This window comes from Chenopodium album, chromosome 7, assembly GCF_948465745.1.
Source record: "Chenopodium album chromosome 7, dcCheAlbu1.1, whole genome shotgun sequence".
Lineage (NCBI taxonomy): Eukaryota > Viridiplantae > Streptophyta > Magnoliopsida > Caryophyllales > Amaranthaceae > Chenopodium > Chenopodium album.
In genome coordinates, this window is record NC_137840.1 from 5311184 (window position 1) to 5383272 (window position 72089).

A 72089-nucleotide genomic window follows, 5' to 3' on the forward strand; every position below is an offset into this window, starting at 1 on the left:
GCCAAGTGTAGAAGCTAAGACTTAGAAAGAGAAAAACAATAAGATAAGGAAAACATCATAATATTCTTATACGTTAAATTAATCAACATACAAAACCCTTTAAATAGTAATCCAAGATAACAAACCATTACTATGGTACCTAAAAGATAGGAATGTGATTCATACAAAAAATCAAGTTGCTAATGTTAAAATGCAACATAAATGTTTTCCTTTAAATTGGCAATATGAAGGAAAAGAGAAGGCAATGCAAGCTCAAGGAGATGAAGCTACATGGCTATGGCACAAACGCTTTGGTCACAGTAACTTTCATAATCTAAAACTTCTTTCACAAAAAAGTATGGTGAAGGGGATACCAACTATGTCAAACATAACCGGTGTTTGCAGTGGTTGTCAATTGGGAAAAATGGCTAGACAACCATTTCCCAAGGAACTTGCAAGAAGAGCAACAAAGAAATTACACCTCGTACATACAGATGTATGTGGTCCAATGAAAACTCCTCCTCTTGATGATATGATAGCAAATATTTCATCTTATTTATTGATGATTATTCTAGAATGACATGGGTTTACTTCATGAAAGATCGTTCTGAGGTCTTTAAAACATTCTACAAATTCAAGAATCTTGTTGAAAAATATGAATCTCAGTACATTTCGTCATAGTTTAACAAATTTTGTGATAATGAAAGCATACATCATCAACTCACTGTCCATACACACCACAACAAAAATGGTGTGACTAAAAGAAAGAACAGAACCGTCATGGAGATGGCAAGATCAATGCTCAAGGATAAGGCAATGCCTAACAAGTTTTGGGCAGAAGCAGTTTATACATCCGTGTATCTTCAAAACCGACTTTTAACAAAAGCAATAGAAGGTCGAACACCATTTGAAGCATGGTCTGGATATAATAAACCATCTGTAAGTCATTTAAGGGTATTTGGATGCATATGTTATTTTCATATACCTTATCAAAAACGTCACAAACTTGATGATAAAGCTGTAAAAGGAATTTTCCTTGGCTATAACTCTCAATCTAAAGGATATAGAGTATATAACCCATATACCCATAAAGTACAAGTTAGCAGGGATGTAATCTTTAACGAAGGTGCATCATGGAATTGGGAGGAAAATTACATTGGTAAAAGATATGTGACACTACCATTACAACAACAACAACAACAACAATAACAACCACCTACACCTCAAATATCAATTCCAGATAATCAGACGGGTCAACACTCGCAGGAGGAGCTCGACAATAATGAGCCAAATTCTCATGGTTTTGAGTATGGTAGCTCTACAGAATCACCTCCAAGTTCCAGATCTTGATCTTGAACAATGTGAGTTTTGTTGTCTTACAACTCATGAACCAGTAAATTATGAGCAAGCTTCTCAGTACGAAGAATGGAGTACTGCTATGAAAGAAGAAATTTGCATGATCGAGAAAAATCAAACATGGGAATTGCAAGATAAGCCACCTAACAAAGATGTCATTGGTGTAAAGTGGATATTCAAAACGAAACTCAATCCAAATAGCTCAATTCAAAAGCATAAAGGCAGGTTGGTAGTAAAAGGATATTCACAACAATTCGACATCGATTATAATGAGACATTTGCTCCGGTTTCAAGACAAGATACAGTTAGAGTAATTCTTGCTCTAGCCGCACAACGAAAATGGAAAATTTATCAACTTGATGTCAAGTCAGCTTTTTTAAATGGATTTCTCGAGGAAAAAATTTATATTGAACAACCTCCAGGTTTTGTAGTGAAAGGTAAAGAAGATAAAGTACCGAGTCTAAAGAAAGCTCTATATGGGCTCAAGCAAGCTCCACGAGCATGGTATAGTTGAATTGATGGTTACTTTATTCAACAAGGATTCAAGGAGTCCAAATGAAGCAACATTATACATAAAAATGGATGGAACTAATATCATAATCTTATCACTTTATGTGGATGATCTAATCATTACAGGAAACAATCCAACAATGATTGAAGCATTTAAGCAAGACTTGAAGAAGCAATTTGAAATGACTGATCTTGGTCTAATGAATTACTTTCTTTGCATGGAGATTGAGCAAACAGAAGAAGGGATTTTCATAAGTCAAAAGAAATATGCTGAAAACATTTTAAGAAAGTTTAAGATGGAAAATTGCAAACCGGTGTCCACCCCTTTAGCTCAGAATGAAAAGTTGAGCAAGGAAGATGATTCCGAAGATGCTAATGTCAAACAATATAGAAGCATAATTGGAAGTCTATAATATCTAACAGCTACAAGACCAGATATGATGTATGCAGTAAGCATGCTAGCAAGGTTTATGCAGAAACCAAGCCAGACACACTTACAAGCAATCAAGAGAGTTCTTCGTTATCTAAATGGAACCTCAAATTATGGAATATGGTATAAGCCCATCAAAAATTCTGAACTAGTTGGATATTCAGATAGCGATTGGGCTGGATCCATAGATGATATGAAAAGCACCTCAGGATATGTATATTCACTTGGAAATGGAGTATTTTCTTAGTTAAGTCAAAAGCAAGATACTATGGCTCAATCAACTGCAGAAGCTGAGTATATTGCAGTATGTGCAGCAGCAAATCAAGCAATTTGGCTAAGAAGAATCTTAGCAGAAATGGGTGAAGTTCAAAAACAGGCTACAAAAATATTTTGCGATAGTAAATTTGCTATTGCTATTGCTAAGAATCCAATGCTTCATCGAAAGACTAAACATATAAAAATAAAATATCACTTTGTTCGTGAAGTTGAAAGTGCGGGAAAGATTTGCTTAATTCACTGTGTGCCTCAGAAGAACAAATGAACAAATTGCTGATATATTCACAAAAGCTCTTTCGAAAACAACTTTCGAGCACTTGAGAGAAAAGCTTGGGATTCAAAGGAAGTTCTTCTAAGGAGGAGTGTTAAAATGTGAAGGCCTTCCTTATTTTATTCACTCTCACCAAAATATATATAGTTAAGTTTGTTGTCATATGAATTGGCAATGTAAATTAATAGTTATGCATGTAAAATCAAGTTGGCATATATCAAATATAACTATGCCAATGTAATTAATCTTTCTATATAAATCATTGTAAACTCAAAAAAAAAAAAAAAAAAAATATATATATATATATATATATATATATATATATATATATATATATATATATATATATATATATATATATATATATATATATAGAAAAATTGCCCGCAATAATCCCGCCTTTGGCCCATCCGCTGAAAATAATCCCACCTTTCGATTATTTTTTAATAATCCGACCTTTATCCCAACAACGGTCTTCTTTATGTCCGGTCTTCTTTATGTCAAAAAATTTTTGTTTATCCCAACAACGGTCTTCTTTATGTCCATACCTCTTGCAAAAGTAGCATTGAACACTACTCAAAGATGAACGACCACGACCACCACTTTCTTCACGACCTCGACCATAACCACGACCACTTCCATCACGACCTCGACTACCCATACTACGACCGCGACCACGACCTTCATCATCATAATGCCAACCATCAGACAATTTTCCTCTAACTTGAAAGGCTATCTCTTCCAATTCTTCATCACTCTTATCAAGTCTTTCTTCATGAGCCATTAAAGAACTCATCAAATGTATAAGTTGATATTTCCTTAGACTCTAAAATTCCAGTCACAATATGCTTATAATCACTATTCAAACTCCTTAATACCTTGCCCACGATTGTCTCATTTGAGATATTATCACCATATATTTTCATTTGACTAATAATTGAGGACACTTTGGACAAATAATCTTGAATAGATTCTTTCTTTGTCATTGTTAAACTCTCAAATTGAGTATGAAGAGTTTGTATTTTTATGGCAATTACCTTTTTATCAACAAAAAAAACTCTTGTTTGATGATCTCCCATGCTTGCTTGGACGTTGACGCAACGGAAATTCGTGGAAAAATCTCATCACCCAATGCCGATTGGATGAACAATAGAGCCTTTTGCATCTTTCTTACGATTTTCTCGCAACTTTTGATCCGGTGTAGTAGGAACTTCTTTCGGCTCTTCATACCCTTGCTCCACAATGTCCCATAACTCTTGGGACTTGAATAGAGTCCTCATCTTAAGACTCCATAGATGGTAATTCTCACCCTTAAATACTGGTATTAAGGGTTGTGACGACACGTTTATACCACCATTTGACACGCTTACTCACACACAATTCAAACACTACTAAATAATGAAATATGACTAATATTTTTTATAAAACTCACGACACTTTTACTCACAACAAACACGACTAATATTTTTGTTTCACTCACGACTATTCACGACCGAAGTTTATTTGATAGGCTTAGGATCGAACCATCTGCTCGAATACCATGTTGAAGCTAAGACTTAGAAAGAGAAAAACAATAAGATAAGGAAAACATCATAATATTCTTATACGTTAAATAAATCAACATACAAAACCCTTTAAATAGTAATCCAAAATAACAAACCACAACTACGGTACTACCTAAAAGATAGGAGTGTGATTCCACTAACTCCTAATTATACTCAACTAAATAAAACATGCATTTGACTAGTAAACCAACTGACCCACTACTTACCACTAACAACTTTGACTCTCTAACTTAATGGAGCAAGCAACCTAATACTTAGCCACTAAGTGTGCCATACATTGACTAACAAATTAATGTTTGAATCAATATCCCAACATTAAGAGGGACGTTGCATTCTTGGTAAATGAAGAAGCAACAACCGCTAGCGTGTGGACAAAGTTAGAGGCTAATTTCATGACGAAATCTTTAACAAATAGGATCTATTTAAAATCCAACTTGTATACATGCGAGATGGAAGAAGGCACCTCAATCCGGGAGTATATTATTAAGTTTGATAGGATTAATCAAACTTGAAGGATATTGATGTGAAGGTGGATGAGAAGACCAAACACTCATGTTATGGCTTTCATTACTGACATCCAATGAAAATCTGGTTCAAACATTGATGCTTGTGGGTGATACTCTAACCATGGATGAGACGATGAGGTTGCTACAAACGGAATGATGTCTAGTAATGGAAGAGAACACAACAGACAAGCTCAAGGATTGTTTGCAAGCAAAGGAAGGACTAATGAAAAAGGGCGAGGCAAGGGAGGAAAGTTTAGATCAAAATCTAAATCTCTTGTGGAAAGGCCATTTTTCAAATGTGGCGAGCTTGAGCATTTTAAAGCTAATTGCCCAAAGAGGGTAATATTCAAGAAGAAAAACAACGATAACTCCAGCGGAAAACAACATGACAAACAAGAAGCTAGTTTTGTCTCAAATGACGTGGATGATTATTGTTAAACAATGCAATGAGATATCCGGTAAATGGATGCTTGATTCTGGTGCATCACACAATATGTGCCCAAACAGGAAGTGGTTTACAACTTACTAGAGTTTGGATGATGGTACTGTTTTGATGGGAAATGATCATGCTTGCAAGACTGTCGGGTTAGGTACTATCTGAGTGAAGATGCATGATGGAACAATAATAACCTTAAAGAATGTGAGACACATCCCATGTTTGCGAAAGAACCTTATAGCTCTTGGGTTATTAGAGAAAAATGGTTGCAGAACAGTCTTGGAGAATGGAGTTTTAAAAGTTGTTCATGGTTCCTTGGTAGTGACGAAGGGAATTTGTCACGGTAATCTTTATCCTCTTTTGGGGACAACTATTACAGGTGATTTACCCGTTGGAATTAGTAGAAGTAAAGACCAAACAGAATGCACAAGAATATGACACATGCGCCTTGGGCATATGTTGGAAAAGGGTTTATCATTGCTTAGTGGACAAGGTTTGTTGAAGAACATCAAGAAGCCACAAATAGAATTTTGTGAGCATTGTGTGTATGGAAGAACAAGGTGAAGTTCTCTAAAAGCAAGCACAAGAGAGAGGATTGTTAGACTATGTGTATACGGATGTTTAGGGTCAGGCTAAAGTTGCTTTCAAAGGTGGTTCCAGATATTTTATTACATTTGTTGACAATCATTCTAGATATGCTTGGATTTATTTTTTAAGCGTAAAAATGAGGTATTCGACATTTTCAAGCGGTGGAGAGCAATGTTGAGAACTGAACAGGTCGAAAGCTAAAAATTGTACAGATAATGGTACCGAATACAAAGAAGGAGCTTTCAAAGAGTTTTGTGACCAGGAAGGCATTGTCATAGACACTACAACACAACGGAGCTTCGAAAAGATTGAATCGTACACTACTTGAGAAGACAAGGTGTATGCGCTCTAATTTTGGATTAGGCAAAGAACGGTGGGCGGAGTCGGTTGGTACAACTTGTTATGTAGTAAATCGATCCCCATATTCTTATTTAGATGGTGACATGCCTTAAAGGGTGTGGTCCGGGGAACATGCACATTACACGAGACTTGAAGTCTTTGGGTGCACAACTTATTATCATGTTAAGGATAATAAACTTGATAAAAGAGCCAAGAAAGCAATCTTTTTGGGGTATCCAAAAGAGGTTCAAGGCTATCGTCTATGAAGTGTAAAAGATTCTAAATTTGTAATTAGCAGGGATGTGACCTTGATGAAAGATCTATGGTAGCTTTATCGAAAGCTATGGTGCTAATGATGGTGATGTTAGAATGACCACAAATACTCAAGTGGTGGAGATAGAATCTAGAAACTAACAAGATTCTAGTCATGTTCAAGTAGAGCATCCTGGTGTTTTTCAAGATGAGGAGGATGATCTGGATCATGAGGAGATTCAGCACGAAAATGCACATGTACTACAATAGCGACAGGAGGATTCTTTGGCATTAACTAAGCCAAAGAGAAATTATAAATTACTTCAGATGTTTGGGTCAGACAAACCTCTTAGGCTTTACGGGCACGTAAATTTGGTAGAATATGCACTCTCAGTGGAGGATGATGAGCCGGTCACCTTCAAACAAGTTGTCAAAGACAAGGATAGTGAGAGTTGGTTGGTTGCTATGGAAGAAGGGATGCAATCTCTTCATAAAAACAAGACATGGGAGGTAGTCCCATTGCCCATGGTAAAGACTGTTATAGTTTGTAAGTGGGTGTATAAATGAAAAGAGGATCCTTCCAAATTAGATTAAATAAGATATAAGGCTAGGTTAGTGGCCAAGGGATTTGCACAGAAAGAAAGTGTTGATTACAATGAGATATTTTCTCCGATGATAAAACACACTCCTATTCGGGTGCTATTGAGTCTTGTAGCTCATAGAGATCTTGAGGTGGAACAACTTGATGTGAAGACAACCTTCTTACAGTGTGACTTGGATGAGGAAATTTATATGTATCAACCCGAGGGATTTAAGGTTGAGGGTAAAGAGAATCAGGTATGTCGGTGAGGAAATCTCTTTATGGATTAAAACAATCTACTCGACAGTGGTACAAGCGATTTGATTCTTGTATGTTAAAAAAAGGATTTTCCAGAAGTAGTTATGATTGTTGTGTATACATTTGCAAACTTCGTGGAGGTGATTATATTCATCTTCTATAGTATGTAGACGACATGCTTATTGCTTCAAAAAGCAAGGTGGAGATAGATAGGTTAAAAACTCAACTCAGTGAAGAGTTCGAGACTAAAGACTTGGGCGCTGCAAATAAAATATTGGGTATGGAGATCAAAAGAGAGAGATTAAGCCGGAAATTGTTCTTAAGCCAAAAAAACTATATTGAGCGGGTTATTGAAAGGTTTGGAGTGAAAGGTGCTAAGTCAGTGGTGACTCCATTGGCTCCACATTTTAGATTCTCTGCTAAACAATCTCCCACTACGGCGGAAGATAAGGCATACATGGATAATGTACCTTGTGCTAGTGTAGTTGGCAGTTTAATGTAAGCTATGGTATGTACACGTCCAGACATTTCACAAGCAGTTAGTGTTGTAAGTAGGTTCATGGAAAACCAGGTAAAGCACATTGGGAAGCGGTGAAATGGATTTTACGGTACTTAAAAGGTACCATTGACACGGGTTTATGCTTAAGTGGAGATACATGTCAAATAAGTGGCTTTGTTAACTCGCATTATGCCGGAGATTTAGATAGAAGACGATCTACTACTTGTTATGTGTTTAAAATACATGGTGCTCCAGTTAATTGGCGATCAATGTTACAAGCTACAGTGGCTCTATTAGTCTATCAACGACGAAAGCCGAGTATATGGCTATGGCAGAAGGTGTTAAGGAAGCATTGTGGTTACGGGGACTTCTAGATGATTTGGGGTTGAAGCAGGATAGTGTGAATCTAAACTGTGATAGCCAAAGTGCTATTCACTTGGCTAAGAACCAAGTACATCATGCTCGTACCAAACATATAGATGCCAGGCATCATTTTGTATGGGATATCATAGAGGAAGGTAGTATTTCTCTTATGAAGCTGCATACAAATGAGAACCCTGCAGACATGTTAACCAATGTTGTCTTGGGTTCCAACACTGTTTGGAATTGCTTAACATTGTCCCATGATAGGATTGGTTTGATCCCCGTCAAGGGTATGTAGGCAGTGAAAATGGTGCAATCGGATACATATTACGCAATTAGTTCGTCCAAAAATTTGAATGTTTTTCAAATTATGAACGAGGTGGAGAATTGTGGGAATATATGTGGACATAATTAGTTCCTAAATTATTTATGTCTAATTTATGAAGGATTTATTAAAGAGGAGAGAAAATGATGGCATGCAGAATGGTAGGATGAAAGCAAATGTTTCATTGTTTTCTTTAATAATAGAATCTATTTAGAGCATGCAAGACTTTATAAATTGTTTAGGCTGTAATGTAGAGTTTAACAATTCAATCATTTTTTTTTTCACGTCAAAAGTTTATTAGCATTAAGAAAGTTTATTTTCTTATCTTTATTATTTCCTTCATAGTGGTTATTTGTTTATCCCAAAAAATATTATTTATCTATCTTCGTGAGGTATCGGTTTCATAAAATCTAGTAGAAGCCACATTTCCGCTGCTCTTACGAAATTAAACAAATTAACACTTCGAGGCCTGAACAAAATCAGTTTCGCAAAGTAATATTTCGACCCTGAATTTACACACCGGGTATCACGAAATTACTAGGAGATACAACGAAGACAATCACAACAGTGTGTAGTATGTTTGTGATCTAATGTAATCAAACTTATAATAATTATGATAATGATAATTGAATTTGCAAAATGAAATCAAGAAAAATTAATGGAACTAATTATTTTCTTCAAGTTCCTAAGAAGAAAATAATGAACTGCCCCACTTTTCTCCTTAAAAAATCCTTTTTCTTCATATGTCTTTGACATATATATATACTTCCTCCATTCTTTTATTATTGCACCACTTGCCTTTTTAGGAAGTTTCACAAATATTGTACCATTTCCTCTTTAGGAAAAAAATTATTTGTGTTCACACTACAAATACCCAACATACCCTTGTTTTTTCACACTTAGTTTTTAATTTATCAATATGTCACATGGGCAATTTTGTAATTTTACCTTTCTCTCTCTTACTTTTTCCCACAACCAAAATATTTGTATCCAACCCCTATGGTGCAATAATAAAAAAACAGAGGAAGTATATAGAAGCACTTTTTATCAGCCAAAAGTCACGAAAACAACTGACAAATAACAAAAGCATAATGGAAGAAAACCGTAAGCCACAAACTGAATTGACTCGCGCCCGATCGGGCCGCGGCATGCCCGATCGGGCCAACCTGAATATTGAATTCGCGAAATTCATCATCTCCCTCGCGCCCGGTAGGGCGACGGCTGCCCGATCGGGCAGCGGATATTAATCATAGGTCCACCCTCACGCCCGGTAGGGCGACCACCACCCTAACCGGGCTGCTGACTGGCAGTGAGAGGGGCTGTTTCAGCTTCTCTAAACTGAGAGTTGTAATACCTTCACCATTATTCTTTTGTTCTTCCCGTTAAACCAAGTTCATGCTTCTAATATTTGTTTAAAAACAAATTACAACACCTTAACCTAAGTAATTTAATTTAAACAACAAGAATTATGTCTACCATTCTCTAAATTATTCGACAATCCTCCCCCATTTAGAGAATAAATCTAGACTCATTGCAAAACATCATCATCATAAAGACGATCTCGTGCATAATTAAAAGTGTACAAAGACTTGAACTTCCCTTTAGTGCAATACACATTCCAAGAACCCGTATCCATTCGGTGTCGTAAAACAATTGAACCAAAAGCAATATATATTGGATTCATGAAGATATTACACACACAAGATACATTACTTGATTACATTAATACTTGACACATAAAGCCATGTGTCCCTATCTTTTCGTAAGTACTTCAAAGCTATGCCCCAATAGCTTCTTGAAGCGGCTAAACTTCGTACTTATATAGGTAGACTTCCCAACATGCTCGTGTGACTGGGTCAGGAATTCTATTAAGTTAAACAACATCTTTTCATCACAATAAAACCGGAACTTAACCTTGGATGATTAAACAAGTTTCTAATCATCAACTAAGAGAATTAATCTCATTGAACTTAAGACCCAACGTCATATTGGGCGTTAAGTTGAGATTCTCCTAATTGTGATTACAATAGAGCTCCAATCTAAAATGATTGTCATCCTTTTATTAATATCTCTAACCCATGCCTATTAAGCAATTTGCGAGATTTAACTTCGTACGAAAATAAACAATAGCTTTTACACTATCCTTGTTAAGTCCTTGGATGTAATAATACCTTACACCAATTTTTCTTAACTCGCCATTATAGACTTGGCTATATACCTTAGCCAAAAATTACATTGCTATCACAATTCATCACTATTAGTGATATTGGCTTTTTCAACAAACGAATCTCATCCTGCATTAAAACCCTTAACCATTCTGCTTCTTTACCAATGGAATGTAATGCAAAGAACTCCAATGTCTTATAGAATCTGCAATGCAAGTTAATTTGCTTCTTAGATGCTCATGAAATGGCACCTCCTATATGGGAACACCCATCCACTTGTAAATGAATGATCTCTATTTGAGATCCAACTTGTATCCGAATATCCTTCAACAATCGAAGGATACTCACTATATCATAATCCATGGTTTTATTCAAGTACTTCAACAAACAATGAACTGTTTGCCAATGTAGCATTTTTAGAATTTCTAGTGAACCTACTCATTTGACCAATCGCATAAGCGATATCCGGCCTAGTACTTGTCATGGCATACAACAAAATATCCTATAACTCTAGCAAATTCCAGTTGTGAAAACTGCATTAACATTACCAGGTAATAACTTTATGCTAGGATCCATAGGTGTTGAATAAAGAAAGGTCGAACTTTTATTAACATTGTATTTCTTGAGCACTTTCTCAATATAATGAGATTGTGACAAGATCAACTTTCCTTTTTCCTTCTTTATTCTTATGCCCAAGATGACATCCTCTTTTCCATGTCTTTCATGGAAAACAATGAACTAAGGAAAAACTTTGTCATTTCAACTTGTGACAAATCCGTTCTATCCAAAGATCTACATGTCATCTACATATAGACAAATTTTTACACTTTAACCGTTGTCATCAAATTTGCTATACACACATTTGTCTAAAATTGTTAAACATAAAACCATTTGACAACACTACCCCATCAAACTTTGATGTCATTGCTTAGGTGCCTATACAGTGATTTAAATAACTTGCAAACTTTTGCCTATTGGCCTTCCACAACAAACTCTACCGATTGTCGCACATAAACCTCTTCTTACAAATCTCCATTCAAGAATACAGTCTTGACATCCATTTGATTGATCACTAGAATTTTAATTGCTGCAAATGCATTTAATTATCTAATTGTTGAGATTCTAGTTACAGGTGCATATTCCTTATGCCACTAAGTGGGCCTTGAACCTTTTAACATTTCTATCAATCTTCAATTTCTTTTGAAAATCCATTTGCACCCTATTGGTTTAAACTAGGTGGTAAATTAACTAATACCCAAGTGTTGTTTCCCATGATAGATTTCATCTTATCATTAATTACTTCCTACATTCCAAAATGGAACATCCCGAGACTTCATAGCCTCTTTATATGTTAAAGAATCATTTTCCACATTAAAATGTATGGATGTTGTAATGAAACTTCATCCCTTGATCCTTCAACCAAGTACACATGAAAATCCGGGCCAAAAGTTTTTCCCTTTCCTTGCCCTGATGTAGATGCCTTCTCTAAATGAGTTTGGACATCCACCTCTTGATCAATGAAACCTTGATCAAAACTTTCAGTTTTGGTATTCAGAGTTACATCCTTAAATTTAGAAATTCAAGAAAATCTATTTTAATTTCATCAAACCATGCATCCCCTGACTCAATGGTGGTGTGAACCGACCAAAGTCATTTGCTCTATTACATAGAACCTATAGGATTTGCTATGTACCGCATATCCTATAAAATTGCATTCAAGCAACTCCTCTTTCAACTAACTTTTACATTTAGGTTTTGGCATTTTTACAATTGCCCTACAACCCCAAACTTTGATATGACTCAAGTTTGGTTTCCTTTTATACCATAACTCATATGGGGTAACATCTTTCCCTTTCATGGGAGCACGATTTAACACGTAACATGCCATTAAAACGGCTTCACCCCAAAACCCATCACTTAAACTGAATATGACAACATAGAATTAATCATTTCTTCTAGTGTCCTATTCTACCTTTCCGCTACACCATTTTGTTGTGGTGTATATACCGCGGTAATTTCATGTACTAAACCTATAGACTGGAAATAACTTGGCTAATAACATTCACCTCCTACATTGTTCTTAAACTTTTAAACTTTCCGTTAGTTTGCAACTCTACTATTCACTTAGTAGATTTTAAATATGTCCCGGCTTCATCCTTAGAATACACTAAAATAAACATAGCAACATTTTAAAAAAACATCAATGACAATTTCTAAACACTTCATATTGCCTAAGGAAAGTGTGCTATGAAAAACACATATGCACTTAATCAAGCAATAAATTATTCTTTTCACATTGGAATTAAATGAGAAAATTAAAAGTTAAAAAAACATTAATGTCATGATAACACCAATGAAATAAAATAAATAAACAAATATGTAATAACTTAGTTGGCTTAACCCCAACATAACATGACATATTCAAACCAACAAAATAAACCAATATTTTGTCAAAACATTTATCCTTTCATCATGATGATTAAGAATCAAATTCTTCCTACAAAACATGGACATCACGAAAGATAAATTCATCTAGCTCATTCATCATAAACCAAAATCAGTTTCATGCATAAGAATTAATACAATATATATACAAATTTGACAAACTCCTCATTGCCATCAAATTTGTTTGATATACATACACTTATACAAATTAATTTACATAAAATAATTACACTAGACAACAGTATAGAACATAAAATAAATCAGTCTTGTAAAATAAAACAATAAATTCAAAACTTGAATAAATTAAAACACCAATAGTATATGCCAAACTATCCACATTAATAAGTTCATGAACTATCGAAATGAGCATCACTTGAATTAAATCAAGACATTTGAATTACCTCAAAAATTATTCTAATTACCGTGACCATTAGTCATTACCGCATGATTCAATGAGAGCTACAATTGAATTTTATCATGCATAGACTAATAAAATACTTTATCAAAGCACAACTTTGCCACATTGATTATCATCGATAGTCATTAATCCATGAATAACAATTAACATATATATTACCAATATACATAATCAATATAACAATTAACATAATAAGTACATGTTTATACTTTCTATAAAAAGTCATCATCAAATAAAATAATAAATTATCCATGCTAAATAATCATAAAATAAAATCAAAAATGAATTAAACTATTCATCATTTCAAGCATGGAAAACAATAAAAAAAATATAGAAAATTAGAAATACTAACCAATTCGCCATGGATAAAACAACAATGAATTACCGCGAATTGCATCAATTTAATGGTACCGAACAAACCGTTCTTCCGCTTGATCCTCTTCCTTGTGGCCTCCAAAGACTCTTCTTTTTCCTCCATTAACTTTGAGAATAAACACCACTCCAAGAGATGACACCAAAAATTGCAATTACAAACTTTTACCATCTTCGTAAAACCACTCCTCTTAATTTGTCCAAAATATGGAAATTGTAAGACAATTCTTACACCATGTCATCTTTGTAGAATAATATTACTTTGGATTGTTGGGGAAATTGGTTTACCGGGTCACAAAAATGACACGAAATTGGACAAATTAACACTTCGAGGCCTTAACAAAATCAGTTTCCCAAAATAATATTTCGACCCTGAATTTACACACCGGGTATCACGAAATTACTAGGAGATACAACGAAGACAATCACAACAGTGTGTAGTATGTTTGTGATCTAATGTAATCAAACTTATAATAATTATGATGATGATAATTGAATTTGCAAAATGAAATCAAGAAAAAAATAATGGAACTAATTATTTTCTTCAAGTTCCTAAGAAGAAAATAATGAACCGCCCCACTTTTCTCCTTAAAAAATCCTTTTTCTTCATATGTCTTTGACATATATATATATATATATTATAGAAGCACTTTTTATCAGCCAAAAGTCACGAAAACAACTGACAAATAACAAAAGCATAATGGAAGAAAACCGTCAGCCACAAACTGAATTGACTCGCGCCCGATCGGGCCGCGGCATGCCCGATCGGGCCAACCTGAATGTTGAATTCGCAAAATTCATCATCTCCCTCGCGCCCGGTAGGGCAACGGCTGCCCGATCGGGCAGCAGAGATTAATCACAGGTCCACCACCACCACCCTAACCGGGCTGCTGACCGGGCAGTGAGAGGGGCTGTTTCAGCTTCTCTAAACTGAGAGTTGTAATACCTTCACCATTATTCTTTTGTTCTTCCCTTTAAACCAAGTTCATGCTTCTAATATTTGTTTAAAAACAAATTACAACACCTTAACCTAAGTAATTTAATTTAAACAACAAGAATTCTGTCTACCATTCTCTAAATTATTCAACAGAAGTTCTATTATTTATACATCTAAGAAGTCCCGGTAAGCCATAAGGATTTCAGCTCATAAACACTAACAATTAATCACCCTAGAGAATATAATAATAGATTTGACGGATTGACCACTCTTAAGTTCAAATTGTATGGTACCAATAGATCACTAAAGGTTCAATAATCACCTTCCAAAATAATCAACGTATATAGAAGTCATCGCAGAGATCCTGACTAAAAGTATGATTTACCATGCAACAAAAGCAGCAACAATGGAGAACAAAAATATGTACACCAAACCAAAGAGATATATTGATAAAACTATAAAGAAGAAACATTTATACCAGAGGAGGAGAGCTCTCAGGTTCAAAGACTGAATACAGCAATCCCAGATACGAGTAAGGTGACACTTCTGCAACAAACAAAGAGAAAAAACAGTGATTCTTGTAATAACTTACAATATGAATAGTGGAAACTAGATCATTATCAATAACAAACAAGTTCTCTGCAATTTTAATGATCTAAATGTGATTCCTTGCGCAGTTGCACTTGCACCATTATTCTTGTGGTAACAAACTAACAACAAAAGCAAAACTTGATACATGAAATATTCAGCAAGTTAGTAACTACAGTAGCCTCTAACTAAATTAAAACCCCCCTAATTTTCGTAAATTATAGCAAAAGGCTAACAAAAATCTATTCCCCCCGCTTATATTGTTCTTCCTACTTTGACCAATTTTGTCTCACACATTTTAAGCAAGAAGAACAATATAAAACGAAAGGAGTAACAGACATCTAATACAAAACCAAAACTGCATAGAAGTATGTATAGACAGATCTCGCCCGTCATACTTGTATACAACCAAATGCCTGTGTATATTTACAAACTACAAAGGCATACTACAGTACCTTTCTTGAATCAAGAAGTCACTTTCTTGATAATATTTATTGATGAGTACACATTAGAGTTGTGCAAAATTTGTGATGTTTAATTGAGGAAAGGTGGCATTTAATATCTCATTAATGTTAAATAGTCCCAATTATGACAGTGTCTTTCACCAATGATCCCCACAAGAATACTCCCCGTCTTTGAAATGATGAAATCAATTAGTGTCCCTGACAAAAATTTCTCGCTTTTCATTATTTACAAGGTCTAGATGCATCGATGCAGACTATGCTCCTTTAGAACATCCATCAATACTCCGCTTGAATCAGACACAGTTGAACTTCTTAAAATGCTTTGCAAGAAGACGAAAGAATCGAACTATCCAGAAACCTGACTGAGGCAAAGGTTACCAGCCATAATGTACAGTTTTGGGAAGATCAATTTTCTGATGGCCGCAGTAACTCAAACAAAGGCAGACAAAATACAGTGGTCAACACGGAGGCAACATGTGTATACAACAAAACAAAGATCACCTGTCAGAATTACAGTAAACTGGAACACTCTGCTAGAGTGTTACAACGGCTTTAATCATGCCTACACTTCTGAAAAGGCCTCTAAAACTCAGCCAACACTAAACAAAGTTTCAGATCCAAGTTCAAAACTTCAAATGTGGATTTAGGTGCATCAAATCATCTCACTGCTGTCAGCTGATGTTACAAATTTATCCATACATTCCAAATATAATGGAGATGATAATGTAACAGTAGTGGGTAATAGATTAGGCCTTCCAATTATTTATATTGGTAACTCATTTATGAGAATTCTTGTATATTGAATAGTGTCCTGCAAGTGTCAAATATAGCAAAATATTTGTTGAGTGTGTCTAATGTCTATGTTTACCAAAGACAACATCTGCATGAAATTTCATAGATGTTTCAGATTATGCAACCGAAGGTTATGTGATGAAGCACAAAGAGTAATAATGCTAAAGATAAGAGAATTTTTTTTATTCCCCGTGAAGTCCCTGAAAGCCATAAGGGGTTTAGCGCAAAAAACATTCACTCAAAGGTGGTCAATAATCAACCTAACAGAACATGACAATAGATATATGTACTGCTCTTATGCTCAATATATATGGTACCAATAGATTAATCAAGTGGTCAAAAATATCCACCTAGGACAATCTTTTTAATAGAAGACACTGCAGAGCTCCTGACTAAAAGTATTACTAACAAAGACAACTTCCCTTAAAAAATCGTATTTTAGGAGCATAAACAGTGCATACAAGAAAAAAGGTTTGAAATTGGACACCAATCCAAACACAAAAGCATAAAAGACAATAAGACATGAACTATAAACCAAAGAGCAATAGTGATAACAGTGTTAATTCAGAGAGGAAGAAAGAAAAGAGAAATAGTGACAAAAATGTAAATTCAGAGAGGAAGAAGGAAGAAAGAAACAGCAATACCACAGGAGTAACTCCCAGATGCAAAGGACTGAAAACAGCAATTCCAGGTTCTAGACCCTGCTGATTATTCAGTAAAGAGACAGATGGTACTTCTGCATCAAACAAATAGAAGAAAAGATGATCCAATTAATAACTTACAGCTGAATCATTAAACAATAATGAACAATGTCTAAAATTTTCATAATCTATATTTGATTTCCTTATGCCATCAATCTTGTGGTAACAACAATATCAAAACTTGGTACTTAAAATATTCAACAAATTAAAAACTAGACAAACCCCTAACTCAAATTGACAACTCCTAAAATTTTCAAATTAAAAGCAAAGCTAACAAAAATCTAATAAGCATCTGTAGTGGAACCAGAACTGTATAGAAGTACAAACAACAAAGGCATACTATAAAGATCTATCTTGCCTGTCATACTTGTACTCTTATACGACCAAACCCCCGTATATATGTACAAACTACAAAGGCATACTATGGTGTCTCTTTTGATCAAGAAGTCACCTTCTTGACAATATATGTTGTGAGGTAAGTAGAGCACAGTAGTGATGCTAAAGTCAGGAAAGGTGCCTCTTACTATCCTCATGTAAGTGTTATATTGTCCCAATTTTGACTTTGTCAATCACCAATGATCCCCACAAGAACATTCCCCATCTTTGAAATGATGAAATCGATTAGTGTCTCTAACAAAAATTTCTCGCCTTTCAATGCTGGAAATAAACTTTATAACTGCATGGCAATCGCCACATATTCTAAGGTTCTTGATTACACGAAGAGGAAACCCTGCAGGCGTATTTAGGAGTCCAAAAGCTACAGCCAACTTCTCACTATGACCACACAACATCTGCTCCTTGTCCTGCTCTTCTACATCTTGTAGCACATAATCAATTTTAGGATCCAAACCTGCCTTCCTCATCTCTTTGCCTAGTGCTTCCATCTTATGAATAATTTGGGACATCTGGGGATGTGTTCTATCCCCTGCTAGAAGCATGTGGACTTTGTTCTTTATCTCAATCCAACTGCATCCAGGGTTTTTCTTTAAACCCATATCCTTCATCAAATCCCTTACCCTGTCAACATCACCCCACATGCCTTTTGAAGCATAAATGTTTGACAGAAGGACATAGTTACCAGGATTCCTAGGTTCCAACTTAAAAAGCCTCTCGGCGGCTATTTCACCTAGCTTTAAGTTTTTGTAGGTTCTACAAGAACTCAGCAGAGCTCCCCAAACACAAGCATCAGGTTCAAAAGGCATTTCTTTGATCACTGAATAAGCTTCTTCAAGCTTTCCTACACGACTTAGGAGGCTCACCATGCAAGCATAATGCTCCATTTTAGCTTCAACACCATGCTCTTTTTGCATGCAATTGAAATAACGCCAGCCTTCATCGACAAGGCCTTTCTGGTTACAAGCAGATAGCAAACAAGTAAATGTTATAAAGTTAGGTTTTTGTCCACTCTTGAGCATCAAATCAAACATCTCCAAGGCTTCCTTGTCTTTTCCATGCATAGCGTATCCACCAATTACTGCATTCCAACTTACAGTGTTTCTGGTGGGCATTGCATCAAAACATAGCTGAGAATCCCTAATTTTGCCACACTTTGCATACATGTCTATGAGGGCACTGCCAACAAAAACATCATTCGTTATCTGCCTCCGGATAGAGAAGCAATGTGCTGCTTTCCCGTGCATTAATGCTGCAATGTTACCACAGGCAGGTAACAAGCAAGGAATTGTGACGGCATTGGGCTTCACACCAGCAAGCTGCATAGCAGTGAAAAGCTCCAAAGCCTCAACATCTTTACCATTTTGGGAACAACAACTAATCATTGACGTCCAAGAAACAACATTTAGGTCCATCTTGCGTTCTCTCATTTGGCTAAACATTGCTAATGCATCATTGACAAGACCATTCCTAGCAAGCGCAGAAACTAAGGCATTGCACGAGCCTATTTCCATACAACCCATCTCATCAAACACTTGTTTCATCTCCGAAACACAAGCATACTTACCATACATATCAACAAGGGAACTAACAACCCATTTATCACAAGCAAACCCCCTCTTGATCACATAACCATGAACTTGAATTCCCACATTCAAAACCTCCAAGTCCGCTATTGCAGCTAAAACACTAGAAAAACTACTTCCATCCGGCTGACAACCTCGTAAATGCATATCAAGAAACACATGTATGGCCTCCAAATGCCTTCCACTTTGATTAAACCCTGCTATCAAACCATTCCAAGACACCAAATTAGGCTCCAACCCCAATTTTCCCATATCACCAAAAAGTCTTTTTGCCATACCCACATCACCATTTCGAGCATAACCAGCAATCATAGCACTAAATGTGACAACATCTGGTTCAGGAATTTCGTCGAGCACCTTACGTGCAATACTCAAGCGACCACATTTCACATACATATGAACTAAAGAAGACTGCACAACAACATCCAATGAACACCCAGATACTTGCGCAAGTCCATGAACCTGCCTGCCAAGCTCGAAAGCCGAAAGCCCGGCACACGCCTTCGACACAGCAGGCAGAAGATAACTATCAAGACATACACCCTTAGACAACATTTTCCTAAACAAATCAACAACATTATTAAAAAAATTGAATTTTGACAATGCATTGATGATAATGGAGAAAGATGAAGAACTGGGTTCGTCAATTGAGTCAAGAAAGATGGAAGCTTCGGCGAAACATCGGTGATTTGAGTACAAAGATAGTAACTTTGAGAAGAGAGAATTGTCGTTGAGAAGGCCTGATTTGATAATGTGGGCATGAAGTTGACGAGTTCGAGCAGGTGAAAAGGTTGCTAAGTTGAGAATGGTGGGAATTGTCAAGGTTGATCTGCTTAATCGGAAAACTGGGTTTGACATGGCAATTTACTTAAAATTTTTTGGTGATCATTTGAAGAATATGTTTAGAATTCCATGTTTAGTTGGGAGTCATTCGAAAATTTGAGTTAAAAAATAAATAAATAAAGTCAGTACCTAGTACTTTGACGTTTGAGACTTTGAGCTATGGAAGGGTGAACTCGGTGAAGTGGTAGAGGTGATCAATGGGCGGGTCGGGTTGGGTTCGGGCCGGTTCAAGGTTAAAAATAAGTCTGTTTGTCGGGTCGGGCCAGGTCAAACTTTGGGCTGGAAAATGTGTGCCCAAACCTACCCAAGCGGGCTTTTCGGGCCAATTTCACGCTTCATTTTCTTCTCCATTTTCATTTTTTTTTTTATTTGTTATTTTTTGTTTCCTTCTTCACATGAGCTCTCTTTCCCTTCTTAATCTGATTGTCTTTTTTTTCTTTCTCGATTATAATTCTTTTGTTTTTCAAATTCTTATTTCCTCTCTCCTCTGTTCTTTGGTTTTTTTTTCCCATTATATTTTCCATTGATTTGCTGCATTAAACATGACGGAGACTGTCAAAATTTCGGAAGTGATCAATCCAAGTTAGTTATTATGAATTCATTGTGACCAATATTGATTTATTTTTTGTTTTTGAGATGAATTTGTGGATTTAATACTTGTTTTAATATTAATTGAATTTCTTGAAGCTAATCTAATCGATCTCAATCCATTATGATAGATTTCAATCAATTATGATCGATTAATTGATATTTTTTTTTATTGTTTTCATTAATTTGATCGATTAATTTTATCGATCTTATTAATTTGTATGAAATTTATTAATTGATTGTTTCAAAATTAGTTATATGTACCACGCCTATACTTTTGAATATTTACTAAAAAATTATGAACGATTGCAATTTTTGAACATTCAGTAAAAAAAATCCGAACAAAACATCGAAAATTTTGAACATTTAGTAAAAATATTTGAACAATCGCATTGTACCATGCCCATACTTTTGTACATTTAGTAAAAAAATCTGAACGATTGCAAATTTTGAACATTTAGTAAAAAAATTTGAACTAAACATCAAATTTTTTGAACATTTAGTAAAAAATTTGAACAATCGCAATGTATCACGCCTATAGTTTTGAACATTTTGTAAAAAAAATTGAACAATTGCATATTTTGAACATTTAGTAAAAAAAACCGAACATCGTAAAATTTGAATATTTAATAAAAATATTTGAACAATCGCAATATACCACGCCTTTACTTTTGAACATTTAGTAAAAAAATCTGAAAAATTTCAAAATTTGAACTTTTTATTAAAAAAATGTGAACATCGCAAATTTTGAACATTTGGTAAAAATATCCGAACAATTGCACTGCATGCCTTGAAATCGATTGGATTAGCTTCAACAATTCATCTTAATCACTACTTGTAGAATAATTTGTCAAGTTTCTAAAAAAATGTGAAAAATGTTATGAAATTATTCACAAATTACAAAAATTTAAATAATTTTAACAAATTACAACAATTTCGAAAGAAATCAATTAACGAATTTAAAGAAATCTAAAGAAGTTTTAAGTTGTTCAGATATTTAATTACCTTTCTGGACCTTTTTCTTGTTTATCTTCCATGGATATTCATAGAGGAGAGAGGTAACTAGTTGAGCAATTGAAAAATGAAATGAAAGTAATAAATGAAAGCTGTTGCAGAGGAGAGATATATGTTGTTGCAGCGAAATAACATAAAGAAAGAAACTGAATAAATTTTGAGAGTGTTTGGGCCGCAAGATATGAGGTTTATTGGCCCGGTGGTCCATCTAGTTCTAGATGGACCAGGGTCTACAATAGGCTTATTGCAATTTCAGGTTGGGAAAAAAAAAACTAAAATTGCATAAAATTGATTTCCCAAGGCTGCCCAAAATATCGGGTCGGGTCATACCTAACTTGAATTCGGGTGAAGGGGAACATGGCCGTTAAAGAACGACTTGTGTAGTGTCACATTATAACTGATGCGAGCTGTCAATTTTGTGGGGTAAGTGAGACGGTGATTCACTCCTTGCTTGATTGTGTTATTGCTAGGGAAATATGGAACCTTAGTGAGTATAAAGACTTACTTAATGATGCTCCTCGCTCGAACTTTGGTGAATTGTGGACTTGGCTAGGCCAGAAGGTGGATGCGAGTGTGGTGTGTGCCATGGCTGCACTAATGTGGGCAGTGTGGAAAAGGAGAAACATGATGGTGTACCAAGGGGAGAGGCCGAATGGTGTGATGTTAGCTACAGGCTTTTCAAGACTCGTACAAGACTATAATAAATATGCTGAGAAGGTGCTGCATCCCCTCTCAACCTACGGACCTGCCACTACTACTGTTGTGAGTTGGACGAGACCTGCTGTGGGTCGCATCGAGTCGTTTCCAAAAAGATATGTCAGCCTTCTTGGATGCCTCGTAAGCAGCAAGTTCAGAGGGCTCCGTAGGAGGGATGATGTGTGATGTAAGGTCATGAACCCGACATAACACCTTGAATAGAGCGGCCCAAGAGTGGTACATGCCATGATTGGCGTCCAAAGTTATCGGAATTAAGGACTTGACGTTAGTGATAGTCAAGGCGGGGTGATATTTGGTAGCCTCAGCCATGAAAGGTAGCAGCGGAAGAAGAAGAAGAAAAGGAAAAGGGATAAGAAGATGGGCCGTAGGAGAGGAGATTAGGATCGAAACAAATCTGATACCATGAAAGATTATGATCGTCGCCCTTTCATTGATTAGCATGGAGTATAAATATACAAAGTATCGAGATAAACTCGGCAACCGTTAGCTGTATTCTAGGCTAGGATTATGCTAAGAGATATACACTTGCTAAACAGATTATATACAATAATATAAAGTCAAAGAATATATTTGGAATATATTCTAACAAAAGTGAACACTGATGCTCATGTGTTGGTGGGTTCGCTGGTGGGGTTAGGCGTCATGCTTAGGGATGCTGATGATGTTATTGTCGCTGCAGCAGTGAAGAAAGTGTTTGGTACGACCCCCGAGATTGCTGGGGCAATGACGATACGCTACGGTGTTATGTTGGCTGGGAGTTAGGCTGCAATTCAATTGAAGTTGAGACCGATTATGTGAATGTGGTGGCTGCCTTGAAGAGCTCAAGAAGTGGTGTATCCCCGATCCACCTTATCTATGATGATATTAGAAACAATAGCTTGTCTTTTTTATTTTTGTTCTTTTAAGCATATTAAGTGTTCTTGTAACACCGTTGCCCATTTAGTTGCAAGGTGGGATACTGGATGTAATTCTGAACTTGTTCGCTTAGGTACCTTTCCCCAAAGCATAACAACTTTGGCAGAAATGAACCTCCTTTAATAATAATTGGTTATCGCTTCTTAAAAAAAAAAAAAAAAAAAAAAAAAAAAAAAAAAAAGAGATTGCAAAAGAATAAGCCTTGAATTTGGACACTAATTAGAAGAAGATTAATATATTGACAATTTTTTTTTTTTTTTTGGAAGATATAGATTGACATATATCATTTTATTCATTTATACTTGTCAATACAAATGATATAAATTCAAGATAATTAATGACTTGCTCAACTAGACATTACGTGTAGACGTATAGTACTACATAGTATGACTAGATACTGTGGAATAATGGTAAAATTCAAGAAATTAGTTCAGATTATTTTCTTCTTTGATTTTTCTCTTGATCTTTAGTCATCGATCTTTACTGTATGCAGATAAACTTTCAAAAAAAATGAAAGTTTCAAAGATAAAGTTGAACAATATGAACATTACTTTTCCACTAATAATTATTTCCTTTTTGATTTAACAAAAAAAAAAATTTCCTTTTTCTTGAACACAACTACACGATACCCCGTAATATCTTTACTTTTGAAATTTCTCGGCTATAAATAGCATCAATCCTTTTTCTCTTTATATCATATCATTTGCCAAAAGGTGTGCAAATAGAGCAGAGTAAAAATGCTAGCAAAACACTCCCCAATTTTATTATTCACATTTATTTCATTTATTCTTGTTCACTCTCAATTAAAATGGGTGGTTGAAGCGCAAGTAATTCCTCCAAATTTCGACGGATTTGTGCATGGAAATTCAAGGCAATTCAACCCAAACAAAATTCTAATTGAAGCTTTCTTTGATCCACTTTGCCCTGATACTCGAGACTCTTGGCCTCCTCTCAAACATGCCCTTCACCATTATGGCTCCAAACTCTCTCTTGTTGTTCATCCTTTTCCTCTTCCGTATGTCTCTAAAATACTTACTTTTATAAGTCTTTGCTTTCGTTTTTTCGTGTTTATTATTTATTATACTCCCTTTGTTTCAAAATACCATTAACCTTTTCATGAAGGTTTTATAAATTTGATTGTAAGCATTACTCCTATGTAAAAGCTTATGAGTTCTACTATTTATTGTTACCTTTTTTTACAAGGTGATGAACTGATGATATTTTAATGTTGCATATCCTTAGTTTGAATTTATTAATAAATGCCTGCTGGACTAAAAATTTTGTTTCAATTGTTGTAATTAATGTTACGTACTAGTCAAAAATATGTTTTGGAGACCGTGCAAGATCTATTAATCGTGGATGGTTTGTTTATAAGTTTGTACTTGTTGATATACTCGTGTTAAATAGATTGAAAATTTTCTTGTAAATGTATTTAAGGTACCATGACAATGCGTATGTTTCATCCCGGGCAATTCATGTAGTTAACGAATTGAACAAATCTGCGACATTTCCCTTATGGGAAAGTTTCTTCAAGGGTCAGGTATGTACATTCATGCTGGCTCTATGTGTATTTTTTGCCACAATGGCAGAGTATTATTGTAAACGGGATTTATTCTCCTTGAATATCATCAGCTTTTAAGACTTTAACGAACTAAGCTAATTGATCATCGGATGGTTGTGGTTATTTGAATTGGTTACATTAGGTTAATAGGTGATGCTTTGATATTCTGCATCTCTACACATTTATCAAGTTTTTATTTCATGAATACTTTTGCCGATTTGTGCATTGTACATGTATAAATTTTGTATATATGGCCTTATATATCATCTATCATTCTATGTTATTATGATGTATATACCAATATACTACTATCTTAGTCCAAGCTACTCTCAAATTCTGTCATAGCTTGTAGCTGTGAATTATGCTTGTATATTATGCAATGTTACAACTTGTTTATATCATGGCTATAATCTAGGCTATAAAAGATACCGTACAAATGTATACCAGCCAAATACTTCCTCCGTTCTTTTATTATTGCACCACTTGCCTTTTTAGGAAGTTTCACAAATATTGCACCATTTCCTCTTTAGAAAAAAATTATTTGTGTTCACACTACAAATACCCAACATATCCTTGCTTTTTCACACTTATTTTTTAGTTTATCAATATGTCACATGGGCAATTTTGTATTTTTACCTTTCTCTCTCTTACTTTTTTCCACTACCAAAATATTTGTACTCAATTCATATGGTGCAATAATAAAAAAACGGAGGAAGTATATATATTTGGAGTATTTGACTAATTGATTTAATGAATTAAGCCTTTTTCTGAGTTATGTACTTAACTACTTGTCTACTTATAGTATTTGATTAATTGATTAAATGAATTAAGCCTTTTTCTGAGTTATGTACTTAACTACTTGTCTATTTATGTGGTAGAAGATATATACTAGCTCTACCAAATATATGAGTAATTGGATTAACAAAATGTACCAAATCTTTCGCATCTTTTTTCTTCCTATTATTTTTTATTTGGTGTGATTTTTCTTCCTATTATCAACCAGTGATCATGTAATCTTTGGTTTTAAGCCTCGGCAACAATTGACACTATATACGTAAATGGACATCTTTATTATTTCTGATACATACCGGAAATGTATTTGTATATTTGAGATAATATACATAATTAAATTGCTGTTTCCTGCTAACTTTAGCCTTCCTATATGCTATATGTAATGCAGGAACAATTTTACAACGAGAAGACTAGTAATTGGACAAGAAACGAGGCCGTTGATCACATAGTAGACTTTGTAACAAAAACCATAGGTGAAAAATACAAGTCTGATTTAATATATGGGCTCAATGATCCGAATACTGATAAAAAAACAAGAGTTTCGTTCAAGGTACATAAACCAGTAAATTTCCCATTAGATTTTTTCTAGTTGATCATGATTAGTGTCTTAAGAGTTCGTTTTCTATATAACGCTCATTGTAACTCTCTATGCTTTGCCGGCAGTATGCTAGTTCACGGGGCGTGATTGGAACACCGTCTTTCTTTGTCAATGGCTTTGCATTACCTGATGAAGGCTCTGCTATAGACTACAAAGCATGGAGGAAGGTTATTGATCCACTTGTTTGTTCAAAGAAGTAAGATGAATGAGTGAACTGGGAATTTTAGTATTTCAAGTCTATGTTTGTGTACAATCATCTTCTTTCTATTAGCTAAAACAATGTGGCGGAGGAACTATGTAAATAAAGACCACTATTTTTTTTGCATCAGAACATTTGAAATTAAGAAACTTTTTTTTAAGAAGTTTGTTTCTTTATCCTTTATCTTCGCTATATTGTGGGACAAGTCTTGTGGAAAACGTGAAGAGTTTAATGTTTACCTACATTGTATAAGCAGGCAATCAGCTCACTCCGCTCACCAAGGCATATTTTTTGAAGTGTGTGATTTAAAATGACTTTTTATGGCTCATAATAGTTAGAGAAGTGAGATTGAGAGATAGTTCATTTAGTTAGCGCTTTTCTCCCGATTTGGGGGTCAACGCCGAATTGACTAATGACATAGGTCAATAAAACCAACATAGCTTATACTACATATTCTAATAAGAATTATATTCATCAGACTAATATTTTTGACCAAGTATATAGATGAAACGTATCATGACTCATAAGTCATAACACAAGGCTTTTTTTTATTTTCTGTAGGATGGTTACAATTTCTTATAAATAATAGTGCTTCCTGTCGCAATTTAGACTCATACAATATACACATGCATTTATATACTTGATACCTTCCATGTTTCATGACAACATACTCTCTTAATTTAATTTTATTTTATTTTTGGTAAAGAATTAAGCAATGGATCATAAGGGATGTTGGAGGAGAATCTTTATTGATGATTACACGGAATAATCAAATTTGGCTCATGTAGCCGACCCTACTTATGGAATAAAAGCATTGATTGATTGAGCAATAATTCTTTTTTTTTGGGGGGGGGGGGTAAATTAGCAATAATTCAAGTGCTTATGTTGGCTTCATACCAAATTCTAAAAACGTTTAGATCCTAAGGCCAGTCGAAGTGCTCAGCTTCTTGTGCCACTTTAGGCACTAAGGCTTGTAGCAGTCTCTTGCTAGGACGCACCTTATTCATATCATATCAAACTGGTCTGATCATGCCCAACTATACTTCCAGTTTTCCAGAGTTCCACACCATCTTATCTTCTCAGTCCGTATCAAATTAACTACATAGGTCAATAAAACCAGCATAGCCTAAGTTAGATACAATATTTTAATACAAATTATGTAGATCGGACTAATATTTTTGACCAAGTATTTAGATGAAATGTATCATGACTCATAAGTCATAACACAAAGGTTTTCTTTCATTTTTGTAGGAAGGTTACAATTTCTTACAAACGATATGTACTTCTTGTCGCATTTTAGATTCATACGCATGCATTTGTATACTTGGTATCTTCCATTTTTCGTAACAGTGGACCTTCTTGATTTCTTTTTTGGTAAATTAGCAAATAATTCAAGTGCACAAACTCGCAAAGATTGTCTTGTTGTGCTTTTGTTGGCTTTATACTAAACTAGATGCAGCCCGTGCGATACACAATTTGTTTGAATTTTTTAAAATAATTTTTTATACGTATATTTATGTGCTAAAATTTGGTATATATTTAGATATAATTAATAATCTCGTATTTAATTGGCTACCACTAAAATTTATTATCCTACATGGCGCGCTGAAAAAATTAAATCCTACATGACTTTCTAAAAACTTAGGAAAGAGCTCTCCTTCATATATATATATATATATATATATATATATATATATATATATATATTTGAAACAAATCAATTCATTAATAAAAAGTCATCCGACATCTACAAATGAAATCTAAATTAACAAATATATAAAATTGAATCAAATTAGGTTTTCCTTCATCATAGCTACGATCGTTGAAAAGATCTTGCACTGTGGTACATCTCTCGCACACATCGCTGGAATATACAGCCTTTTCGGAGAGACGGTCTAACGATTTGTTGTAGCCGTAAGGATGATTCTCATCTGATTCGCCTGAACGCATTTGAAAATTTGACAATCGTTGCGATCCCGAACAAATCTTTACCAAAGAATTGACAATAGGGCAAAAGATGATTACTTTTTTTATGAACCCTAATACACAAACAAACCTTAAAAAAAAAAACAAACAACTAAACTAACTAAAACTAACGACTCCACCATAGGGAGACGGACGAATATCTACACTACTTGTGTAGATTTATTGAAATTCAAATTGCAAAACTAAATAAAATTAAAGGAAAAAGGTCGAAAATAGTATATATATATATATATATATATATATATATATATATATATATATATATATATATATATATATATATATATATATATATATATATATATATATATATATATATATATATATATATATATATATATATACACACTAGTATATTAGATTTTAAAGATGTTCACATCCCAAGGCCTATTGAAGTGCTTAGCTTCTTGTGACATGTTAGGCACACACGCTTGTAGTAGAAGTCTCTTGCTAGGACGTACCATTTCATGTCATGTCAACTAGTCCAACCATGTCCAAATGTACTTCCACGCCATTTTATTCTCAGTATGACCCTAGATAAACCTAACATTTAAATCGTCTGTTCAATATCAAGCAAAACTAACATGCTTTAACCCGTCTACAACCTAAACTACTTTAACTAAAACACAACATCTAACTTGAATATGACTGGACATGAGCCTAAACTGTATCCTAGCAAGCATATAACTAACTTAACTTGGCTTGATATTGACGGTAGGGGTGAGCAAGGGACGGGTACCCGTACCGTTAGTACTAACGGTTCGGGTACCCGATAACCAATATTACTAAAAGTGATATTCATAACCCGAACCGATAAGTTCGAGTACCCGGACTTCGGGTACCCGTATTTTCGGAACGGTTATCGGGTACCCAATAAAGTATCCAATAGTGATAATTAAACTTATAAAATTAGTTATTATGATATTTTTTAACACTAATTAACAACAATACCACATGATCTTAACCGAATTATTAATAACATTACTAATTATTGATATTTATAGTGATTATGAAGTAATGTAAGAGTTTAAATATTGAAAAGATAGATTTAAGTAGGAAAAAAAACAAAATAATTGCTTATCGGAACGGAACGGGTACCCGTTAATTTTAAAATGATACCCAAAAACCATACCCGATAACAAATTATCGGAACGGGTACCCGAACCGTTATGGTTATCGGATCGGGTACCCTAATTTTCGGAAACGGTAACGGAACGGGTTTTCGGTTTTTCGGGTAGTTTTGCTCAGCCCTAATTAACGGTGGTGTTTCAATAAGAAGTAAATAGTAGTATTTATATTTGCACCAATCTTAAACTTGGCAGTTTTTTTTTTTTTTTTTTTTTTTTTTTTTTTTTTTTTTTTTTTTTTTTTTTTTTAATGAAGTGTGATTTTATTTATGCTATGAATTGATTTAATCAATTAAAATTGAGTTTATTATCAAAACGCCAATTATGATCAATGATAAAAGAGAAAGATAAAAACTGAAATTAAATAAGTTGATATCCTATATTACATGGTCTTGGTCTGGTGGTTAAGATTAAAGATGTATATACAATTGAGCCAATTGGCTACATGGTCAAATCTTCCACCTCTATTTGTAATTTATACACTATAATGAATAATGTACATGTAGATCATTCAGGAACTAATATAAAAAGAGAGAGAAGTGTTTTTAAGGCAAATTTTTAGAGAGAAGTGTTTTTGAAGTTTAAACCAACTTCAATTCAAATACAAATTAGATTGAATTGGGTCAACTTTTGACAAATACATACTAACATACATAGGCTCTGGTTCCATCATATTATTTTCAGTTAAGTTCAGCTCAGCTCCTAATTTTCTTTTTCTCATAAAATATTCATTTCAGCTCAGTTCAGTTCTATTTAGCTCTAATAAGTTCAATTCTGTTCAGCTCAATTCAGTCAATAAAAACAGACTCGTAGTATCATGAGTTCATTACTCAACTCACAACTTCACAAGACATTTTACTAGTGGGGGTGTGTGATTGCTACAAATGACGCGTGCTTCTTTGTGTTGTGCACTTGTGCGCATCTACTGATCATTCATACGCATGCAATTGTGTACTCGTTACCTTCCACGCCTTTTGTTTTCCAATTTTCTCGACCATAAATAGCATCCAACTCGAACTTAGACATAATATTGTCCGACAGATTAGAGAAACAAAATGCGGGCCCAATTCACAATTCTTTCCTTTCTTCTTCTTAATCTAATTATTACAATTATTCATCCCCAATCAAAATGGATAGTTCAAGCTCAATTAATTCCTGCAAAATTTGATGGTTTTGTGTATGGAAATCCCAAGAAATTCAACCCAGAAAGTATTTTAATTGAAGCTTTCTTTGACCCTGTTTGCCCAGATTCTCGTGATGCTTGGCCTCCTCTCAAACAAGTTCTTCATTTATATGGTTCTAAAGTCTCCCTTGTTGTTCATCCTTTCCCTCTTCCGTAAGTCAACCCTTTCAATTTTTTTTAGTGTTGCTTACATTTTAGTGTTTATCAATGGCATTATTTTCTTTGATTTTCAATTTGATTGGATTTGGCTCGTGTTTTGTATGATGCATCACACACTCAATTGATGTCGGGTTCTTATTGCTTTTATTGGGAATTGATTGTTAGATTAGGTTAAAGGGTTTAGTTTGAAATTTACTGACCAATAATCTCAATTACAGTACTGATTTTAAAATTGGATTAAAGCAGTACATTAAGAGAACAATCTTCATTTAAAATTGACTCCTTAATTAGTCTAGGGGATAGAAACGGGGTATCCATCCTACACTCGAGTGTAAAATTACGGATTTAAGATAGACATAGTATACTATATAGTACGTAGTATAAGAGATTTGATTTCCAGATGACCTACAGGAACATTATTTTAGAGAACACGAAGTGCTGATATGACATCTTTGATAAGGAAAAACAATAATTCATGTTTTCTTAATCTTGGTAGTTAGTACCATGATTATGAGCATATGTATCTTAAATTAAGAATTTTATTTTGATCAATTCGTAGACATATTAGCTTTTTTAGCTCAACATACCATTTTATTGTCAGAGCAATATCTATTGGAATTTGGAAATCGTCCCCCTTCAGAATGTCTTAATTGTGATATTGATGCTATTGCTATTGTATTTCAGGTACCATGATAATGCGTTTGCAACATCTCGAGCATTGCATATTGTTAATGAATTGAACAGTTCTGCAACATACCCCTTATGGGAAAGTTTCTTCAAGGATCAGGTAAAATGCTCTTGATGTTTTTTTTTTTTTTTTTTTTCCTTTATATGTTTCAGGAATGCAGTCTTTCATGATTAGTCCAGCTCTCTGCCTGAATTGTAACCGTTTCTGCATTGTTGTTTTGGAATTGTTTTATTATGTGTTCTTCAATTTGAGACTTTATGAACGACGTGACCTCTCTGGAAACTTGGAATTGTTTGTTGTGGTCTAACATCAATGGACTCCTGACATATACGAAGGAGTGCGGTTCGTTTGAGAAATTCCTACCTTTTAGCAGTTTTTAGCTATTTCAGGTGCAAAACTGTAACCATTTGAGGTTGTAACACTGATGGATCTGTCATTAATTATCAGTGTTTGGCTCATTGGCTGTGCAACGTCTGGCTCAATACTTAATGTCTTCATTGAAAGTTCATGTCTTTTCCTACCATGGCTGGAATTTATCGCCTGCTTGATTCTGTTGTGAAGTTGAAGCCTAGAGGATTTAAGTAGTAATGTAGTATGTACAACCAAATCTGCTTGAAACAACTAACGTGATTTTAAATTGTTATCTGTAAGATGTAGTATTGTGCTGCTACATGTGATCCTGCACCCTCCCTCCCCTCCTCCAAATTAATGACCCAACTGTAGGAGTTCGAGAGCATCAATGTGTACTATGATTTGTTGTTTCTTGCTAATTAAGCCTTGCTATATGTGTGATACAGAATAAGTTCTACAACTCAGAGACTAGCAGCATGACGAGAAATGAGATTTTAGACCACATTGTCGACTTTGTAACAAAATCTGTAGGTCATGCTTATCACTCTGATGTAAAATCTGGCTTCAGTGACAGGAAGACTGATCTCAAAACAAGGGTTTCATTCAAGGTATATAAGCCATCAAAGTTCCTTAAACTCTGACTCTCTAGTTTAAAATCACACTAATCCCTGTCAAAAGTTTGCTTTCTATATTGTGCTCATTGCATCTCTACCGTACATGCAGTATGGTTGTTCAAGAGGTGTCTATGGAACTCCGGCTTTTTTTGTGAATGGCTTTCCTTTGCCTGATGTTGGCTCTCCAGTAGATTACAATGGATGGAGGAAGGTCATTGATCCACTTGTTAGTTTAAAGAGGGAATATGAATATATGTAGTACGAATCTTAGTACCTCAGCATTGTATGTTTGTCTTTAGCCATCTCCGAAAGTTATATCCTAACAATGTGGATGGGGAACTTCTCAAAGTATGTAGATCAATTCCCTACAGCAGATTGTCATGGTTGAAGTTGGTTTCCAACTTAAATGTTTGTTGTACCTGTTATATTCTAGCAAATACATAGTATATAATTAATAGAGTACATAAAGATCAAAGTGCCAACTCTCAAGTTTATCAAGTGACTAGATTGAATAAATTGATTCTCCATTTAAGGGCCAAATCTGGGTCAACTGCTTGGAAATTTTAACAAATGAATTGTGAATACTATGTAGGAGTGTAGGACATCTATCACATAGCTGAGTTAGACAACTGGGAACTCGAGTTTACTCAAAGGGAGGATTCGATTAAAAGTCCTTTTTTATGTTTATGTTGTACTAAGGCACTCTAGTGAAAAGGGTTTTTAAACAACTCTTTGAAACTTCCACTAAAATTTTGCTACAAGAACATACTATGTTTTATTCGTAGATCGTAATTGGAATTCATGTAAAGGATCAACTAACTTGATCAAGTAACTTATTTGCTTAAAGTCTTCAGGTAGTTGGTTAAAGTCTCGAGGTTTCGTACTCAAGACTTAAGATTAAATCTTTTCTCCATTTTTTGCTTATCGGCTCTTTTTACACCCAAAAAAAAAAAAAAAAATAAAAAAATAAAAAAAAAATAGCATCAATTATTCATCTAATGTAGCAAACATAATGAAATCTACAAAGTATAATATATATTAAAAGGTGATCCTAAAGAAATATAGGTGCCACGTGGCACTCTACTCAAGGCGTTCCTAAAAAAGTTTAGGTGCCACGTGGTGCTCTCCTCATTTACATTCCATGTCTAAAAATAAATAATGAAATCTATACTATGTATTGGTTCTTACAAGTTTGAACCCACAACCTCAAGTTTAACTTTCAACATTTTCCTGTTCACATTTACTGAACTGAACTAATTGGAGATGAATTGAACTGATTGGAGCTGAACTGAACTGAACAGAGCTGAAATGAATATTTTATGAGAGAAGGAAATTAGGAGCTGAACTGAATTGATTAGAGCTGAACTGAATTGAACTAAATTGAAATTAAGTAAATGTGAACAGACCCTTAGTCATTAAGCTATTACCATATTACATGTCATTTAATAAAAATTAAATATTAATAAAGATTTCTTAGCATGGAAATAATGCAGTAACTCGGGATATCGCCGTGGCCTAACACTAATTATATTAATTACAAGTTTGGCAAAAAAAAAAAAAAAATTACAAGTAATAAGAAACGTGTTTAATTAAGATGAAATACGATACTTGATTAATGTATGAGGCATCAAAAAGTTGTGATGAAATAAGGATTTTTGTTTCAATAATTGAGACTGATGGCATATATTGGTAGGGTTGTTCATCGGTCTAAGACCGAATCAGACCAAATTGAAAATCAAAAATTTAAATTTCAAGAACCGAAGACTTGGACCGATTAAGCTGGATCGAACCCGGACCGAACCGAAAAATCAGTCCAAAACCTGGACTGGACCGCTTTGGACCGACTTTAGAATTTTATTTAAAAAATGCTAAATTTTTAATAATATTATAGAAAACTCCAAAAAGTACAAGAAAAACTCTACTTAGCATCTTTTTTTTTTTTAATGCTAAGTACTTCCTCCGTTTTTTTTTAAATGTATCACTTTGACAATTACACTGTTTACATACCATGTTTCACTTTATTTTTTCACCTCTATAAATCAAATAATTGTTTTTATATTATATATCTTTAGATTAGCTTAGGGCTTGTTCCGATTGACTGAACTCAGCTGAACTGAACTGAACTGAACTGAACTGAGCTGAACTGAACTTATTAATTAGTGATTTTTAATTACGGATTAGTGATCTTTGATTATTTATTGATTATTTATTACTATACATATGTGTATATACAAATGTACATATTATTAATAATAATAATAATAATATTATTAATATTATTATTATTATTAATATTATTATTATTATTAATTATTGATTATTATTATTATTATTTATTGATTATTATTATTATTATTATTATTATTATTATTATTTTTTTTTTTTTGTTATTATTATTATTATTATTATTTATTGATGATTATTATTATTATTATTATTATTTATTACTTATTGATTATTATTATTATTATTATTATTATTATTATTATTATTGTTGTTGTTGTTGTTGTTGTTGTTGTTGGACTTAATGATTTTGATGATGACACAACCTCACTTGCTTACAAACTAATAAGTGCTTGATTGTTTAAGTGTGTACTCAGTTACAAAGACTAGGAGAATAAAGGGTCTTGTAAAAAAATTACCATGAGGAACAAGAAGGCCAGAAGCAGAGCTATTGATAAGTCCATATTTTATATACTTTATTATATCATTTTTATGCTATTTTAGAGTATTATTTAAGTGTTTATATAGATTTTAATGTCTTATCACGAGATCTACTTTATTAAGTTTAATGAATTATTTTTAATTAATTATACTTACATTATGCTACTATTTTACTAAATTGGCAAAAGAAGTTAAGAAACCCCATCTTCATTATGTGAACAGGTTTGTTGCAAGTTGAATCACAAACATAAAAAAGAACAAAGGAAGCCCACAAGGATTCCCACAAATCGCCACAATCCCACGAGCACACTTCCTCAATTAAGAGAATGTGGGTTGAAAAACCCACTAACTAAAACCCACAAAAAAGGGAGAAGCGGCAGAGGAAATGAAAGGAGGAAAAAAAACCCTCAAAATACTCTACTGTATTTAAGAAACAGCAGAAGGAGGGGCAGGGGGAGGAACGCACACACGCAGGAGACGAAGAGCAGCGTTCAACCACTTCAATTGGAGTTTACTCTTCATCCTTTTAGTTTATGCAATTGGTTGATTTTGGTTTGATTTAATATGTTTATTAGTATCAATTCTTCATCAATTAGTTGTGTTTTCTTAATCTCCATGTCTAGCTAAATCTCTTTGTTCTAGGTTAGGGATGTAGTCCATTATAATTTATCAATGAATTGAATTATATTGTTTGGGTTTGATTTATATGAATGCAATTTGATAATCTTGTTTTAATTCGTACTTTTAATCTGGCCAATTGATTGTATGTTTAAGGTATTGGATTATTAGCGGAAGTGAAATTTCAATACTAGTTCGTGGGATTACCAAACATCAAGTAGTATAATTTTAGGAATAGTTATACACTTGGGGTGGTCCTTTTGAATTCTTATTCTTAATGAGTTTATTTCAATTGTTGTGATCACGGAAGTAGACATAATGTTGATTTAAATATGCGTTTTCTACCTTGGAAGAGGAGATTACATACTATTGGTAATTCGATCATTGTTATATTATATATGTTCAACCCTGCAATTAGTTTAATTTCATTATAGAGAGTAATTGGCGAAACCCGAAACCTAGAACTACTTCTTATTATTGTCTATCGTTTTATTAGTTTGCAAGCCTTAATCGTTTATAGTTTAGTACTACTTTTCTCATATTTTCGTCGTCTAAATAATATTCTAGTTTCTTAATTTGGTACTTGAGTAGACCTCCTTGTGGATACGATACCTTGCTCACCCTATATTTACTGTAATTGACCCGTACACTTGCGGTAGATTTAGACCCGACCAAGTTTTTGGCGCCGTTGCCGGGGAGGCAATAATTCAATATCATACCATAGAAACTTTCGTATTAGTTTAGACTCTATTTTAGTTTCTGCCAGTTTTATTTTGTTTCTATTAGTTATTTATTTTCTGTTTTGTGTCGTTTAGAGTCTGAAAAAATAAAATAAATTTTGCTGCAGGTATTTTCTGTTTTCTGTATTTGGTAGTCTGGAAAAATTCTGTCACTGTTAGATTGCTACTGCACACACAGCAGCAGTTTACAAAAAAAAAAAAAAAAAAAAAAATTCTGCCTATTCTATAATTTTGCTATCTCTGAGTTTCAGTTTCTGTTTTAGTTACAGCATTTTAGTCTACTTTTTATTGTTATTTTAGTGTATGCCACGTACTAATCGTCCTCTAATCCCTTTTGATCCAGAAATCGAAAGAACGTTGCACGCGTTAAGGAGACTCCAAATCTCTGAACAAGAACTTGTAATTCCTAACTTGGAGTCGCTTTTCTCAGAAACAGAAAACATGGGAGATTCACCGCCCAAGATGCTACGGGAGTATGCAATGCCCGATGCTAGTTCAACCTCTGCAAGTATAGTAAGACCTTCTGTCCAAGCTAATAATTTTGAACTTAAGCCTGCGTTAATTCATATTGTTCAGCAAGATCAGTTTGGTGGGTCACCTGTGGAATGTCCATTAGAACATTTAGCTAATTTTCTTGAAAAATGTGATACCATTAAGATGAATGGTGTAAGTGAAGATGCTATTAGACTTAGGTTGTTTTCATTTTCACTTAGAGATAAGGCAAGAAAATGGTTGTCCTCTAAATCGTCTGATCCTTTTACCACTTGGACTTCTTTATCTCAAGCTTTTCTAAATAAATTTTTCCCACCTGCTAAAACGGCTAAATTGCGTAATGATATTACTAATTTCACTCAAAATGAATTAGAGTCATTATATGAGTCTTGGGAAAGGTTTAAAGATTTGCAACACCAATGTCCTCACCATGGAATACCTGATTGGCTACTTGTTCAAACTTTTTATAATGGCTTAAATCACTCTATTAGAAGTACTATAGATGCTGCAGCAGGTGGTGCTTTAATGAGTAAGACTACTGAAGAGGCTAATAAGTTATTAGAAGAACTTGCTTTTAATAATTATGGTTGTTCTAGTGAAAGGTCAGTTGCTAAAAAGAGTACAGGGATGTATGATGTGGATGGTATTAACATGTTAAATGCTAAGGTTGATAACTTGACTAAAATTTTCAGTAAAATGAGTAATGTTAGTCTTATTTCTAGTCCTGATTTATCTTGTGATAATTGTGGGGGTGCACATGCTAGTAATGATTGTCTTAATTTTGAACAAGCTCAATATGTTTCAAATTATAATCGATCACAAAATGACCCCTACTCTAATACTTATAACCCTGGCTGGAAGAACCATCCTAATTTTTCTTGGAGAGATCAAGGAAACCAAGGTAATAACCTTAGACCACAAAATCCACCTGGTTTCCCTCAAAGACAACAACCACAACAAGAGAGACCCTCATGGGAATTGGCTATTGAAAAACTTGCTAATGCTACTTCTGAGAGAATCATAAAATTGGAAAATAAGGTTGATCAATTAGCTAATTCAAACAAAAATGTGGAAGTTCAGTTAGGCCAATTGGCTAATGCTATTAATTCTAGAAACCAAGGAACACTGCCTAGTCAAACTGAGGTTAACCCTAAAGAGCAATGCAAAGTTGTAACCTTAAGAAGTGGTAAAACCCTTGATGATGTAACTCTTCAAGCCAAGGCTAAAGAGCTAATTGATGAAAATGCTGAAGTTGAACCTGAAAAGCAACCTGAACTAGGCAGTGATGGTTCTAATCCTACCCCTATTCCTGTTAAGCCTTATGTACCTCCCATTCCTTTTCCCCAAAGGCTTAAGCAAAATAAAGTGGATCATCAATTTGAAAAATTTCTTAAAATGTTTAAGCAATTGCAAGTTAATATTCCGTTTGCTGATGCATTGATGCAAATTCCTTCATATTCTAAATTTCTTAAAGAAATCATGTCTAAAAAGAGGAAATTGGAAGATTATGAAACTATTGCTTTGAGTGAAGAATGTAGTGCTGTAATTCAGAATAAGCTTCCTCCTAAATTAAAAGATCCTGGCAGCTTTTCTATTCCTTGCACTATTGGTGATGTTAATTTTTCTAAAGCTTTATGTGACTTAGGTGCAAGTGTGTCTCTAATGCCATTGTCTATTTACAAGAAGCTTGGTTTAAATGATTTAAAACGCACTACTATTTCTTTGCAACTTGCTGATAGGTCTGTTAAATATCCTCTAGGTGTAGTAGAAAATGTGCTAATGAAAGTTGGTAAATTCATTATACCTGTTGATTTCGTTATTCTTGATATGGATGAGGATGTTGACGTGCCTATTATTCTTGGAAGACCATTTTTGGCTACTGCTGGTACTGTAATTGATGTTAAAAATGGCAAGTTAACTTTTAAAATTGGTGAAGAAGAAGTGCAATTCAATTTATTTAAATCTGCCAAATATCCTTCTTTTACTGACCATGTGTTTAGAGTTGATGTGCTTGATGAATTAAATAAAGAAATGATTGATTCTATTTCTAAAGATACCCTTGAAGTATGTCTAACAAGTGCAGGTACATCCCATAATGATGATATTGAGGTGTTGGAAATGGCCAATGCTCTAGAGGCATGCCCTTCATGGAAGAAAAGAGGTAATCAATTTGAGAAACTCGAGAAAGGTAATCCTCTTCCTCCTCCCTCTACTGTGCAAGCACCTACTTTAGAGTTAAAGCCTCTACCATCACATCTAAAATATGCTTTTCTAGGTGAAAATGATTCCTTTCCTGTGATTGTAAATGCTTCACTATCTGATGAAAAATTAGATAAACTTTTGCGTGTTTTAAGAGAAAGAAAGAAAGCAATTGGTTGGACTATTTCTGATCTTAATGGAATAAGCCCATCTGTTTGTATGCATAAAATTTTGCTAGAAGAAGATTATAAACCTGTTGTTCAAAGTCAAAGAAGATTGAACCCTAACATGCAAGAAGTAGTTAAGAAAGAAGTTTTAAAATGGTTAGATGCAGGAATAATTTATCCTATTTCTGATAGTCCTTGGATTAGTCCTGTACAAGTGGTACCTAAAAAAGGTGGAATGACTGTTGTGCCTAATGATAATAATGAATTAATTCCCACTAGAACAGTGACTGGTTGGAGAGTTTGCATAGACTATAGAAAACTTAATAGTGTAACTCGAAAAGATCACTTTCCTTTGCCATTTTTAGATCAAATGTTAGAGAGAGTTGCAGGTTATGACTATTATTGTTTTCTTGATGGATATTCTGGTTTCAATCAAATTCCTGTTGCTCCTAATGATCAGGAGAAGACTACCTTTACTTGTCCTTATGGTACATTTGCTTTTCGTCGTATGCCTTTCGGTTTATGTAATGCTCCAGCTACTTTTCAGCGTTGTATGATGTCTATTTTTTCTGATTATATAGAGAAAATTATGGAAGTGTTTATGGATGATTTTTCTGTTTTTGGATCATCTTTTGATAACTATCTAGGTAACCTTTCTCTGATTTTGCAACGTTGTGAAGAGACTAATTTAGTTTTAAACTGGGAAAAGTGCCATTTCATGGTACAAGAAGGTATAGTGCTTGGACATAAAATTTCCGGAAAAGGAATTTAGGTAGATCGTGCGAAAATAGAAGTAATTGAAAAGCTCCCACCTCCAATCAATGTTAAGGGAATTAGAAGTTTTTTAGGCCATGCGGGTTTTTATAGACGTTTCATTAAGGATTTTTCTAAGATTTCTAAACCCCTATGTGATTTGTTAAATAAAGATGCTCCCTTTGATTTTAATTCTGAATGTTTGCATGCATTTAACAAATTAAAGCAAGAGTTAATTTCAGCACCTATTGTGATAGCTCCAGATTGGAATTTTCCTTTTGAATTAATGTGTGATGCAAGTGATTATGCTGTTGGTGCTGTTTTAGGGCAGAGAAAAGATAAAAAGCTGCATGTAATTTATTATGCTAGTAAAATGCTTAATGATGCTCAATTAAATTACACAACTACTGAAAAAGAAATGCTTGCTGTTGTGTTTGCCATGGATAAATTTAGATCTTATCTTATAGGGTCTAAAGTAATTGTCTTCACAGATCACTCTGCCTTAAAATACTTGTTAAGTAAAGAGGAACCTAAGCCTAGATTAATTCGTTGGATTCTTTTACTACAAGATTTTAATTTAGAAATTGAAGATAAAAAAGGCATTGAAAATACTGTTGCAGATCACTTATCTAGATTGGAAGTTGATAATAATTCTGATATACCTATAAATGAATCATTTCCTGATGAACGATTGATGGCAATTGCTAGTATTCCTTGGTATGCTGATTTAGTAAACTATCTGGTAAGTGGTATTATTCCTTCAAATCTAAGCTATCACCAGAAAAAGAAATTTTTGTGGGATGTTAAACATTATTTTTGGGAAGAGCCTTTGTTATATAAATTTTGTGCTGATAGTTTCATTAGAAGATGTGTGCCTGAAGAAGAATTTCATAACATATTGTATCATTGTCACTCTTTAGAGTGTGGTGGTCATTTTAGTACGAATAAGACAGTAGCTAAAGTTTGGCAATCTGGTTTTTATTGGCCTACTATGTATAAAGATGCTAGAGATTATGTTAGCAAATGTGATAGGTGCCAACGAGTAGGTAACATATCTAAAAGAAATGAAATGCCTATGAATATTATGCTTGAAGTTGAGTTGTTTGATGTGTGGGGAATTGATTTTATGGGCCCCTTTCCTTCTTCCCATAACAATAGATACATTTTAGTCGCTGTTGATTATGTTTCTAAATGGGTGGAAGCTATAGCTACTCACACTGATGATTCTAAAGTTGTTATGAAATTTCTTAAAAAGAATATTTTTTCTAGATTTGGTGTTCCTAGAGCGATTTTAAGTGATGGAGGCTCTCATTTTTGTAATAAGCCGCTTGATTCTCTTTTAAGAAAGTATGGGGTTAAACATAAAGTTGCATTAGCTTATCATCCTCAAACCAATGGTCAAGCAGAGCTTGCTAATAGAGAGTTAAAACAAATTCTAGAGAAAACCGTGAACATTTCTAGGAAGGATTGGGCTAATAAGATTGATGATTCATTATGGGCATATAGGACAGCCTTCAAAACACCTTTAGGCATGTCTCCTTATAGGCTAGTTTATGGAAAATCTTGCCATCTTCCCGTAGAAATAGAGCATAAGGCATTTTGGGCTATAAGAGAGTTAAACATGAACCTTAAGACTGCTGGGGCTAAGAGATTGCTACAATTGAGTGAATTAGAAGAGTTTAGGTTAGATGCTTATGAGAGTGCTAAAACATATAAAGAGAAAACTAAACTTTGGCATGATAAGCACATTAATCACAAGACTTTTGAAGTGGGACAGAAAGTTTTACTCTTTAACTCACGTTTGAAATTGTTTCCTGGAAAGTTGCGATCTAGATGGTCTGGTCCATTTACTGTTGTGAAAGTTTATCCATACGGTGCAGTTGAAATACAAGGAAAATCTGAAGTTTTCAAGGTGAATGGTCAGCGACTTAAACCTTACTTGGTTGATGAGATGGTGCCTACAGGAGTGACTTACTCCTTAGAAGAACCCACTGAAGATTAAGCACCAAAATAGTCAAGCTCGTGACTTAAAACACGCGCTTCTTGGGAGGCAACCCAAGTTCTTTTTCTTTTTTCTTTTCCATTTCCTTTATTGGTTTTTGTTTGTTTTTCTCATTCCTTTTTTTTTCTTTTCTGTTTTTTTTGTTTTGTTTTCTTTCAGCTTTGAAAATAAGATGGTGATCTGGACACTTTTAAATGAAGAGAAAGGAACTACTGCTTTGCAAGCTATAACCTGGTAGAATCTGCTTATGTGGTGTACCTGCTGTTAACCAGAGTAGCTGCTACAAACACTAAGCCTAAAATTCCATCAGGTTGTCTCTTTCTTTGCTTATTTTTCAAATTCTTGTGTCCTTGGCTGCTATAAATACACCTACTTCCTGCCTTTCAGTTTTGTTTATTTACATTGAGGACAATGTTTGTCCCTAAGGGTGGGGGAGAGGTTAGAAATTGCTGCAAATGCCCTCTGTGTTTTGAGTTATACTTAGTTTTGTTATGTGTTGCCATGTATGAAGCATGGCTGGGATTTTGTGTAGGTTTGAATGACTAAAAATTTTGATTTTTGCCTGTTTCAAGGGAAGTGCTGCCAAATTTTCTGCAGAATTTTCATGAAAAAAAGAGTTTTGTTTTTATTGTCACTAATTGACTTGTTTTGGATCAATAAAAAATATACATGGTATGCAAAGATAGCATAAGTCCTTCATTGACATTGGTTGTGACAATTTTTGTCACTTTGTGGTAAGATGGATTCCATTTCCCTTATGCGATGAATCCCGAAAGGAGGGCCACGAACCTCGTAAGACTCAATTTTCAACATATATATCCTTCTTCTTGATCGCTCAAATTGGGACTTGCATTTTAGCTTCCTGAGATCAAAGACCAAGGTGTATGAGAAATGATAAAGGCATTATTTTTTTTTTTCGTGATTAGAACCTTCAGAATTTAGCCTCACTCATTTTTTTTCTTTTACATATTTACCCGTTGCTTAGTCCTGTTGTGCCGTAATATCTATCTTTTGGCTAATCCTACATTACAAGCTTATGGCCTTTACCTATGCCTTGCTAAAAGGAGTGATGTTATTATTGAGTTATGTCGTAAGTTTTGTAATAGAAAAGGGAAGAAAAAATTGAAAAGAAGGGAAAAATGAAAATGAGCCCTGAAAGAAAAAAAAATGAAAAGGGTTGATAAAAAAAAAAAAAAAAAAAAAAGTCATATAATCGAAATAAGTTGAAAATGATGAATATATGATGAAAAAAAAAGGGTTATAGTTTAAAAAATTGGAGTACGGTGATGTTATTTTGGTAAGAGTTGAATATGATCTCTATTTTTGAAGGTTGTGTACTACTCTTTTAGCTTGGCATTTTTACCACCACATTCCTAAATATTCACACCCTTAACCCTAGCCTCGCTACAACCATATGAAAGTCCTTTTGATCTATATATGCTATTGGTCTACAAATTGGTGGAGGGTTAGATTTTGTGCAAGTCCTGACGAGGGTCATCAAACCGAAGAGAGGCATGAGCTAAACGGTTGAGCATCCCTAGGGTGGATTCAAATTTGGGGAAAAGAAGCGGTAAGAATGTTTGGTCAATGAGGGTGCAAATTCTTGTTTCGTATCACACTTGATCCATTCTTGTTGATTGTGGCAATATATGATCTTATGATGGAATGAAATTGGATTTAAAAATTCTCGATATGATTTATTATTATTTGCTTGAGGACTAGCAAATCTCAAGTATGGGGGAGTTGATAAGTCCATATTTTATATACTTTATTATATCATTTTTATGCTATTTTAGAGTATTATTTAAGTGTTTATATAGATTTTAATGTCTTATCACGAGATCTACTTTATTAAGTTTAATGAATTATTTTTAATTAATTATACTTACATTATGCTACTATTTTACTAAATTGGCAAAAGAAGTTAAGAAACCCCATCTTCATTATGTGAACAGGTTTGTTGCAAGTTGAATCACAAACATAAAAAAGAACAAAGGAAGCCCACAAGGATTCCCACAAATCGCCACAATCCCACGAGCACACTTCCTCAATTAAGAGAATGTGGGTTGAAAAACCCACTAACTAAAACCCACAAAAAAGGGAGAAGCGGCAGAGGAAATGAAAGGAGGAAAAAAAACCCTCAAAATACTCTACTGTATTTAAGAAACAGCAGAAGGAGGGGCAGGGGGAGGAACGCACACACGCAGGAGACGAAGAGCAGCGTTCAACCACTTCAATTGGAGTTTACTCTTCATCCTTTTAGTTTATGCAATTGGTTGATTTTGGTTTGATTTAATATGTTTATTAGTATCAATTCTTCATCAATTAGTTGTGTTTTCTTAATCTCCATGTCTAGCTAAATCTCTTTGTTCTAGGTTAGGGATGTAGTCCATTATAATTTATCAATGAATTGAATTATATTGTTTGGGTTTGATTTATATGAATGCAATTTGATAATCTTGTTTTAATTCGTACTTTTAATCTGGCCAATTGATTGTATGTTTAAGGTATTGGATTATTAGCGGAAGTGAAATTTCAATACTAGTTCGTGGGATTACCAAACATCAAGTAGTATAATTTTAGGAATAGTTATACACTTGGGGTGGTCCTTTTGAATTCTTATTCTTAATGAGTTTATTTCAATTGTTGTGATCACGGAAGTAGACATAATGTTGATTTAAATATGCGTTTTCTACCTTGGAAGAGGAGATTACATACTATTGGTAATTCGATCATTGTTATATTATATATGTTCAACCCTGCAATTAGTTTAATTTCATTATAGAGAGTAATTGGCGAAACCCGAAACCTAGAACTACTTCTTATTATTGTCTATCGTTTTATTAGTTTGCAAGCCTTAATCGTTTATAGTTTAGTACTACTTTTCTCATATTTTCGTCGTCTAAATAATATTCTAGTTTCTTAATTTGGTACTTGAGTAGACCTCCTTGTGGATACGATACCTTGCTCACCCTATATTTACTGTAATTGACCCGTACACTTGCGGTAGATTTAGACCCGACCAAGTTTTTGGCGCCGTTGCCGGGGAGGCAATAATTCAATATCATACCATAGAAACTTTCGTATTAGTTTAGACTCTATTTTAGTTTCTGCCAGTTTTATTTTGTTTCTATTAGTTATTTATTTTCTGTTTTGTGTCGTTTAGAGTCTGAAAAAATAAAATAAATTTTGCTGCAGGTATTTTCTGTTTTCTGTATTTGGTAGTCTGGAAAAATTCTGTCACTGTTAGATTGCTACTGCACACACAGCAGCAGTTTACAAAAAAAAAAAAAAAAAAAAAAATTCTGCCTATTATAGTGAAGAGAGAAGAGAAGAGTAACAAGTTGGGTGACTTGTTCCTCAGGGTCTTAAGTTCGTAGAAGAACTTGAGTTTGAGTCTTTAGCTTGTAATAGGATAATTTGCCCTATTATAGTGAAGATTCTTTTCCCAAAATCCCAAGTGGTCGTGGTTTTTCTCCTTGTTAGGGCCAAGGAGTTTTCCACGTAAAATCTCTCTTGCATTCTTTAGTTTCTTTAGTTAATCTTTCAGTTCCTTTAGCTAACTTAATTTTAATTCCGCAAAAAGTTTGGCTACAATTCAACCCCCCCTTCTTTATTATTATTATTGTTAATATTATTATTATTGTTGTTGTTGTTGTTGTTGTTGTTGTTGTTGTTGTCGTCGTTGTAATAAGAGCTTAAAAGAATGAAATTTGGCTTTATATCATTAGACGTAAATTAAGAGCGTTTAGGTTGTTCATATTTACTTATTTTCAGTTCAGTTCAATTCAGCTCCAATCAGTTCAGTTCAGTTCAGTTTAGTTCAGCTCCAATCAGTTCAGTTCAGTTCAGTTCAGTTCAGCTCAGTTCAGTAAATATGAACAGGCCCTAAGAGCTGAACTGAACTGAACTGAGCTGAACTGAACTGAACCGAACTGAACTGAATTTCAACGGAAGAGAACAGGCCCTTAGTCATAATGTCTTGTTTCGTGATATAATTTTGTTACAATTTTTACTAATACACAATTAAAAATTTTAATGGTCAAAGTTGTGTCTCGGTAAATGTGCCAGTCAAACTAATGCAATAAAAAAACACAAAGGGAGTATAAAAAAGCTCATATAATTAAAGTTTTCAAAGGTTATTAAGAATAATCTTAACCATTATCTAAGATTTTATGTATAAATTTAAGGGAAAAATAGGTCCGGTCCAAGACTGGTTTTTATGGGGTTTTGGATCGGATCGGAAAAATAATATTTTAGACCAAGAGACCGGATCGGTTAGTTCGGTTCGGTCCGATCTGGGTCATTTTTTCGGTTCGGACCGATTTTTGAACACCCCTATATATTGGTATTTGAATTTAATTGAACTTAATTACTTATTATACTCCCTCCGTCGCTTATGACCAATTTTAAGTCTCCAAAATCATAGTCTCATATGCCTTTTTCAAGTACCCTTAATATTAATTTTTTCCAAAATTCTCTTCAATTTGCAACAATATTTGTGCAAATCTAACTTTCTCGTGTAAATTTTGTTTTTTCATGTATTTTTATTACTTTTTCTCTCTACTTTTTCGCACACCCAATGTAAATTTACCTTTCCAATGTACTTTACTACTTATTTATTTTTATTAATTCCCGTAAAAATTGTCCATAAGGGACTATCAATAAGGGACGGAGGGAGTATTTGATTAAATCTGATTGGAACTTATTAGGACGGTTTGAATGATTGGACTTGGTTTGAACTTTATATTTTTCTATAACCATTGTTATTATTTGTAAAGTCGTTACTAATAACTACAAAGTATACATTAACAACTATACTTTATCTTGTTAACGAATGCCCCCGGTTGTTGGATAAGCGTTTAAAATATTATCTAAACTGACATTAATTTGGAAAAGCATGACAAAATTACGCGTCGATCGGTGTAATATTTTTATTTAAACTTTCAATATTTAGCTAGTTTATCCAACGTCCCCGAACATGTTTGTTAGCTTTTTCCACATGATTAATATAATGCATTATAAATGTTTTTCTAAGATTAAAATTTATGTTTTATTTTGAGGGCCAGAGTAAAATTTATGTCAGAAAAATGGTACTCCTTAACTTTTATAGAATAATAGGGTAACTTTAATCTGTCTTATTATAACTTAATGAAAGTTTGCCTTAATCATGAATTGTGCGATACTATAATGTACTATTAATATACTCCGTAATGTTTACTCCCTCCATATGTAAATAAGTGATTTTGACTCTTTGTATTTGTCTCATTCACTTTGACTATGTTTGTGACTTATACATAAGAATAAATATGGTTTTGTGTGTACTTGTTGGAATAGTATCAATGAATAATTTATTTATACAACTATTATAATTTTTACTTATTAATTATTAAAGATGTTATCAGCAAAGTTTAGCATTGGCATACGTACACAAAATAAACACTTCACTTATTTAAATACGAAAAGAATAATTATATTAGATCTAATTGGAACTTAAGTTAGCTAATTGCCAAATTAACTTGCCATATCACATAGATTTCAAGCCAACCCTCTTTAAACCTCAATAGTTAGCAAGTACCACGTGAGTAGCTTAATTGCTAATTAAATAAACTTAAGGCCTATTTTGATTCACAGAACTGAATTGAGCTGAACTAAACTAAACTGATTGGTGCTGAACTGAACTGAACTGAAATGAATCGTTTAGTTTTCTTTATTAGCTTTTTAAATTTCATTTTATTAATATTTCAAAATTTTAAACTTTTCTCAAGCAAATAATTAGCTTGTCATTAATTTTATGTTTTAGCCCCAATAGTCAAGTTAGTATGGAACTTTTGAAGAAGTAAGTCCCTTTCTACAATTGTGCACAGTTTGGGATATTGAATTCGATTAAAAAATTTAGAATATTCGGAATTTCGATTTGGATTATCACATCGTATATTTTTTAACACCCAAACTAGCTACAACGATTGTAGTTACTCTTATTTCTCGTATAGGAAGTTATTTTTTTTTAATTTTATTTTAGCTCTTCTATCTAACCCAAAATCTAAAACCCCCCAAAAATATACTTCATACTAGTTTTGTGCCCCGGATTGTTTATTGAATTTTAAGATAAATTTTTAATCAATATATCAAATTTTGAAATATAACATTGATACAAAATTATTTAAGAATTGATAGTACTTTGTAACAATTTAATATCTAGTAAGCATGTAATGACTAATAACAATTTTGGTGGAAATGTTCGATTTTATACAATAAAAAATATAAAAAAATAGCAAAAAATAAAATGAATGTTCAAAGCCCGTGGGCTTGACCCGAACCCAAAACTTTGGGCAAGGATTGAACTTTTCTTGACCCGTAACCTGAAGTGACGCAATCCGAGATGACTCATGACCAACCCTAATTGACAGGTTTAAATAGTAATAAAATTCTATTAGATTGTAAAGTATATTATTTTAACCGATTAGTATATATTATCAATGTATGTTTTATGCTTTGAACCACAACCTATCGCTTTAAAGAATATTATGATATAAAAAAAAAATTTATATGATAACTTTTTAGAATTATAGTCTAATAATTTTTTTTGAATAAAATTATAATTCAATTTGTACAATTGAATCCTATAATTCTATCCAAATAGAATTCTAAAGTAACTTTCTTATCTTAAAAAGTTTATTTAAATCTATACAATGGTGCGACACTTGGCGAAAAGTTAGATCAACATCATAAAATATCCCTTTAATGTCCCCTAAAGTTTAATCCCCAAATTGTCATCAAACAATAAAATTGTAACTTTAAGTAGATCAAAGTCCTTACCATAGCTAAGAAACTCCTAGAGAATAAAGAGTTTGTACTTATTAGGGATTAAATATTGAACCGGTAGAAAACACCAACTCAAACCGGTAATTAAATAAAGGAAAACCGGATTAAACCGTTCAAAAAGAAGGTGGTTAGGGTAGTTTTGAAAGGAGTATAAAAGCAATAGAAGAAGCCAGTCAGCAGTTTTAGGGCTGAAAAAGAAGATACAAAGCCGAACATCAGGGCTCCCTTCTCTAACTCTTCAAGGTTTTCTTCATCTTCTCTCTCCTTAATTTTTACCCAGATTCAACCTTTTCTCCGGTTTTCTGCAATCTAATTAATTTTTTTTGAATTAATTTTGGCTGTTTTTATTAAAATTAATTAATTTTTGTTGCAGAAAAACAAATTCAAAGAGAAAATGGAACAATACGTAAAGGTTGAGAAGCCGAAAGTGGAAACTCCGATTGATGAAAATGAGATTCGCATTACTAGTCAAGGCAGGATGCGCAGCTATATCACTTACGCCATGACTCTTCTTCAGGTTTTTTTCGTAATTAATTAATATTTTTTCAAATTTTTTTTTGATGAATTTGTATATTTGGTTGATTTTTTTTTGTTATTTATTGTTGTACTAGGTTAATTATTATATGATTAATTGAATTATTTAATAGGTGCTTACTTGTTTCAAATTTTTTGTGAAAAGGTAGTGTAATTTTTTTAATTTTTTTTTTTTTTTTGCAAATTGATGCTTTATTGTATGAGTAGCACTTAATGTTGAGGTATTGGGATAAATGATACTGTAGTGAATTTGGCTGGCTTCATATTATACTACCTCGGCGGTGACTCTATATTTGAGACAGTGAAATGGTGAACCTCCTTATTTTCTATTATACAAAATGTTAATGGTGTAATTTGCTCAAATTAAAGTTGAATTGAGGGAGGAGTTGTAAATTGTAATGTTAACGGGACTACACGTTGTAAGAAATTCATTCATATTTGAATTGAGGGAGGAGTTGTAATGATTTCACTGAGATTTTTGATGATAATTTTGCTCGGAAAATCCAATCATAAACCTTCACTAGTTTAAGAAATTCGACAACTTTTTATTGGGTAGCACTGGTATTTTCGATCAAAGGGAGTAGGCAACACATTTGATTTCTGAGTGCTGTGCGATGCGAATGAAGAAAATGTCTGTTGGAGCCTTGGAGGGTTGGGTGCAGGATAACTTGGCAAAGGTAGGAATCAGTGAAGAGAGAAGTGAAGAGTGAAACTTGTTTAAACAGAAGAACCAGGAGGATTGAGGGTAACATATGCAAATAAAGTGAGGTGAGAAAGGGAAGTGCTTGGAGGGAAATGAACTGAGGGCAGCTGAATCATTTTGGAGCTTTTTGGCCATTTTCTTGAATTCTTGATTAAAAAAATGTGCCTTATGTTTCCCAACTTTTCTTGCTCTATGTTACATATCTGTTGACGGAAATTTTGTTTGTTTGAATTGCAATATGGATAGAAAACATAGCTTATAAATTTGGGCTGGAATTAGACAGAAAAAAAGTGCAAGTGGACTTTGAAGGTCAACAAGTTTGGTATTTAATCTATTTAAGAGTTTGTTGAACTGATTTGATTACCCTGTTACTAATTTACTGCTACTATGGAAATATGGAGCAATTTTTGTCTTTTTACCATACAAAATAGTTTTCTCGTGGAATGTCGTGGAAAATCATTTTTGTTGAGCTCTCTTTGTAGGGGCCCAGCACATTGTGCTATCATGTAACTACCTGTCTCCCAAAAACAACTTCCATAGCTTTGTCAAACTGAGTAGTAATTTTCTTTTGTCAAACTGAGTAGTAATTTTCTTCTAACACACCAGTTCTGATTTCTAACCCCTAGAAACTATTGTGTTGACCAATAAATATGGTGTTTAATTAGATGATAGATTTTCTTTGACATTGAAGATGTTCACTACATGTACCTTAAACATTCACATGTAGGTTGGGTTTGGTTTTGTTATGTTTATTTACAATTTGACGTGTTGGTGGTGACTTTGCAAAAGCATTTCTCTTTTAGATCTTCCTTCTTGTCTCCTTGAAAGCATTTTGTTATGTTTCTGTTGTGTATGATTTCTAAATTTATTATTGTCTTAATTTCAGGAGAAAGGTTCAGATGAAATTGTGTTCAAGGCTATGGGTAGAGCAATTAACAAGACTGTGACAATTGTGGAGCTGATTAAGGTATTTCTTGTTTCATACATAATCTTTCTGAGTTTTTGGCTCAAAGTACTTTGTCATTTTATTCTGTTATACTCCTTTGCAGAGAAGAATTGTTGGCTTGCACCAAATCACATCAATTGGATCCACAGGTATCACTGATACATGGGAACCATTAGAGGAAGGCCTTAATATGTAAGAATTCTCTCTTATGTTTTGAGCAGGCTAATTTTACCTTTGTTTGTACCTATTTCTTGTCTAGGTTTAAGTTAAGTTTATTGCCGCTTTGATTTCACAACATGCATTTACTTATATCACCTGATCTCTGATTGTCACATTTGTTATTGCAGTATTGAAACCACGAGGCATGTTTCGATGATTACTATTACCCTTTCAAAGAATGAGAAGGACACATCTGCAATTGGGTGAGTTGGCATTTGCTGCTTACTGTTTTTGTAATATTAAGTTGTGGTTAAATTTGTTGTGACACAGGCTGGAAGAAAAAGGTTGATGTTAGTCTGTAACAATGTATAGTTGGTGATATAATAACTGATAAATGTTACTTTCTTTCCTGTGATTTAAATTTCATGTAACTTACAGTATTCCTGGCTTTGGTTGGTGTTGTAGCCAATATCAGTGGGAGATTCTACCTGATAATCTTTTTCTTTTCTAGTGTAATCATGAAAGTGTCAGTTGTTATAACTATGATAGGTAATCTAGCTACAGTATTTTGTAGGAGTCTTTTACTGTCTTTTATCTCTTCCCGAATTATTCATCTTACATATTTTTTAAAAATTTTGTGGCCATCTGAACTAATTCATTTCCTTTACTTTTCTTTCATTTTTTGGAATATGGGATCTGAGCTTTTGACTTTTGAGAATATATTAATATAATACAGATTATGTTTCTTGTGGATTGTTTTTTATTGTCCTGCTTATCTTACAACAGAAATCCTTCTGTGTATTATTCTATAGGTATCAGCCTCCATTGCCCGCTGATCAAGTGAAAGCATCAAATGATTATGATTATTATGAAGGAGGTATTATATGTCTACCATGAGTTGATTGTCAAAGTTATTTATTAAAATTCCTAATTTTGAACACCTAATTTTTAGAGGGCTCTCCAAATGCCCGGGGCCGGGGTCGTGGTGGTAGAGGAAGGGGAAGGGGCAGAGGTCCACCAGGTTTGTTGTTTCTGCATCCTTTTAATTGTAATTTTAATTTTTTGACCCGGATTTGTGTACAAGCCTCTCCTTTGGTACATATGTTCTTTGGTGTAACTTTGTGAAATTGAGGCAGTTTCTCTTGGTCTAACATGAGTGTATTTTAAAATCTGTCTTTCATTAGAGAGACTGTTAAATGTATTTATAAGGTATTCTGTTACATATTAAGATATGGGGATATGATGACCATCTATTTCAGGCAATGGATTTATGTCTGCTGATTATGATGACGGAGGCTGGGATCAGAACCGAGGCTATCCCAGGGGTAGGGGGAGAGGAAGGGGCCGTGGCTTTCGTGGCCGTGGAAGGGGAGGGTTCAATTACAATGGTCCTATGGTAGATCCCCAGCAAGACGCAGGAGGTTACGTGCGAGGCCCACCACCTGTCCAAGGCCGTGGTAATTCTTCCTTAATTGTCCATAATTTTCATATGTTTGTTGAGTTGAACATAAGCTCATAAAATTAGGTCCTTGTTCCTACAATTGAGCTTTGAACGTGACAGGCTGATCAAATCATGTGATTGTTTAATTATCTTCTGATAATATGGTGTTAGGCTTGTCCATGTACCTAGATTTTCTATAGGGCCGTCCCAATGATTATGGAGGCCCTATGCGATTAAGAATGAATCGGGCCCTTATCCAATTTACTGTCTAAAATTTAATGCAATTGTAGCAAATCGTGGATGATGTGTCGAGTTGTTTATAAGTCTTTAAGGGATAATACTTGAAACATAAGATTAAACCCTTTCTAGATCATCTGTCATTTTTGGCTCTTCTTAATCTAGCAGACTGGAAACTGTTCTATTTTAATATTCTTACACTTATTTGAGGCTCCAAACGGCCTTAGCAGCATATGGGTCCTGTGCAATTGCATAGCCTGCACTTGTTAAGGGTTGGACCTGATATTCAATAGGTCAGAGCAATCATCATAACTTTTTATGCTGATGTTTTTTTTTTTTTTTTTTTTTTTTTTTTTTGTTTCTTCTTTTTCTTCTGTTACTTGGTGGGGGTAAGACCTGGCTGTCTGTTTTTTAATTTCTGCTGTCTATAGTCTTGACAGGATTGAATTAATTGCTACCAAGACAGACTGATCTGATTCTCTGATACGTGATTGTGCTTTTTTATTTTTATTACAGGTCGTGGTCGCGGGAGGGGAGGAGGTCGTGGAAGGGGTGGCCGAGGTGGGCGTTCCAATGGCCCTGCTCCGGTTGCTGCTGGAGATGCTTAATTGCTCTTCATTTGAACAGAAAATGCGCAGGGGTACCTGTTTTGAAAGTGTGTAATGCCTGCTCTGTCTCTATGTTTGACATTGGTTTCTTTTTTGTTGTCTTAACTAATTGTACTTTTTAGGACATCATGAATGTGTACCATTATAGACTATTAGACTGTAGTTTAGATTAAAGTTTCGTGTAGCCCAATTTGTGGCAATTTTTCCTTTTTTCTTTCCTAGAAGAGTAGGTTGAGTATTTGTTTCGGTAAATGTATTTTGTTCCATATTACATTGGTGAGCAGTGCATTCTTTTATTGTTTACGTTGGCAGGATTCTGATCATCACAAACATTACAATCCTCATACAAATTAACTCCAGCTATCAATGCTGTTAGGGAACTGTTGTATGACGTAAATGGTTCTCTGAGGAGTGTCTTTGGTCGGCTCTCAAGGCCGTCCTTAGTCCGTGTGTAGGTACTGTTTACAAAAATTACAACCACAGCGCGGATATGAAGAATTGTATTTTGAGACTTGTGAGTTTGTGACCGCCACAATCACTGTTGGGATTCTAACTGATAAAGAAGACTCAAGACTATTGATATTTGGTTTTATAAGTCTTCCAGAAAATATACAGGTAAAACAAGATACGCAGAAAGCAGAGTGTGACTTATAATAGGTTTTATAACACTTCCAACTTCTGGAAGAATCTTTGGGCTTCACATGCAACCAAAATGGAAGCTTTTCTTATGGAAGTTGCATCGCAATGATTTGATAAACAATGGTGAGCTTTAACATCGGTCGGTCCTGATCACGGTCTTTATTGCGACCTTTGCAACATAATGCAGTATTCAACATCTACTCGGGAATTGCGAACATAATGCAGTATTCAACATCTACTCGGGAATTGCTTATAGTTACAACAATGTTACAACAATTAGTATAGTACCTGTGCGATGCACGGCTTACAAATCTTGATACTTATATTTATTTCACAAAATTTTAAAATAAAATGATTTAATGAGTAATAATGAAATTTACTTATAAAATGTCTTAATAATATATTTTTAACTCTCAAAATAATAATATGTGAAGTGCTATTTGAAAACAACCATTTTTTTGTTTTTATTCTTTAATTGTATGGAAAGATTTAAAAAATAATTGAACTCAATGAACTAACAATTAATACCCACATTAATTTCTTATCAAAAAAAAAAAAAAAAAAAATTCCCACATTAAGTCATATTTTTCCCCTCACTTCTACTTGTGCCATTGGCCACTGCATTTTTAAATGGGAGGATTTTTCCGTGTGGCTAGTCACAGAGTGTGGTCACTCGACTTATTCGGTCAGGGATTACTTAAGTTATTTCTGACCGAGTAACCCCTTAAATAACCCTTGACCGAGTAACTCGTAACCCCTAACCAAACCCATCGAGTAAACCCTTGACCGAATAACTCAAGTAACTCATGACCGAGTAACCCTTTGAGTAACCCCTAAAGTATCCCATGACCGAGTAACCCCTAATCGAACCCCTCAAGTAACCCATTACGGCGGAGTAACCTTTAACTGAACCCCTCAAGTAATAATCGCTAAATTAAATCCTAACAAAGTAATCCCTCGAGTGACCCCGGACTGAGTAACCCCTTAAGTAACCCATGACCGAGTAACTAATCCCTGACTGAACCCCTAATCAAGTAACCCCTGACCGAACCCCTCAAGCAAACCCTGACCGAGTAGCCCCTCGAATAACCCCTGACCGAGTAACCTCTTAAATAACCCATGACCGAGTATTTAACTAACCCTTGAACAAACCCCTCAAGTAACTTCAATTCTAACCGAACTCCTCAAGTAACCCTTAATCGAGTAACTCAAGTAACTCTACACGGTGTGGCCAAACACACATAAAAATTTGCCTTGTAAATGACTATCTCCGTCCTCCAACTCAATATTTTTTTTGGAAAAGTTTACCATTATAATAACAATATGATCTTTATATATTGTACTTCGTGTCTCACAAATAATTTCGTATCTTTTTTCTCCTCTATGGCCTCTAAAACACTTAAAGTTTAACATGAAACTTTTAAAAATAGGGTTTTTGAACCCGTCACTTACTACCTTAATTTTATTACATGATAAATTCACTTGATCATCACTACACCCCTATTGCACCTTCTACAAAAAAAATTTTACCTACCTAAAATTAAAAGCTTAATACGAATATATATATATATATATTTTTCCTAAAATTTTAATCTCAACATGATGTTTAGGCTTGTCAATTGTTTGATTATCTGTCTTTTTTAATTATATCTAATCATTTAATATTTTTATTGCATATATGTGATAGTAAATAAAAAAATTAAATATATAATGCAAGCATACAAGAGATGCAAAAAAATGCATACCATTCTTGCATATCACCCGTGACGATATACACAATATCTACAACATATTTTCTATGCGACAGGTCATATTGTGTGACCGCTTGTAAAAAACGGAGTAATTAACCCCTATGACACTAACAAAATAACCCCCTATTATATTGATAGATTAACTTCTAAGCCTGGTTCACTTCACCTTATATTTTCTTAAATGATTATTTTTACTGAACTAAAATTAATTTTGCTGAACTGAAATTATTTTTGTTGATAATTTTTTTTTTTTTTTATTGTTTCTCTATTATATTTCTTCTTTAAAGTAATTGCTTTTTACTGAACTGAAATTAAATATACCTAAATTGAGCTTATTTATACTAAACTAAAATTATTTTTACCAAATATTATATCTTTAAGAGTTTAAGGTGAAGTGAATAGAGTCTTATTATACTTATTTAGGGCTATACACCGGTCCAAAACCGAACTGCACCTGACCCAGAGCGGAATGGACTGGGACCCGAATCCTTGATTTTTAAGGACCGGAGACCGGAACTTAATCAACAGGCCCGGTTCCGGTCCAGACCTGAAAAATCAAGTCCGGTCCGGGTTTTGACCTGAATAGACTTGATTATTGTTTTTTTTTTAAAAAAATAATATAAAATTGCTGACCTGTTTGGACCTGTTATGGACCCGTTTATGGACCTGTTTAGACTTATTAATTAAAAAAGTAGCTTTACCGGTTTCAGGTCCGGACTTGAAAATTCCGGGTTTTACCCGGACCAGACCTGAAACCCGGAATCCTTGAATTTCAAGGACCGTGACCGGACCTGAATCTACAGGTCCGGATCTGGTCCAGTCCTAACAGGTCCGGTTCAAGTCAATTTTCAGGTCCGAGCCAGTTTTTATACACTCCTATACTTATTTAGTAACCCTTAAATAACAAAGTACAACACTAACAAAGTAACAACTATAACACTAACCGAGTAATTCTATGATGGTTGGCTACACGCATATAAAATTAGTACCAAAATCTACATGATAAAAATTAAAATTATAATTTTTCTTATAGGGTGGTACATATACACTTACATGCCTCATATTATTATTTTAAAAAACTTACATAGGATGTGTGGCCTATCCTTTGGTCTAAGTCATATCTTTTGAACAATTCTAGTGATTTTTGGCCACTTTATTTGGATTGCATGTAAATGTGACTAATAGATCTGGATATCCCTACCACCTGCATGTATATTGCCATGACATCCTGAAATTTTGCATCATATATCTAGCACTATCAGTAAATGACCAAAACAAGACAATTCATAGTCTTGTAGATTTGGGATCAATGTCTCATCTCAAAACTGCATCAGCAAAATTCTTATACTATTCTGACCTCAATTATATTGTTTTTGATTTATTCGAATGTAGTTAAATCTATTAGTCACAACTCTCAATCATAGTGTAGACATTAGCCAAAAACTGCTCAAATAACTTTCTTGACATCAATAATACTGCAGCTAAATTTTTTTCTCATACTCAATCTCTGCCTTTTGTTGGAAGAACTACTTCCATTATTATCCCTTAATAGAATTTCTACCTTATAACCATCATTGTCCTTAAAAGTATAATTAGTTAACATCCTTGACCTTTTTTTTTTTTTTTTTTTTTTTAATTTTTTTAATTTTTTTTTAATTTTAATTAATTAATTTATTTTTTTACTAAATTGTAATATAAAGTTGACTAATATATATATGTAGGATAGAATTTTTTATTGGCTATAAATATTATTATTAATAAATATTTTCTTAATTTATTAAAATTTTCTAAATTCTTCATAAAACGGTAATTTTTTTAAAAAAATTATTCATAATTTGTAATTGACTTTTGTTATAGAAAAATAGAGGAACCGTTAATCTTTTATGCACTAAACTATACAAATTTAAGATGTTTATATACATATGGATTTTTTTTTATTTTTGGTATATAAAAAGTGATAAAATGTATGGTAGGGTAAAAATATCTTATTTAATCAATGAGGAAGTCCCAATTATTTCCTTATTATTTCCTTGATAAACAAATTTGGTTTATTAAGTGGAAAAATCGTAAATAAACCAACAATTTTATCTAGTTATCATGGCATTTTGGTAAATAAATAAAAAATAGTGAGACCCATATATGACAAAAAAGTTATTGATTTATTTATATGTTTGCCATTTTGTTTAGTCATCATGGTATTTTGGTAAATAAAAAAAAAAAAAAAACCATTGAAACTCATATATATGGCACAAAATTGTTATTTATTTACATTTTTGTCATTTGATTAACATATTTTGTTTATCAAGAAGATAAACTTGTATTTTCTCATAATCAATTTTACCATTAATAATTTTTTTTGTTAATGATATATAATCAAACATAAAATAAATGTGACATATATACGTAATTATGTTTATACCACTGGTGAATATAAATGCATGATGAATAATTTTTAATGATATCATAGTTTGTGTTATAGTAAAGTGTAGGATGTCAATATTCGAGAATATTTCAACAGTTAATACTTTTGACTCATATAGGCTTATAGAGACAATATTCGTGACAAATCTAATTAGTAGGGTATATTAATGTTAAATCTAATGTCATAACTTTAAAAATGAGAGTTATAATTTTGTGTCAATTGATTATTAAAATTTAATTATAATAGTATTTGCATTTATTAAAAAAATCTTAATATATTGGGAACTAAGCTAGTTTCTTAATTTAAATAGAATGCAATCTTAATACTACCTCCGTTAACTTTTATTTGCAACTTTGGGGTATTATTTGTGAGATATAAAATATTCCAAAGTTGCAAATAAAAGTTAACGGAGGTAGTATAATATTTATAAGAATATTTTTAAAATCTTAATTTAATTTAAGTATAAAATATTCTACACATCTAATATATAAAGCTAAACTTTTAGCCAGATCAAGAGGTAACGACACTTGACGTTTCAATTTTTCGCCAAGTGTCACGCCACGTTGGATAGATTTAAATAGATTTCATAAGATATATAAATATGTTTAAAAATCTACTTGGATAGAATTTTAGGATAAAATTGTTAGTTTAGAGGTTTATTTTCGATAAAATACTAATATTTCAGATGTACAAATTGAATTGTAATTTTATTCAAAAAAATTATTAGATTATAATTCTAAAAAATTATCATATAAATTTATATTTTTATATTATAATATTTTTTGGAGCGAAGGTAGTAGCTCAAAGCGTAAAACATCCATTTATAATATATACTAATCGATTAAAATAATATACTTTACAATCTAACAGAATTCTATTACTATGAAGAACTGTCAATTAAGGGTTGGGTCATGAGTTATCTAAGATTGAGTCACTTCATGTTACGAGACAAGAAATGTTCAACCCTTGCCCAAAGTTTTAGGTTCGGGTCAACCAACGAGTTTTGAACATTTATTTTATTTAATTTATTTTTTTATGTACTAAATCGAACCTTTCCACCAATATTATTATTAGTCATTACATGCTTACTAGATAGCAAATCGTCAATAAATCAAATTAATTTCTAACTAATTTTGTATCAGTGATTCAATAAACAACCCGGCATCGCACGAGACACAAAACAAATATAATATAAAGAGCTTATAAAAGGAATTATATTAAACTAATACAAATCAAAATAAAATGTTTTTTTTTTTGTTAAAGATATAATATTTATTTGACAAAGATTTTATACATGTTTACAAGGGCGAAGGGAGGCCTCCACCAGCCCAGATTTGTTGCCCATACATTATAGTTTATGGCCTCCCTTAAAATTACTATATATAATATTTAAGACACAATTATAACAATAAATATGCCTTGTCATGTTGGTTGGGTAATGTTTTATTTTTCCAAGTAGGCTGGGTTCATATAGATTAAATCATGAAATAAAAAACACTAGATTTTTTTTTTACAAAAAAAGTTAATAATCAACAAGAGGAGGGTTCCACTTTAAAGGCAAATTTTTTTTACAAAAAGTTAATATTCAACAAGAAGAGGATCTTTTCTGTAATGAATATCGTCAAAATTTAACTAAGGAGTAAAAAGGAAGATGATTTTCTTAGAGATGTTTTGGTTGTATACATAGAAAAAGAGATTGTCGTAGATTTTAGTGTTTAATCTTTGATTAATGATTTTGCTACTATGAAAAATCATCGAGTACGATTTAACTAATGTTTTTTTTTTTTTTTTTTTTTTGTGACAATAAAATATTAGTACACTTTAATTTTTTCATCAATCTTTTGTCTAATAAGTTCGGACCCCGGGACTTGAAAAACCTGGCTTCGCCCCTGCATGTTTATTTACAGTTGAAAAAGATTATATAGAGAACTCTATAAAATAAGTACTTTAAAAATATATTCTTATGTAAAAATATGCAATAATATATATGAATTGGATTTTTGACATTTATACACGTAACAATTTTAAACCAAAAATAAACTAAATTAAAACATGGACACATGTAAGTCATTGAACTAGTGTACCCTATTCCCTATTTTTGTATAGTACATAGATAAATTTGGAAGGGTGGAAGCTCTGAAGTCATTGCCAAAATTTTATGCAGCTCATATTGGGTTCAAATCGTCAGGCACATGTATGACTATTGACTACCACGGCAATAGATGGCTAATGGTTTGAAGATACATAATGAGCTAGAATGGGTTGGTGCTTTGATAATGATCCAATGAACTTGTGGGCTTTAGGTCGAATTATTGGAGTAAGCAAATTTGGTAAGGCCACCTGATTTTAATTCATCTCATTAACATTGTAAAGCTCGTTTTACGGCAAATTATACTGATTTTAATGTTTTGAATAAAATCTTATTCTGAGCTGAATTTATAAAACTCATTTTTTAATCTTTTTGTATATTTCACCTTACTCTATCAATACCCCATTAATGTCTTTAATACTTATTCCCTGCTTATAATTGAAAGATGTATCATAATAGTTCTATCTTGAGGTCTAAAATTGTAGTTTACATAACGTTTTCTTGTTAATTAGAAATATAATTCATAGAACGACACATTGATATACTTTTAAAGAATAAGAATTACAATTACAATTACGGAATAAGTATCATTGACTACTTAGTTTCTTGTTGTTTAGCTTTTGATTTTTTAGATAGCAAATAAACTAAAAGCTCAAAGAATAAATTTTTATTTCATAAAAGTAATGCAATGTATATAGTTTACTAAACAATACTTAACAAAGAATTAAACTAATTAAAACATAGTTTGAAATAAAAAGATTGTAACGAAACATAATGATACTCTTAGTAATTTTCATTCTATCACTCGAATGCCCATTGATTCTCCCTTCGAACTTCTTCCTCTTCTTCCGGTGTAAAATCATTCACGATGTTGAATGTCTTCCTTATCTCTTCCGGTGCTTTTCCTTTAATCATATCGGCAACATGTTGGCAAGTTAAATCAAGCAATCCCTTGATATCCATGTAGTTTGCAGCCTACAATTCATCAACAAATAATTAATTAATTCTTTATTAATCAACCACATACTTCTGTTAAAAAAAAAACCACAAATATTTGTAAAGAAAAACACGTATGACACTATGAATTGAATACCAACCTATATAGTGACATGAATTGGCACGTCAAATAAAAATACTTTTACAAATAATCAACGAATCTTAAACTATAATTTACATATAGTTAACCGTCCTTTGAATCTTATAAATTTTAAAATTCAAAACCCTAAGTAATAAGATTAATTCTTTATATTATAAATCATAATAATAATCTGTTAAAGAAATCATATTTTATAAACTTCTGAACCGTAACACTAAAAAAATAAAAAAAGACATAATAATAATACTTATACTAAATTAAAGAAAAATACTCACAAGAATGAGATCAAAGAGGGTGCTTTGGTCGACATTGAGGAAGTCCTTATCCCACTGCTTGAGTTCATCATTAGGTTGTGGTATGGGATCGGAGTTATCTTCATCATTAGCATGTTTGTTACAATACTCGATAACCTTAGCGAGAGTTTTTGCGGTGACATTAGGAAGCGGGATGGGATCGGTGCTGTCGTCGAGGTCCTCGATCATGTTCTTGATGGTTTGAGAAAGCATTGCTGCCTTTTCATCGACGTCGAAAGTCTCTTTATCGGAACTCCTTAGGATTACCTTCTTGTTCGAAGATGAAGAAGAGGTTGATGCTGCCATTGCTAATTAGGTTAAGAGGTGAAAAGATCGAAAGAGTTGAGAAAATTATAGAGAGAGGAATTGCTATTGTTTCAACTATGAGAGAATATGGCGAGAAAGCTTTGAATTTATAGATAAAATTAATAAGGTTTCCGAATCCTAGTCTAATTTAGGGTAAGTTCTTGCCCACCAAGTTTACATCTACTCGTACTAGGATTCTTTCTTCTTTATCTTTTAAGAGTTTTTAGCAAAAAGATAATTCTGGTAGATTTTTATCATTATTTTTTGTAAAATTTTACTTGTGAAGTATTCCGTGTAATCCCAATTCAATACGTGTGAAATCAATTACTTTATTAAAAAAACTAGTTTTGTGCCCGTGCGATGCCCGAGTTGTTTATTAAATTTAAAGATATATTTTAATCTATATGTCAAATTTTAAAACATATCATTGATACAAAATTAGTTAGGAATTGACGTGTTTTTGTGACGATTTAAACTTGTAGACATGTAAGGACAAATAATAATAATATTGGTGAAAAATATTTTTTCACCCTGTTTGAAATGACTCGTGACCCGACCTGATTGACAGGTCTACACACAGTAATAAAATTATATTAGATTGTGAAGTATATTATTTTAATTGATTAGAATATATTATAAACCATGGATGTGGTACATTTTGAACTAATTCTTTCGCTCCAAAAAAATATTATGATACAAAAAATAAATTTATATGATAATTTATGAGAGTTATAATCTAATTTTTTTTTGAATAAAATTATAATTCAATTTGTACATATGAAATGAAATATTGGTACTTTATAAAAAATAAAAATCTAAATTAACAATTTTATCCTAAAATTCTATCCAAATTTGATTAAAAATATAATTCTAAACTACCTTTTTTATCCTACAAATTGAATTCTATATAACTCTATCCTACTTGGCACGACACTTGGCGAAAAGTTAGAACGCCAAGTGTCGCTGTCTCGTCGCCTGGCTAAAAGTTTAACTTTATATATTAGTTATTATTATTATATGATATGATATGATATGATTAAGTAACTTTTTTTTTTTTTTTTAATTTATTTTAGGGAAAATTAAGTAACCTTATTTGTTACCGTATTGTTGCCCCGCCATCTTCTTTTATTTATTTGCTTATTTATTAAATGAGAAAAATTAATGAGCAAATTAGGCAGGTGTACGGTACATGTTTTTAACAACTTTTACAATAATTAGCAATGTTTAGAAAGCCTTTTATTGACAACGACATTGATGAACAATATGTAAAAACAAATATAATTAAGGGTATAAACGTACGTACACTATTTTTAACAGGTTCAAAATAAAAGGCAATTAACATTAATGACAAATAAGTAAATAAATATTTTAGAGGGTATAATGGTTCAAACATTAATACATTATTCATAAAAATAAAAGGTATTCATCAAATTAAACAAAGAATGATTTAGATGCAATTAACATCACATCAATAGGGGCATATAGGTAAACAAACATGTTAAGGATATAATTGTTCTCACACTATTCATAAATGTTTTCTCAACTCTCTACAAGATATGGATTATTAAAAGGAAAAATTGATTTTTGCTACCTATGAAACACATCAAATTGAATTTTGCTACCTATCAAAACTTTAATTTTATTTTACTACCTAACATATGCCCTCTGTTTAAAAATTGCTACCAATTAACGTTTTCTGTTACTGTTGACGTTAAGGGGGCCCACTTAACTAACTAACCTTCCTTGTCATCTTCTCTCTCCACGAATCTACCCCCTGCCACCCTAATTACTTCATTTCTCTCTCCATTGAATTCCCTCAACGCTCAAAATTAACTCCATTGAAGTTTTTTTTTTTACCTGAATCTTTCTCTCTCATCTGTCACCTTTCCCACCTTTCTTTATCAGATCTTATCTGCAACTTGGGGGTTGAACTAGCTTGCGTGGAAGCTTTTGTGTGATACAGCGAAGCAGGGGAGGACACCCAGGTGGAAGGAAGCATCACCATTGTCGGAAGAATCTGCTGACAAGGCTTGAGTACAAGGTACGAAACCCTAATTACTTAAAGTGGTCCAAAAATGGTGGTAATTTAGCAATTTTATATGTAATTTGGGGTATTTTTGATTAATTTATGCAATTACACTAAACCCTAGGTTAGTGCGAATTTGATTAATTTATGCAATTACAGTAAATTAAAATTGATGCAATTCTCCTTTTTTAATTAATTGAATTGTTTATGTGCTGCTTTATGAATTAAATAGTTTTTGATTTGTTTATTTCTAACTTACTGTAGATTAAACACATGACTACTGTTGATGATATTGTGTTTGATGTGGTTGATATAAAGCTTAGAATACATGGGGGTTTTGTGTTTAAAAATCGTAGTGGAGTCCCGTACCAAGTGTATGAGGCAGGGTTCACTTATTGGAGAAGGGATGTCCCTAGGAAATGGTTAACAGTAGGGTACTTAAGGTATTTATGCGCTGAAGGGTTTAGGGACATGAGATATGCTGTACCTAACATCTATGTATTGTGGTTCAAAGAGAAAGGTAAGACTTGGATGACTGGTAAAAGAAAGATAGAAACTAATGAGGATGTACAAGGGTTAAAAGAGTCTGAGCATAGGGATGGGTATTTAGAGGTCTACTGCATAGTGTCTGATGACCCTCCCCCTAGTCAAGACCCCCAAAGCACTTTTGTTGAAGACAATAACCCAACCTCAAACCCCACTTCTAGCCAGCTGCATTCCACTTCAAACCCCACTTCCCAGTCATCTACATTTGTGCAAGGCCACACTGCAAATACATGTAACCCAACCCAAACAAAGCCCACCTCAAAGCAAAGACAAAAGAAGGCAACTGTAGTGAAAAGTAGCCCACCTGAAAGCCAAAAAAACTCAAACACACATGCTGAACTTAGACTGAGAAGGAGTCCAAGACTGTCTGTAATACCTGAAACAAAAGAGATAGTGAAAGAGAAGGTTGTGAGGAGAAGCCCTAGATTTTCTAGGTCTGTTGATAAGGGGAAGGGTAAGGTAACAGAAGAAGATGGCAGTTCTGGTGTGAGTCCTGGTAAAGGGACAAGGAAAGGTAAAGGGAGGGTAAGTAAAGCAAGGAGGGCTCTGAATTTGGATGATGAGGATGAGGATGCTTCAGGGTCTGGTTCATCCAGCTCAGATGAGTCTGATCTAGATATAGGCTGGTTGCCTGGAGAAGAAGAGGCATATAGTGATGATGATGAGGTTAACAGACAAGGTTCTCATACTATTTTAGGTGAGGTAAATAGGAGTTTGCAGATTGTGAAATATGGGGATGAAGGGACAAAGGATTTAGTTGTGCAAAGGGAGGAGAAACTGAAGCAATTAGTTAAGGATTTCTCTTGTAAGGAACCAGATTTGAAGGATGAGGGGTCTGAGTCAGATGAGCTTAGAAGCTTGAATGGGTCAGATGAAGATGAGGATCAAAGTCCATGGTTTCATGAAGAAACTGATTTCAAAAAACCAGTTGTGCTTGTGAACAAGCTGCAGTTCACTAACAGTAGGGTACTTAGGAAAGCCTTGAGGACACATGCAATAGAGAACAGATATGAGTATTACTATCTGCATAATGGGGGTGACAGGGTAACAACATATTGCAAGAAAAGGTGTAATTGTGAGTGGAATGCCAAGAGAAGCAATCTGCCAGGGAACTGCAAGTGTGGTGAGGAGGTGAAAAGGTGCCCCTTTAAGGTGATAGCTAGAAGACTGCATAACAGCAGTGCTTGGCAAATCAAGGAATTGATTCTGAACCATAGGTGTATGAGGAGTAAGATGAACTCCAAGGTAAATGCTGCGTACATTGCTGAAAGGTATGTTGAGGAATGGAGGCACAATCCTAGCTGGAAAATCAAATCTTTACAGGCTAGGGTGCTTAGTGACTTAGGCATTAACATCAGTTATTCAAAGGGGTGGCTTGCTAGGGCTAGAGCTAAGCTGAAGATTTATGGGTCAGCTGCAGAGCAATATGCCAGAGTGTATGATTATGGAAAGGTTGTAATCAAGTACAACCCTGCTTCTGGGGTGAACATAGTTGTTGATGGTGATCACAACAGCCCTGAGAGACCATTGTTTTTTAGGATGTACATTTGTCTTCAGCCACTAAGAAGTGGGTTTATTAAAGGCTGCAGACCTCTGATAGGAGTTGATGGCTGCCATCTGAAGGGAGCATACCCAGGTCAAATTCTAGTGGCAGTGGGCAAAGATGGAAATAACAACATCTACCCATTGGCTTGGGCTACAGTTGAAGTGGAGAATAAAGAGACTTGGTGTTGGTTCTTAGAGTTCCTGAAAAAGGACCTTGGTGATGTATGTGAAGGTGGTGGTTGGACATTCATGTCTGACAGACAAAAGGTGATTGCTAAGTACAATATTTCCTTGTTTTTATTTGAATTCTAACTATGTTTAATCTAATAAGTGTAAGTGGTTTATTGGAAAACAGGGCCTACTTGAAGCATTTGAGTTGGCACTACCTTTAGCTGAGAAGAGGTACTGTGTGAGGCATATCTGGGCCAACTTTAAGCTTCAATTCACAGACTCCACCTTCAAAGAGCTGTTCTGGAGTGCAGCAAGGGCTACCACAGCTGTGAGTTTGGTTCCTTTTTGTTTTCTTTCTTTTTTGATGTTACTGTTTTAAATAGATGACTATGATTGAGCTTTGCATAGTTTGTCTTTGTGGTTTGCTTTGTTATGTGACTGTTTTCAGTTAGTTTGATGTGAGAGTAGTTAGTTCAGTCAGTCATTCATTCCTGCTGGTTTTGTGTGTTTGTTTTGCTAGATTGACTTTGAAATAGCAATGGAATCAATTAGGTTCCTGTCTGAAGATGCCTTTGTGTACTTAGATAACATTGAACCTAAGCATTGGTCTAGACATGCATTCCCAACTGACTGCAAATCAAATATGCTGCTAAATAATTTATGTGAGACATTCAATGCTGTCATTAGAGATGATAGGGACAAGCCAATACTCACTCAAATGGAGTGGTTAAGAAGGTATATGATGAAGAGACATAATGAGAAATGGGAGGCTGTACAGAAAATGGATGGGAAATTGATGCCTTATGTGAATAAAATTTTTGAAAGGATTGAGAGGGTTGCAAGGCACTGTATAGTGCAAGTATCAAGAGGAGACTCATATGAGGTTGAGCTAAATGGTGATACAGTGCTTGTTGACTTAGGTCAGAGGACTTGCACATGCTACCATTGGCAATTGACTGGGATTCCATGTGTACATGGGTTTGCATGCTTATTGGACAAGAGAGTTGATCCTGAAGACTATGTTGATCTGTATTACACAAGGCAGACATATATGTATGCATATGAGGAACCTGTCAAGCCCATGCCAGGGCCTAAGCATTGGGAGAAGCATGGATTCAAAGAGCCACTACCTCCAGCAATGAGAGCCATGCTTGGAAGGCCAAAGTCCAAGAAAAGAAAACTGGAGAGAGGGGAGGGAGAACCTGACAGAGCTGTAAAGAGTCAGAAAAAACAGAAACAATGCAGCAATTGTGGACAGCTTGGTCATTATTCCAAGACTTGTGCCAATCCACCATTGCATAATCCTAAAGCACCACCTGGCAAGCCTACTCTCCAAGATGATTGGAACATTGAACAAAGAAGGAAGAAGGAGCAAAGGTCTGCTAGTAAGGTGGGTTTGGTGTTCATATAAATAGCCTGTTGCATTGAAGTTTATAATTCTTGGTTTTTTGGTGTTCTGTTTTTCTCTCTTATTTGTGTTTTTTGTTGGTGTAACACACATTGGTGGAACTCCTGGGCCTCACAGTATTGCAACCAAGAATCCCATGAAACAACCTCCAAAGAACCTGCAGACAAGGTCTCAAGATCATGCAGCCTGCACCCAAGTATCACAGGCATCAACAACAACAACAGTACCACAACAACAGACACTGAAGAAAGGAAAGGGGAAGAAACAGAAGACTTAGGCTCCATTTTTTTTTTATTTTTTGGTGGGGTTAATCATAGTGCCAAAACAATTATTAACTCTTAACTCTTTCAACTGTACTGTAGTATTTAGCAACTAAGGAACAATTAGTTTGTTAGACTTTTGTGCAATGTGAAAACTTGGTATTTTGGATGCACTGCTGTGTGCATATTTTGCTAGCTATAAAATATAGTATTTGGCTAACTCTTTTCTGTGCTTATTATGCAATGGGAAAAGAAAGCCAATTTTATTAGTTCATATTTTGCTAGCCATGAAATATAATAGCATTTCAGCTTTATTCAATTCAAATTCATGACATTACATTCACAAGTTCATACATTCCTTCATACATACTAATGCATACCCACTCTAACACTTCACTACCCTAGTCTCATTTCAATACAACTAAAACAACAACAATCAGTAACAAAAGACACATCATACTTGCTACTACATTTCTACAACCACCAAGACAAATATGCTGCCCTTCCTTGTTGTAATTCCTTCTTTCAGAACTTAGAGCTTTGCACTTCAATGACAGGTTGTCATTCTCATTTAGCAAACACCTCGTTTGGCATTTTAAATTTTCAAGTTCTGATTGCAGTGTGTTGATCTCTCCCTTCATTAGTTTTTTTATCCAAAAGGAGTTGATTGATTACGTCGCGTTGCCACTCAGTTCCATCTTCCTCATCAACCCACTCAAAGCACTTGCATCCCCTTGTTTCAGTCTTAGGATCATAAAATTTGCAAGCTTTAAACTTCCTACCAGGATTCTCTCTTGTCCATGATGTCAGCTTGCCCATAGGGATTCCACAGTCGCATTTCCTCTGTTTTGATGGAGAGAACCTAACCATTGCCATTATAGCCTGCAATTACGCCAGGTATATCAATAATTACAGTCATACATATGTTTTGAATGAAAATAAAACATCAATTTTAACCATTCAACTCACAATTAAAAACCCCTAATTTCAAAATACATGAACCCTAATTAATTCCCAGAAACATAAATGCAATTAACAACCAATTAAACCATTTCCAAATCAAATTAAGCTTTAATATCATTCCCAAACACTAACAAAAACAATTCACAGGCACAAATTTTAAAATAAATCGCAATTCAAACTTCCCCTAAGTGTCGCATAAACTAATTAATTGCAAAAATTTAAGCTACTAACCTTAAATTTCAGAGCACAACAATCACTACTGATCAACAACCCTCACGAATTTAATCTGTTTAAAAAAAATTGCTTCGGATTTTAATTATTAATCCCTCAACAAATCGCTGTGAAGATAATGAAGTTTGGAGCAATTACGTTGGTACAATTCAACTAAATAGAAGGGAAAGGGGAAATAGCCGTTGGAGTGGGCCCCCTTAACGTCAACAGTAACAGAAGTTAGCTAGTGGTAGCAATTTTTAAACAGAGGGCATATGTTAGGTAGTAAAATAAAATTAAAGTTTTGATAGGTAGCAAAATTCAATTTGATGTGTTTCATAGGTAGCAAAAATCAATTTTTCCTTATTAAAATATTGAATATACTTGTCAGATCAATAATAATAAAACCTCCGTGCTTTAATCAGTGTAGTACTTTGTCCGACACATAGTTTTAGTCAATTTAATTGATTTAAATAAAAGGAAAAATGGAATTAAAAATCCAACCTTTGGCCGGTCTGACAATAAAAATCCGACCTTTCAGTAATTTCAAAAAAATCCAACCTTTGCCCCCTACCTTCTCCAACAGGTCCATTACCTGTTGATGACCGTTTTTTGTAAGTTATGTGCCACGTGTCAGTCGTTAATTGGTCAATTATTTTTTTAATCATTAAAAAACAAAAAAATAAAACAGAAAAAAATTAAAAAAACCCACTAGCCACCTCCCCCAGCCCCCGCACCACCCCAGCCACCTCCCCCTCTCCCCGGCAACTTCCCCCCACCCCAACCAACCCCACGATCGAGGTCGCCGGATTCCGGCGATCTCCCCCTACCCCCTCCCACCTCTTGTCGCAACCTCCCCAACCACCAAAACCCCCCACGATCTAAACCCTAACCACCACACCAAACACCCTATTCGACCCTCCCAAACCAGCCCGACCCTTCCCCGAACCTCCCCACCGCCCGCCGACCACAAACCGACAACCCCTGACCCATTTCCACCCCTCCCCACCCTAAACCCGACCCAAATTAGCCTTTTAACCGAGTTTCATGGTTGGGGTTTTGGGGTGGTTTAGCCGAGTTTCGGTTGGAGGAAGAGGGTTAATTGGTGGCAGAGGTGGTGGTGGTGTAGAGAAGTGGAGGAGGAGGAAGAGGGTTAGGGTTTGGGTTGGGTGGGGTAAGTGGTGGCAGAAGTGGTGGTGGTGTAGAGAGGAGAGAGAAAGAAGAGGAGTGAGAAGGAAATTAAAAAAAAAAAACTTTTTAACCGGTTTAACAAGTTAAAGGTCAAATGGACCTGTTGGAGAAGGTGGGGGGCAAAGGTTGGATTTTTTTGAGATTACTGAAAGGTTGGATTTTTATTGTCAGACCGACCAAAGATTGGATTTTTAGATTCCATTTTTCCTAAATAAAATAAGAGGTGAATGGGGGTAGTTGAAGTATTAAAAAAATTGTAGAAGAAATATAGCCGGGCTTAATAGTTTGAAAGGAAATAAATACGTAGCTTTCTGCCAAAAAAAAAAAAAAAAAAAAACAAGTGTAACATTAACATAAAGCGACCATATTTGATAAGTGTAATGTTATTAAAACATGAAGGTAGTAATCTTGTTTCCCATTAAAATAACCTTTATCTGTTAAGGTAAGTCCATTAAATTATTATTATAACCCTGGCTTCATTATTTATTCAGCGTGTTTTTTATAAGGCTAGCCACTTTGTGTGACCTCACCCCTTGTGAAAAAATGGAGCAATCTTTATTACACTGACAACATATACCCTTATTAATTTTTATACCTTTTGTTTTTGGTTAAATAGGTACTTAGATTATATAATTGAGAAAGTTTTCAACATTGTTTGTGGTCACTGCCAATATAAAAAATGCACTTTCATAGTTAAGGGTCTGTGAATTGATGGACTTCCACCCCTAGGTGTTAGCTGACTGGGTATGAAAGCTAAGTTTGTACGAAAATCAAAGTTAGAGTTATACATGCCATTAGGGGAGCCATAAATATTTGGCTGCAAAATAACTACAAAATGCCTTAAGAAAGAAGATAGCGAGCTGCAAGTACTATTACATAGGCTGCTACGGAGGTAAATCCAACATGACTTTGCTAGCCACCACATCTGCTTTAATATGGAATATTTTTGTAGAACAAAAAAAATTATTACTGTAATAAAAAGTCATTCAACATTTAAAAGTGAAATCTAAATCAACAAATACATAAAATAGAATTGAATAAAGGTTCCCTTTATCAAAGCTACGATTATTGAAAAAATCTTGCACTGTTCTATTGTACATCTCTCGCACACATCGCTGAAATATACAGTCTTTTGGAGAGACGGTATTGCAATCCCGAATAAATTTTATCAATAGACTAATAATAGGGCAAAAGATCGATGGTTTCTTTTTGTATAAGCAGCCCTGACACTCATATAAACCCTAACAAAAAACAAACAACTAAACTAACAAAAACTAACAATTCCACCATATGAAGACCACTCCACCATAGGGATACGGGCGAATATCTACACTACTTGTGTAGATTTATTGAAAC

General features: G+C 33.8%; 5 protein-coding genes and 1 non-coding gene across 6 annotated transcripts; 3 read left to right on the plus strand and 3 right to left on the minus strand.

The window, feature by feature from the left end:
• Positions 1-17605: 17605 nt before the first annotated feature.
• LOC145640833 (pentatricopeptide repeat-containing protein At1g20230-like) lies at positions 17606-20252 on the minus strand. Its single transcript, XM_081692070.1, has one exon. The coding sequence runs from the start codon at positions 20250-20252 to the stop codon at positions 17985-17987; it is 2268 nt and encodes a 755-aa protein (XP_081548196.1). The 3' UTR covers positions 17606-17984.
• A 3933-nt stretch (positions 20253-24185) lies between these two features.
• Positions 24186-26762, plus strand: LOC145640834 (uncharacterized). Its single transcript, XM_081692071.1, has 4 exons — positions 24186-24486; positions 24909-25011; positions 26213-26374; positions 26488-26762. Exons 1-4 carry the CDS (start codon positions 24209-24211, stop codon positions 26620-26622), a joined length of 678 nt encoding a protein of 225 aa, XP_081548197.1. The 5' UTR covers positions 24186-24208; the 3' UTR covers positions 26623-26762.
• A 3965-nt stretch (positions 26763-30727) lies between these two features.
• On the plus strand, positions 30728-33136 carry LOC145640835 (uncharacterized). Its single transcript, XM_081692073.1, has 4 exons — positions 30728-31070; positions 31761-31863; positions 32562-32723; positions 32839-33136. The coding sequence occupies exons 1-4, from the start codon at positions 30790-30792 to the stop codon at positions 32986-32988; spliced, it is 696 nt and encodes a 231-aa protein (XP_081548199.1). The 5' UTR covers positions 30728-30789; the 3' UTR covers positions 32989-33136.
• Positions 33137-37573: 4437 nt separating this feature from the next.
• On the minus strand, positions 37574-37680 carry LOC145641169 (small nucleolar RNA R71). The gene has a single exon (XR_014115233.1). It is a non-coding gene; the product is annotated as a small nucleolar RNA R71 (small nucleolar RNA).
• Positions 37681-49331: 11651 nt separating this feature from the next.
• LOC145638849 (uncharacterized) lies at positions 49332-54120 on the plus strand. Its single transcript, XM_081689894.1, has 9 exons — positions 49332-49432; positions 49563-49706; positions 51313-51393; positions 51476-51564; positions 51720-51794; positions 52344-52408; positions 52484-52552; positions 52791-52988; positions 53726-54120. Exons 2-9 carry the CDS (start codon positions 49584-49586, stop codon positions 53815-53817), a joined length of 792 nt encoding a protein of 263 aa, XP_081546020.1. The 5' UTR covers positions 49332-49432; positions 49563-49583; the 3' UTR covers positions 53818-54120.
• A 7399-nt stretch (positions 54121-61519) lies between these two features.
• Positions 61520-62413, minus strand: LOC145640836 (SKP1-like protein 1A). Its single transcript, XM_081692074.1, has 2 exons — positions 62090-62413; positions 61520-61693 (listed from the first exon to the last, which is right to left on the minus strand). Exons 1-2 carry the CDS (start codon positions 62411-62413, stop codon positions 61520-61522), a joined length of 498 nt encoding a protein of 165 aa, XP_081548200.1.
• Positions 62414-72089: the final 9676 nt, after the last annotated feature.

Bases quoted from the DNA above. Each gene is read 5' to 3' on its own strand.
- LOC145640833 (XM_081692070.1), bottom strand. From the start codon at position 20,252: ATGTCAAACCCAGTTTTCCGATTAAGCAGATCAACCTTGACAATTCCC.
- LOC145640834 (XM_081692071.1), top strand. From the start codon at position 24,209: ATGCTAGCAAAACACTCCCCAATTTTATTATTCACATTTATTTCATTT. The intron at 24,487-24,908 runs GTATGTCTCTAA...AATGTATTTAAG, and splicing joins GTTCATCCTTTTCCTCTTCC to GTACCATGACAATGCGTATG. The intron at 25,012-26,212 runs GTATGTACATTC...TATGTAATGCAG, and splicing joins AAAGTTTCTTCAAGGGTCAG to GAACAATTTTACAACGAGAA.
- LOC145640835 (XM_081692073.1), top strand. From the start codon at position 30,790: ATGCGGGCCCAATTCACAATTCTTTCCTTTCTTCTTCTTAATCTAATT. The intron at 31,071-31,760 runs GTAAGTCAACCC...ATTGTATTTCAG, and splicing joins GTTCATCCTTTCCCTCTTCC to GTACCATGATAATGCGTTTG. The intron at 31,864-32,561 runs GTAAAATGCTCT...TGTGTGATACAG, and splicing joins AAAGTTTCTTCAAGGATCAG to AATAAGTTCTACAACTCAGA.
- LOC145638849 (XM_081689894.1), top strand. From the start codon at position 49,584: ATGGAACAATACGTAAAGGTTGAGAAGCCGAAAGTGGAAACTCCGATT. The intron at 49,707-51,312 runs GTTTTTTTCGTA...TCTTAATTTCAG, and splicing joins ACGCCATGACTCTTCTTCAG to GAGAAAGGTTCAGATGAAAT. The intron at 52,989-53,725 runs GTAATTCTTCCT...TTTTTATTACAG, and splicing joins ACCACCTGTCCAAGGCCGTG to GTCGTGGTCGCGGGAGGGGA.
- LOC145640836 (XM_081692074.1), bottom strand. From the start codon at position 62,413: ATGGCAGCATCAACCTCTTCTTCATCTTCGAACAAGAAGGTAATCCTA. The intron at 61,694-62,089 runs GTGAGTATTTTT...GATGAATTGTAG, and splicing joins CCCTCTTTGATCTCATTCTT to GCTGCAAACTACATGGATAT.